This window comes from Aedes albopictus, chromosome 3 (genome assembly GCF_035046485.1).
Source record: "Aedes albopictus strain Foshan chromosome 3, AalbF5, whole genome shotgun sequence".
Taxonomy (NCBI): Eukaryota; Metazoa; Arthropoda; class Insecta; order Diptera; family Culicidae; genus Aedes; species Aedes albopictus.
The window spans coordinates 389,532,565-389,604,653 of NC_085138.1; the positions used below are offsets into that span (position 1 = coordinate 389,532,565).

Sequence of the window (72,089 nt, forward strand, 5' to 3'; positions counted from 1 at the left end):
TTTGTATTTGTAGTGTCCAGGTAGTGAGGGGATAGGTACCATCTTGTACAAACCAAAGTAGAAGCCAGGACTACCATTTCCCCGACCCACATTCCCTTGGCCGCTACGGTGATCTCGTCCAGGTTCCTCACCAACAGAGTCGCCTTCTCTTGTAAGAGACCTCACCTCGATCGCTTCGCCAAGAAACTTTTCCACCAGACTTTTGTAGGCGGCGCTCTCGCGCTCGAACTCGAGCATCATTTTACTCGTACGAATACGTCTAATACTCCACACGTCGGCTCTCAGATCCACGAGCTTGGCGTCGCTTCGCATCGTCCTCAAGACCTCTGAGTATTAAGACAGTTCGGTCTTGATGACGAGCGTGTCGCTTTTCACGCACTTGACAACTGCTCTTCTTTGCCTCCTTGGTTAGACGTCCATTATCTCCTTGATTTGCGATTTTTTCTTATTTTTCCTCCGCTCGACTTTCGTCCAAGGGGGGCCCTCCCATTGATTCGTCCTACTATGTGGTTGCTGAGGGCCTAGCAACAGTCGCCACACCATGCTCCCTTCCATCCGGTCCTTTTTTAGGCCTACATTTCCCAGCTTTCCGAGACGCCTGGCTGGGGTTCGACTTGCCAGGCAGCTCCTCAGCTGACAGTTTCCCTTGCAGTTGCCTCACCCGCTTCTGCGAGTGTTTATCACAAGCAGTCGCATCCGCCACGCCTTTTGGACTTCCTGCGATAGCGAAGGCCTCCGTCTGGGTAGACTTCGTAACCTTTACTTTCGCCGGTTCCATCGCTGCTGTAGTTTTCACATGAGTCTCACGTGATCCTGTTTGGCATCGTCCTTCGATTTACGACGGGCCATTTCAGGCCCTTACTAATGTTGGACTTCGTGTCGATGATCTTGCCAAGCTGCTGCTCAGCCAACTCAATCACGGCCAGCCCATTTCGCTTTTGGTTGATGGCCCTCATCAACCATGATCCGTCCAATATACCCACCGACAGGTTAACCGAGAATGGATCGGAGCTCCCACGCTTGAACTGTGTGCGCTACTTCCTGCTGACTCCTTACTTCTGCTCAACGGAGACCTCAGCCAACCTACTTCTTGCGAAGGGTTTAGCCTCGCCACAGCCACTACCTACTGTTAAGTTTTTCATGGGGAAGGAGGTCCACGACGCCTGAGCCCTGCATTAACGCGTTGAAGGATGAAATAATGTAAGGGGTGCCCTGGTACCCCACAGATTCCGTTAACGATCGAGCATCTTTATAACCCCATCCATCCTTCGTTCCTCGGCATGGGTCGCTTGACACCCTGAATTGGAGTTAGAAGTCCTATTCTTAGCCGGCGACTACGCGGCTAACTCGCAAGCGGGTGGGTTCATCAGGTCCCGGGACTGTAATCCGCAGTTCTATTCTTGGCCGGCAACTACATGGTTGATGACTAGCACAAAAGGGGAGGGGCTCGTCCATCCCCTGGGCTACCGTCTCTACTGCCCTGTCATAACACTGGCCTAACACGTGCTGTTTGTTTTACTCTTTATACAACACCAGGACAACCTTGAAGCTGCCCGTGCAGCTGCCAACTTAGTATAGCATTACGGACTACGGTAAAAGTACACCAAACCAAGCCCAATCTAAGGTATTCGGCGATCCGTGTTGAGGTTCGATCTTTAACGGAGCCTAATGGGTAGATCACCTTTTGCGTTACTTTAACCCTTTAAAGCCAAAATTTCTCCAAGCTTTAATATAGAGTTTTGAAGATGAACCAGCCTCAGGCTGAAAATCTCCCTAATAAAGCTAATAAGAATAATAATATAGATTTTTTTTCTACGCATTTCTGTGGTTTTCGTGCTCTAGATAACCTAGGTCATCCATCAGTTGGGATATCCTATGTCATCCACTTTGTTCTTGAGTTTAGATCTTAAAGTCTCCGGGTGTAACGGTTATTATACAAAGCTACGATTTGAAATATATCATGTCCAGTAAGTCTACTGAAAGTTCAATAGACAATATCAGATCAGTCGGGATATCCTAGGTCATGTATGGGGATCGACTGCGATTTTTAGCTTCCAGTCTTCGCGTAATCATAAACGGATTTATGTAGAGCATAAATCCGTTTATGATTACGCGAAGACTGGAAGCTGAAAATCCCCGTAACATATCCTAGGTCATCCAAACTGTTCATGAGTTCAGATCCTGAAGTCTATGGGTGAACAGATAACTTTTTACATTATACAAAGCTACGATATGTATTCTATCATGTCCAGTAGTTTTCAGAATATGCAAAAGACAGTGTTAGATCAGTCGGGATGTCCCAGGTCATTTAAATTATTTTTGAGTATAGATCCTAAAGCCTACGAGTGTAACGGTAACTTCTTTCATTATACAAAGCACCGTTTTTTGTCTATCATGTTCAGCAAGTCTTATGAAAGTTTAGACAGCTTTAGACCAGTTTGGATATCTTAGGTCATCCAAACTGTTCTGGAATTTATATTCGAAGTCTACGCGTGTAACGGGAACTTCTTTTATTGTACAAAGCTACGATTTGTAATCTATCACGGATGTTTCGGGTGGCTTTCTCAGTCTTTAAATCGAGAACGATTGTTTTCTGCTCTCCCGACGTTTCAGCCGATGGGTTTTGGCCTCTCTCAAGGGACCCTTGAGAAAGGCCAAAACCCATCGGCCGAAACGTTGGGAGAGTAGAAAACAGTCGTTCTCAATTTGAAGACTGAGAAAGCCACCCGAAACATCGATCAAACATCCAGTCGATACCCTCATATAAATCTATCATGTCCAGTAAATCTTTTGAATGTTAAATGGACATCATCAGATTGGCTGGGGTCATCCAAACTCACTTCAATTTCTTGGGTTTGTGCTTACGTAAGAACTCCAAACCAAACTATTATGATATTCACACCCATGTTCTTGTTTACGGGCGTATTCACTTTCGAACGTATTATTTGGTTCGTTCGAATCCGTTGCCCATTTGAATTTGTTGGCGTAAACGGGAATGCGATCGATTTATGAATGAGGGTGATTAAATATCTAGCATGTACTGTACGGCAATTTAAGTTGCTGTTGTAATGATTGCATCTATTTCATTTATTTAACATTAATAACAATAATTATAATTAAACTGAATCAACTTTCTTCACCACAACACTCGGTTCGTGGCTACAGTCCTTATTCTCGACCGCGTACCACATTGGCCTTTGGATTTGTGCTCGAGATGGGGTTTCGTCCTATTTTCTCCTTAGCTGGAAATTCTTAGATGTAGGGTAGTTTAGTAATCCTGAAATATCTCAAAGGTATTTCGATGGGTCCGAAGATAGGGACGACATGGATAGGCCGTTTGCAATGGTTGAATTCTCACTTGCTCTTCTTTTATGTAACAATTCCGCTCCAGGAATGGATCGAATCAAGTTCAACTTGCTTAAAAACCTCCCCGACGTCGTTAAGAGGCGCTTGTTGAACTTGTTTAATCAGTTCCTGGATAACAACATCGTTCCGGATGATTGGAGACAAGTGAAGGTGATAGCTGTTCAAAAACCCGGGAAACCCACGTCAGATCATAATTCGAATCCAATCACGATGTTGTCTGGCCTACGGTAGTTGTTGGAGAAGATGATTCTCTTTCGACTGGACAAATGGGTTGAATCGAGGGGCATGCTGTCAGATACACAATTTGGTTTCCGCAGAGGCAAAGAAACGAACGACTGTCTTGCGTTGCTTGCTTTAGAAATTCAGCTTGCCTTTGCTCAAGAGCAGCAAATGGGCTCAGTGTTTTTGGATATTAAGGGAGCTTTTGATTCAGTTTGTGTCAATGTTCTTTCCGACAAACTACACGAAAATGGCCTTTCACCAATTATGAACAAATTTTTGTGTAATTTGCTGTTTGAGAAGCAGATGAGTTTTGCTCATGGTGACTTGACTAGCTGGTTGTCTTTTCTAAAAAACATATACCAGCAAAGTTTCCGCTCGTTCTGATGGGTAAGACAATCACTCATAGCATGTCTTCTCAATATCTCGGCTTCTGGTTCGACTCCAAATGCACCTGGGGGAAGCACATTGTGTATCTGATACAGAAGTGCCAAGAGCGAATCAACTTTATGCGAACTATTACCGGAACATGGTGGGAGCGCATCCGGAAGATCTGATCAGGCTGTACCAAACAACCATTCTGTCGGTTTTAGAATACGGTAGTTTTTGTTTTCAATCCTCGGCGAAAACACACTTGCTGAAGCTCCAACGGGTTCAGTACCGTTGCCTTCGGATCGCGTTAGGTTGCATGAACTCGTCTCAAACAATGAGTTTAGAGGTACTTGCTGGTGCACAGCCTCTGACAGACCGCTTTGCAGAGTTGTCGTTCCGGTTCCTCATCCAATGCGAGGTTGTGAATCCATTGGTCATAGAAAATTTTGAAAAGCTGCTCGAACAGAATCCTCAAACTCGTTTTATATGCTGGAGGTAAGCCCATCTCCGGTTAACACCAATCGTGACAACTTCTCAGACTTCGACAGCTCCTCAGTGGATTTTGATCTCTCTATGAAGAATGAAATCACCGGTATTCCGGAATCTTTTCGTTCCGTGGGTATTCCACATATTTTTGCAAGTAAGTTTGGGCATGTTAGCGGGGACAGACAGTTCTTCAAAGACGGTTCGAAAATCGATGATTCGACTGGTTTCGGTGTCTACACCGAATTTCACAGCGCCACCTAAATGCTTCAAAAGCCATTTTCGGGGTATACATTGCTGAGCTAGCGGTTATATACTACACCTTAGAGTACATTCGCACTCTTCCACCTGAGCACTATACTACTTCATTTTTACCGACAGTCTAAGTTCTCTGGAGGCTGTTCGGTCAATGAAACGGATGAATCACTCAGCGTACTTCCTGAATGGAATACGCCAAGTATTGTGTGCTTTGACCAAACGCTCATACACCATCACCATAGCTTGGGTCCCTTCACATTGCTCGATTCCGGGCAATGAGAAGGCGGACTCGCTGGCTAAGGTGGGCGCTAGCGAAGGCGATATTTACGAGCGTCAAATCGCCATCGACAATTTTTTTGAATTGGCCCGTGAGGAGACCTTGATCAGCTGGCAACACAAATGGAGAGATAGGTAGATGGTTGCACTCGATCATTCCACAGGTGTCGAAGAAGCCATGGTTCAAAGGGTTGGATTTGAGCCGCGATTTCATTCGTGTAATGTGTCGGTTGATGTGTGTAATGTGTCAATGAGTATCGTGAGGTCAGATCTGAGCTGCATGAAATTCTCCGGGTCCGAGGAAAACAACAGAAACCCGTTAGGGAAGTGTTGGCAGACCTTGATTTGGAATACATGTATCTCATATATCAGTTTTTGAAACGTGTTGATGTCAGCGTTTGATGTACGTTCCTTGTTTACGTTGTCCGCCGTTTGGTTTTGCTGTTTGCCCCTGTCTATCGCCTCCCCCCCCCCTACCGTTTGTCTTCTTCTTGTCGTTGTCTACCGATAAAGCCCTTTCTTTTTTGTTCCCATCAATGTTTTGAGTTTAAGTTAGCAAATAATTTACTTTAAGACCCCTAAATCCCTCCTTCCCAATTTTATTTTTTTTTATATCCCTAACCTCGAAACAGCCGCGAGTACTTCGGTTCCCCAAACTAATATAGCATTAAGGCAGTACATATTGTAAAATGTAAAATATATTGTAAAAAAACAACAAATGAATTCGGCTTAGTTATGCCCATGAGGCGCCCGAGCCTTCCAAATAAACGAATAAGTAAAAAAAAGGAAGATCTTGAAACAAGTAAAACTGGATTAGTATTCCTAATTTGCTTTTGGTGTTCACTGCTTTGAGACAGTATTGACTAGGACACGGGTTCCCAACTGAGGGTGCGCGGCCCCCTGGGGGGCCGTGAAGCCTGTCCAGGGGGCCACGATGTTACCAAAACAATTGTTAATTTTTTATTCTATTTTGTGCAAATTATACAAATTTCTAATTTTGTATACTGCTACAATTTGAGGAACAAATTTTCAGTATGAAACGCCTTCAGAAGTAAAAATTTTCGGCTGCGCCGCTATTTTTTTAGCTAAGACTCAAATTGAATGTACATTATTGCTTACGAAATGTGAGTGTCGAATAAAAAAAACGTATTATAGATAGTCAAAAATCCCTCCCACAGAAAATTTCTGGCTAGGTCACTCGGTTTCGTTCATTTATTTCATATGTTTTTTTTTTAATTTCATTGGGCCCCAGATGTTTTGATAATTCTTAAAGGGGGCCGCCACCTCAAAAAGGCTGGGAACCCCTGGACTAGGGTTCACATGCATGGTAAATATCAGTATCATATTTTGATATTTTCGTAATAAAATCTGATTTTGACTGACAAAGGAGCGCGTTACAAGTGGAGCCTTTCACTCGGAATCCTTTCTTGTGATTATTTAAGTTTGAAATTACCACTGTAACAACATCGATGACTTTATGAATTTTCAAAAGTGCAAAAGTAACACGACATAGCGTATTACCAACCAATTGATCAAATATTGGTTGCAGTGGCTTATGTCTCGAGTAGAGAAAAAAGGCAACCAAATTTTCATTCAGATTTAACTGTAGATTTATAATCGTGCGTTGAAGGCTTCCTGTAACAAAAACCCATTTATTTTTCACCACAACCCACACGTGATGAAACCTTCCACGGCAGGTACAGAGTCGAGTTACGAAGCGCCCCATAACATTTTTCAACGCAGAGCATCCGGTGTGACATCGTGTTACAGTATCTATGTACCACCGGGAATGTACAACGTTATAGCCACTTCTCTCGCACACGGTTTGCATCCGAGGAAATCCCACAAGGTCGCCACGTTTCATTAATCATGTGGTTGGGAAAATCGTAATTTAATGGTTTTCAATATGGCCGTACATCAGAGCGTGTGCCGCATTGTTGTTCGCTCGGCTTGGGTGTGGTTTCATAATGGCTGGTACGTCCACACATCCAGGCGGGAGAATAAGGTTTCCGCTGTTTGCGAAACTGATTCGGCTTGAAGTTTTTTTTTTGCACTTCTCTGTGGGTCGCTAACAAATTTCCAATAAATTCCGGCGCTGGCCCTTCACTCGTTGGCTGTGAATTTATAGCACTTGATACGGAAAGGCGACGAAAGCTCAAGCTGAGCCAGGGTAAGACGAACGATAAAATTCCAGAGAATAGACAAAACATAAATATTTGCACAAACGATTTCCCTCAACAACGCGTTCGCCAATAATTCCGAGATGGTGCGGGAAATATTTACGATTTTCAACGATTATTGATTCGAGAAAAGTTGTCTTGAAGCGAAACGCCCTATACAGGATTTAAAGTCAAACAGCATGACAGCGGTTTTAACAGGGAGTTGGTAGGTACATACCATGGAATTTGGGTCAATTTCGCCAGCGCAGGAATGCAAACAAGACGGATATCTATGGCGTAATATTGGATGGTAAACAAATGGCTTCGAATCAGTCATGAAACCTACGCGTGTGAAAGACATTCTTTAATATCCAACACAGCACACTTCATAGCCTTGTCACGTCTGATCCATCCACTAACCCTTGCTTATCTGTATCTGCGGTGCAAATTTCAGCACCACACAAAACCAAGGTGACCTACTCATATGGCGGCTCTGCCTTAGTATACAGGGGATGGCTAAAATGTTTGGGATAGGCGACTTTTTTTCTCTCACAACAAGTTATTACTTTTCATAGAGTGCATCAAAAAATCTCAAATTTTGACTGTTTGTCAACCTATTCTGTGTGCATCATTGGTACAAATTTGGGCTCGATTGATTAATATTTCGCAAAGTTAGAACCGTTTGGGTAAAACACTATTTTTCAGACAACTCATTTTTGAGGTGTCATATCTCGGAAACCAGTGAACCGAATTGAATGAAATTTTGAACGTACACTAACAATATGTAAATGCTTCATAAACTTTTAAAACATAGGTACTTTTTAAACGTTGAAAAAAGTTATCATGGATTGACACTTTTTGGATTTTTCTCGAAAAGCGTAATTTCTTTACATCAATTTCAACTACACTTTATTTCAATCGTGGAAACGAAACCGTCAAAACCAACACATCAAAAATCTTCTGACCCATGCCAAGAAAAAGCTTGCTGAAGCCAAAAGACATGCCAAGTCCGTCTACTATCAACGATTCTTTTCGGCACGTAATCCTAAACAACTGTGGAGTAAAATAAACGACCTAATGGGAAAGCAAACTGAACAGGGAAAACGATGGAAACTTGAAGTTGATGGAGTCCAAATTAGCAGAGCTGATGAAGTAGGAAATGTTTTCAACAACTTCTTTTCTTCTATTGGCGAAAATATCGCAAACAACCTTAGTTCTGACGGTGACATTAATAAATTCGGAACTATGGAGATCTCAGCCAGATCTATCTTCCTTAGACCTGCGAATCACTCGGAAGTTTTCAACGTAATCCACTCGTTAGATAGCTCGAAAGCAACTGTCGTGGACGGTTTTCCAGTAAGTGCACTGAAACAACACGGTGCGGCCCTGTCCCATATTATCTGTTCCTGCTTCAACGACAGCATTAGTACAGGAAACTATCCGCAGTGTTTAAAGAAAGCGCTGGTACATCCAATCTTCAAAGGAGGCGACCCTACAAACCCGACCAACTACAGGCCTATTTCGGTGTTACCAGCAATAAATAAAGTGTTTGAGAAGCTTTTATACACTCGATTATCTATATTCTTGGAGAGTACAAATCAACTGTATCAACGACAATTCGGATTTCTGCAAGGTTCATCAACTGAAACGGCGGTGTTGGAGCTAGTGGATGATCTGTCGCAGTCTGTGGATCGAAAGCTGATAGCTGGAGTGATGTTTTTAGACCTGTCCAAGGCTTTTGATACCATCAATCATGTAATTTTGCTAAAGAAACTTGACGCCTACGGAATTCGTGGTATCGCCAATGAACTTCTGAGAAGCTATTTATCAGAAAGACAGCAGAAGGTTTCGATAGCAGGATCCAGCAGTGAATACCGTACCATCAAATGTGGCGTTCCACAAGGCAGTAACCTTGGTCCTTGCTATTTTTGATCTACGTTAATGATTTTGCAAAACTCCAAATGGTAGGTCAACCAAGATTGTTCGCTGATGATACTGCCATTTCCTATAAAAGTCGTTCTGTCTATGACCTGTATAGAATAATGTCTAATGATCTGCATTTAGTTATGGCGTATCTTGAGAACAACCTGCTATCTCTAAACCTAAAGAAAACGAAAGTTATGGTTTTCGGTGCCAAAGACAATCAAGCTTCTTCGTATCCCGTTCTGTCTATAAATGATGAAATAATAGAGGAAGTCCCCAGTTTCAAATACCTGAGTGTCCATTTCGACGAAAAATTACGATGGGATGTCCATATACGTGAATAAGTAAAAAATTGTTCATCACTATGCGGAGTGCTTTGGAAACTGTCAAAATACGTGCCAAAACACGTATTACTTAAAATATATTTTGCTTTTGTGCACAGCCGATACCAATACGGAATTGCGGTCTGGGGCACATCATATAATACATATCTAAGAAAGGTTCAGATTCAACAGAATAGTTGTATTAAAGCAATTTTTAAGCTGCCTCTCCTATATCCTACGAACGAGCTTTACAACATATCGGATCACAATGTTTTGCCAATAGGGTGTCTCTTCACTTCCCAAATATGTATCACTATGTACAAAATACTGAACAATCTGAACCTTCACTATAACTGGTCATTCAACGCAGCAGATCACCACCACCACACCCGATACGCCCATCTGTTAAAACAGAGTTTTTTTTCCGAACAGAGGTAGGAAGAAGAAGATTCTCTAACATAGGACCCAACACTTTCAACCAGCTTCCTGAAAACATCAAAAATTCCCCATCTGTTAATAGTTTCAAGCGTAGTCTGATTAGCCATATGAAGAATAATATTGATAGCTATATCATACGTTAGTGATAAATATTTCTTGATTTTCGATAACTGAGGTACGAAATCTAATGTTCGTTGTTTGTTAACTATTAGCTAGTAATCCAACGCAACCCTTTCAAAGAACAAAGGTTCATTAGGGTTTGTAATTGTAACTAACTATATATTAAGCCTAATATTGATAATAAATTGAATTGAATTGAAATTTTAGTGTTGATATCCAAAGATTTTCCACTTCTGTTCTCAAGTTATCTTTAATCAGATATATTAGAGCCCATTAAGATTGATGGAAAAACACATTTAGTAATTTTTGTGTGGTATTGCAAATTTAACTTATTTTCCTCTATATGGGTAAAATTTCAATCCAGTAAAACTTAATTCGTCGTGAGAAAATATTACACTCTATAACGTCATATTAAGTATCAATATATTGTTGATAAACGTTAAAAAATTCATTCAATTCGGTTCACTGGTTTCCGAGATATGAGAGTTCAAAAATTAGTTGTCTAAATAATAGTGTTTAACCCGAACGGTTCTAACTTCGCGAAAAATTAACCAATCGAGCACAAATTTGTACCAATGATGCACATATAACAGGTTGACAAACAGTCAAAATTTGAGATTTTGTGATGCACTCTATGAAAAGTTACAGCATGTTGAATTTTTTTGTGGGAGAAAAAAAGTTGCCTATCCCAAACATTTTGGCCATCCCCTGTATTTACTTCGGTGAGAATTAAGGCAACCTCACGCGTGTGATGAAATCAATTTTTCCGGCAGAATTTACGAGGCAGTGTGCATTTCAACTTCCAGGCACGTTTGAGCAATAAAAATGCGTTAAAAGAGAGAGAAAACGGCGGAAATATGCCAACAACGTCGTGTCGGTTGTTTCGTGTAGGATATAACGTCGGGTAACGAAAAAAATAGCCTCATGAATTAAAAGACCATTTCAGAGGTCTGTGTTGTGCCTCGATGGGTACCTAAGGTCAGGATGTTTGTTATTTTGATATTACAGTATGTTATTCATGATGCTTTTGCAGTGACGGCAATAACTACACAAGTTTACAAAATAAAATGAAAGTCGTGAACTACTGTCAACGACCAAAATTTTTGAAGCACAATTTAGTGCTGATTTCGGAACCGACCTTCAAAAAAATTTAAAGTAGAACAGTTTTTGAGTCTTAGCTCAATATCGAGTTATACAACTTTTCAAAATATGTAATTTACTAAAATTCAAATATATTGCGTTTTGTTCAACCAATTTTAAATCTTTTTCCATAAATTGAAAGCTGAATACAATACCATTCGATCATCTAAATACAGGTTTTGCGTCAGATTGATGAAATTCAAGATATTGACGATTTTTAGGGACGATCTTCCTTAATTTTAGCAAAATTACCAAATTTTTTTGAAGAAATGTATTTTTTTTAATAATGAAAAAACAACTTCAAAATTATTTGTCGACGTTTATTTGACATATCATATGTAGGCAAGTTAGAGTAAAAATTTCAGCTCAATCGGAGCATTGGTTACGAAGAATGAGATGTTTGAAGTGAGCGACTTTGCTTAAAAATAGAACAAAAATCGATTTCAAATCATCAACCTTGTATGGAAAGTCGAAAAAATTTCCGCTCTACTGTAATTTTTTTCTTTCGCGTTTTCGAACTCAGGGCATGATTCTACACCAAAAATGATCATCAGCTTACCGAGTTCAAAAATGCTGTAAACTATCGATTTCCAGGGCTGTTACAGAGGAATCGATAGGAAAATCGTGCCGAGGTTAGCAAATTCAGTACACATATGATATGATTTGATAAATCAAATTCCTATGAAGACACAATTTTTCAGAAGAAATCAACTGTTCATGCTCGACTTTTACGGCACTCCAAATGTGACGCATTTCTATCAATATGTTGATTTTCAACCAATTCCATTCCATTGCTAGGACCGAAATTGTTGCATGTTACCTATCGTTTTTAAATTGGGTATTTCCGACAGAAAGAACACCGTCATTTACATACAGTCTGGAATTTCAAAATTTGCTTACATATTCGCTAGAAAATAAAAAAAGGACTTTGATTATAAGGTATAGGAGAATTTTGAGCAAATTTCAAGAAAAATACGAAAAAGTATGTTTCCTTGTAAAATCCCATACAAACTTCAATCGCAATGCGCAATTGAATCTGATCAATTAAATTTTCTCATACAACGTTGACCCCCCCCCCCCTGTGGTCTTTCGTTCATACAAAAAATAAATAATTTGTATGGACCGTGGTCTTTCACCGAACCCCCCCCCTACCATGACCACGTGGGTTATCAAGATTTTTCAAAACTAAAAATCATAACTTTAGAACCAATCGATCGATTTGCAATCATTTTTCACAAATGAAAAAATATTAGTTCTAGGCTGCCGTCGGACGCATAAATGTCACATGTTATATTTCGACATTTCAGGGTTTTTTTTGCCAAACATCATATTTTGTTACGTATTTGTGAAATATTTTATCAATATATTAATTTTTGAAATTACTTCAGAAATTTCTGCTGGTGTCCCTCCAAAAATTAGCTCTGGGAATTCTCAAGGATTTTTTCAAGGATTCGTCAAGAAGTTCCTTTAAGGATTTCTCTATAGGAGTTTCTAGTAGTCTTTCTAGAATTTCTTCAGAAGCGCTTTCAACGATTCCCTCAGGAGTTTTTTTTTATGAATACTTTCCGGAGCTCCTTCTGGAATTCCTCCAAGATTTTCCAAGAACGACCAAGAGTTGTTTCTGGCATTTTCCAAGAGTTCCTTCAAAAATTCCTTTTTCTGAGAATTTCAACCGTAATTTATAACGGTATTCCTTCGAAAGTTCCATCTGGAATTTCCTCCGCTCTTTTTAGAATTTCCACAAGAGTCTTCTGGAATTTTTTAAGGAATTTCTTCTGAGATTCCGGAGAATTTCCGGAGTGATTCCGGAGAAACTCCAACGCGGTTTTGTATAGGCAATTTAATTCTCTTTCCTTTCCTGATTTTTTTTAGAACATTTTCCGTACATCGCTTCATAAATTCTTCTGAAATTTTCGTAAGAGGATTCTCCAGAAATTTCTTCAAAAAATCTTCAAGAAAAGCTTCCATGGGTTTCCTTAAAGCATCCTCCATAGATGTTATCGGCCATCTGTACGATTTATTTTGCTCCCTTGCACCTAATCCCCCTGCACCCTGCTAATCTGGCATATGACTAATATGTCACAATAGATCTAACAACTGGTCGTAGTGACTTAGATACCCAACAAGGAATAAAAAAAATGGCTAATCTCATAACGAATGCATGCAAATAGTGCGAAAAGGAACCAAAGTTAAAAATGTGTCCATAACTGATACAGGGTTTCTATCATGGGCACACACCGTAATAAATTCTTAAAGTAGTTTTGGCTCCGTTTCTACATTTTTCCTTTAACGTATGGAAACTTAGCTATCGTTTGACTTATTGATGACAATCGTAGGTCTTCTATTTATTTTTGTAGAAACAGTTTTCCTTAAGTAGTGCCAGAACTGGTACACGCAGCCTACCAACAGAGATTTCTTCATAAGGCAGTCCAAGGAATGCCATGGATCCATGGATTCCTTCAGAAATGACTCTAGGAATTCGGTCTTATAAGCTACCCAGATTTCTGACAAATGCTCGGCCGTATTTTCTTTTTAAATTCATCCAGGGATTTTATATAAATTATTGTGGGAATTTGTTTTAAAAAAATCATCGGAAATTTCTCCAGAAGTTAAAACAATTTTCTAGATAATTTTTCAGAAACTCATTTTTTTAAGAATTCTACCAGAGATTTATTCAGGAATAACAAGGGATTCCATTGAAAAATATATGTAGAAATTTCTCCACAGGTTCATATAAAATCGGGGTCTCCAATTAAGCTTGTAGATAAGTCTTTGAATTGCCAATCCGGAGACGCTGGGATCGATTTCCGTTACGGTTGGGAACTTTTCTCGACGTCCCTGGGCATAGTATATCATTGTACTTTTCTCATAGTTGCCCGTGCCAAGGAGGGGAGGGGTGTTGGGGGTTACCCCCCCCCCCCATTACGGACGCTTGATACACTAGGCGCCCCTTCGCCTTTTGCCGAAATGGAGAAAACCCCTCCCTTGGCGCCACTTCTGTGCACGGGCCTGTTACAAGCTCAAGAAATGACAGATAAAGAAAACCCTTCAATTAGTTTCTGGGGAAGTGCTTAAAACACTAAACTGGAGTGAGACAGGCAAAGTTTAAGTGGGTACGTAGAGCCACAAAGAAGAAGATGATTCATCCAAAAGTACAGCCTAAGATTTCTAGAGGAATTCTATTGAATATTTCTTCATCAATAAACATCCTTGCAGCCAAATGTGCAGTTTTGCTGATGTGCACTCATTTGTTCATGGAATTAGAAATTCAAGTTAAAACTTCAGGGGAGAATGCGCCTTCCTGATCACGAAACACATCAGGGTTTCTTTCAGAAATTTCTTCTGGAATTCACTCAAACTACATTTTTATTTTCAGGGACTTCTTCTGAATTTTATGAATTTCTTCGCTTGACAAGGATTTTTTTCAAAAAATCTTCTAAAAATTACATGACCATTCCTACAGGGATTGCTTTGGAAATCGTTCCCAGAGTATCTCCAGAAACTATTTGAGAAGTTCCTTCAGTGATTTCTGAAAAAAAAAATCCACAAGGATTTTTTTTTAGAAATTGCTCTAATGAGTCTATCAAAAATATCTCTAGCGATGTATTTAGCGATCCCTGTACAATTTGTTTAGATATTCCTCAGGGGATTCCATCTGAAATTGCACAAAAAATGCCGAAGAGTTCTTTAAGAAATCCCCGAAGAAATTTCTAAGAAATCCCTGGAGATTTTGTCCCAGAAAATCCCCTTAAAACTTCTGGAGATACCTTTGGGAACTCATACAAGAAATCTTTGAAAAGTTTTTCCCGGATAAACAATCCTGAAGTAAGTTTTATTGTGAGCAATTCCAGAATGAATGCCCAGGATAATACCTAGGAGAATATCTGAATTCCTCACGATACCATCTTTTTCTTCTGAAGGAATTCTTGAGAGAACTCCTAAGATGTGTTTGATAAAATTCTTAGATTTTTTTGTACAACTTCTAATGGGATTTGTTTGCAAAAAAATTTAAACTCTTACCTGTTGCAATTGCTAAAGCAAATCCTTCAGAAACATTGAAAAATCCTGGAGGAATTCCTTAAAAAAAAAAACACTGAAAAAATAAAAAGAATTGGGAATTTTTGAAATAATATCTGACAGAACTGGAAAATCCTGTACACGTTTTAATAAAACAATTTTTAAAAAATACCATGAAAATGCTAAGGAATAGAATCTGAAGTTTTTTCTGTAGGAGTTGTTGAGAGAATCTTTAAAAGAAAATCAGAAAGAATCCCTGGAGAAGGTCTGCATAAATCCAAGTAATGCCTGAAGAAACTTTTGGTGGAATTCATTCCAGAAGCATCTATTGAGAATGTTCTAGAGAAATTTTCAACCATATACCAGATAAAATCCCTGAATAACTAGAGTTATACTAGAAGAAACCTCTGAAGAAACTCGAGCAATAATTTCTGAAAAAGTTTTAGGAAAAAAAATCTGAATTGTATCAGACCCTTATTTTTGGCCCCGGTACCTCTCGGCTCGGTTTCAGAGGGAAACCGGCCTAAAACCCCAGGCTGCTGGTCTAAGCCGGCGGCAGCCTCCGGGGTGTGCACTCACGGCCTCTTTTGGGACCGGGTCTCAGGGCAAACGGATGGAGGGGGAGCTTTCGGAGGCGGGAACCTAACTTTTAACACAGTACTTACGGTCAAACAGTTTATTGATTCCTCTGGGCGGGTTCCAGGATCTGGACGTGGCGGCGTGGGCGATGGACAACGGCGGTGGCACAGAGGAAAGGCCGGGGGTTTCTGACCCACGGGTTGCGGTGGCTTCGTCCCGAAGAAACAGACCCGGGAGGGCCAGGTGCGACGTGGTGCGACGAGTTGCGATGACGGCTTCGTCCCGAAGAAACAGACCCGGAAGGGCCGAACGCTTGGCAGCTGGTGGCGTGGATGGTGGACACCGGCGATGACTGGCGAGGATGGCGCCGACCGCGACCGGGAAAAGGCCGTGGTTTCAGACTCACGTGGTGTGCCGGCTTCGTCTCAAGGGAACGGACCCGGGAGGACCGGGCGCTAGGCAACTGGCTTGAGAAGGCCACAACGGACCGGCAGATGGCTTGGTGAGACACGTGGAAGCACTTCCGGGTAGGTCCGGATCGGGGACCGACAAATGCGGAGATTTCTGACCCGCGCGCGATGAGGGTTACTTCGACCCGAAGAACCCGGCTCTTGAGGACCGGGCGCTGGGTTACTCGCGCCGGTCTGCTTCTACAGGGCCACAACGATCCCTGCGAATGGTAACTGGTGAACCGGGTGCTTGAGGGGGCACGTGGAATCCGTGCTTGGGCGGCCAGGCGCTGGCGACTGACAATGTCTACCCGGTGTCGCCCGATAACCAGCACGATTCAGGGAACTTGCCGATCGGGCTGCCGAGTCTGCTGGTTTGGGGAATCTCACTGATGGTCCACTTCCACTCGCGATAGTGATCGGAGCAAAATCTCCCAGCGACACAATCGTAAAAAAACGGGTCAATTTACTTGATCTTTCGTGCTTCGTAGCTGAATCTCAACTAACTCCCACTTTCATTTCGCACGTTCGGGGATCTCCTCTCGCCGATCTCCTATCTCCATCGTACCTCTATTTCCGCCCACACTCAATAGGAGTTCAGTGGAGGCTGCCACCCACCGTACTTTGGCACCCATTTTTGCCATTCAGGCGCGATGCGCTTCACGGTCAACCCAGGCGTAGAGAACTGATTTGACCGTTAAATATTTACGCTAACTGTATAAATATTTCCCTATTTTCCCGCACTCAAATATGGGTTTCTTCTACAATAATGTTACCCGCCGGTAACAATTGCTGAAAGGAAATCCGGGAGAAATTCCTAAATGAATTCTTGGTAAATCTTGGTAAACAAATCTACTGGATCTGGAATCGTTTAAACGTTTGGCGAAATTCCAAGAAGATTTTTTTTTAATTTCTGGAAGAATTTGCGGAGAAACCTAAAAAAAAACTTGTGGCAAAAATTCTCATAATATTTCCGGAGGATTTTTTAGAAACGTTTCAATAAATACAAAGAAGAATTCTAGTTATGTAATCATGTAGCTATCCTTAACATATATGAACTATACATATGTATTTCGACAAATTTTGATTTTTTTTCATTCGAAACACTGGAAAACTTTCAGAAGATTTGGAATCTTTACTATCAAGTTTGTTGAAAATACAGTTACTTCAGATACACCAAAAATCGTTCAAAATGTAACTTACGCACCTTTGAACCTGGGCCACTCAAATTCAAATCAACTACAAATAAAGGGAAGTAGTTTGAAGCTTTTCTATCACGGAAAAAATCCATTCCCCTCATCATGAATAAAAAATCATGTTCTAATGATGTCTCCAACTCATAATATCATAATTAAAATTCATGATATCATGAATGAGTTGACCAGAAATATGAATAGAAACAAGCATTTTCATAAATTATATTCATGGTCGCTTCCTAGCGTTACACTTATCTGCCATATGCAATTATATAAATCGCGCGGTCGTCCAGCACAGACATGTGGAAATAGTTGAACCTGCTGTTTTTGCAAAGTTTTTAATTGGTTTGAGTAATAAATGTGCATATATGAGGCAATGGAACATCGAAACAGTGTGCCCGTAAGATTCGGCAGTTCGTTGGGAGTTGATTGACTAAAAAGTAAACGCGCAAAAAGTAAACAGTGTCCAGTTCGCGTTTTCGTTGTGCCATCCGTCGTAGTTCCGAGTTTATGTAGGGTACTGGTTCCCTTATTAAGCATGTGGCTCCCATTTTCATCCTACGAAAAACAAACGATTGAAGCGTAGTTTGTTTTGTTTCTTATTTTTGAATTTTTTGTTAGGAGTGAGCACGCATGAAAACAAAAAGAACGGAGTCAATCGGTGCCGTAATCGCTAGTTTTCGAATAGGATGAATATGGGAGCGTGAGATTACTGATGGAACACATACCCTACGGAGGGTGAAGCAAAGTGAGAATCGCGCGTTAATTTTCGGTAATATAATTCTCTCTATTTTTCCGGTTTATCCATCGTTCGACGACTTCGGAGACTCAGCAAGTGGTGTGAACTAGTGAACAATTGATGTGGTTTGGAGGGCATCCTTAGCCTGTTGGATGTAGTAGCCAAAGACAAAAATAGTAAACCAGCTAAATATGATTACCCGGTGAGTTCGATCATTGTTGTTCTCTTTTATATTTGAACATTACATATCTTCACTAACAAGAGGCCAACTAAAAAGTGCTGCTTGCTCATAAAAAAAGGATGATGGATAGGTCCCAAAATCATAGAAATGGACTCTGATATCACGTATTTTATTTTCTTATGATTTTAGCTTGCATCGTTTTATTAATCTAATTAAAATCATTTGGGATCGACGACGACGGAATCATAAAAGTAATTCTTAATTCCATGAATTCTGTGCATGGTTCCATCTCCCTCAACCATGATTTTATAAATTTGACTGAGAAACATTGAGGTCCGACGACGACGGAATCATAAAAGTATTTTTTGATCCCATGAATTCTATGCATGGTTCTACCTCACCAAACCATAATTTTATGAATCTGGTGGTAAAGCATCGGGATCTGCATCCAGGTTTATGAAAATTATTCTTGGCTTCATGAATGCTACTCATGATCCCAGCTTATTTAATCATAGCTTCATGATTATATTTTCCATTTTAGGTCTTCGAAAGCCAAAACAATAACGGGTGCATAGCGTTATGGTGAAATCAATCATAAGATCATAAAATTTAATCATGGTGTATATTTATAACATAAAATCATAAAAATATCGGGAAACTATGAGTCATATTCATGGTCTTGGGAATGGTTTTTTTCCGATACATTGTAACCTGAAATGCAATGAAGCGCCTCTAAAGTTCCCTGAAGTTTATCTGAAAGTCTGTGGAGGTCTCTTTTCTGAGACCCCTTGAAGTGCCTTGAAATCCCCTTGAGGCTTACCTGAAAGCCTGTGAAGCCCCTTGACACGCCCTCAAACCCCTCAAAATCCTCCATGATATCCATCTTGAAGGTTCCTGAAACTTATCAGGGATGCCATATATACCGATTTATTTGTATTATACAGAATTTTGAGCATTTGTTCATATTTATATGAAATACAGATGTTTGGGCTAGGAAGCCATTTTTTTGTATAGGATACAGGTTGTTGAAAATAGTGATACGGATACAGTTTCCAAAAATCATCTGGCATCCCAGCTCCGCATACCTCCATAAATCTCTTAGGAACCCATGGAAACTTCTTAAAACTTTCTGCATCCTCCTGAAACTCCCTTACATATTTCAAAGGCCCCCAAAAGAAATATTTTGAAATACGTTACTATAGATTTAAGACCCTCCCTGAAACTCATCTGGAAGCCCTCGAAACCACGGAGAATCTTCTAGCCACTAACCCTTCTTAAACCTCCTTCGCAACCTTGGAATCCATTGAGGTAATACATTGCTATGATTGAACCACTTTTTGTGAGAAATGTATTTGCACCACCTCAACTTATTATCTAAATGGAGGTTCTAGTGTATATGATTCTTACGCTGATTAAAAAAAAAGGGAACTCTACGGTGTCTCAGTGGAGTTCAAGGAGATCTCAGAGGCATTTCAGAGGCGTTTGAGGGGGTTTGTGGGCATTTCAGGTGGCTCAGGGGGTTCCTGGCGTTTCATAAAGTTTCACGATGGGTGTCAGGAAAATTCAAATACGTGAAATCTTCTACTCTGGTGCTTTTAGAAGGTCTCAGGGGGGTTTCAAAAACATTTCAGTGGATCTTTGAAACGTTTTAGTTGCTCTCAAGAGCATTTCAAAAGGTCTTAGAGGGCTTCAGAGGCGTTCGGGTTTATCCTTTGTGTAATTCAGGGTGTTTCATGGGACAATTCTAGGAAAATTGAGGGGCTTTTAACGGGGTCTCATGGGGCGTATCATTACGTCTCATGTAATTTTAGGAAAGTAGCAGGAGGCCAAAGGGACGTTTCAGGGGCGTTTAAGGAGGTTCACAGCCGTTTCAGGTGGTCTCAGGGGTTTTCGAAATCTCTAAAGCGTTTCGGCAGCTTTTTAGGGAGTCTTATGGGGGCCCAGAGGGGTTTTGGAGTGTTATGATTCAGGGGAGTTATCAGGGATTTTCTGGGGGTTTCCAGGGGGTTCTAGATATTGCCTTAGAGCTCCCTGAATCCCCCTTGAACCTCTTGTAACACCTCTGAAAGAACTTTAGTCCCTTTAAAACAAACCTCAAACCTCCTTGAAGCACTCTGGTACCCGTGGTATACCTTTGAAGCACACCTGAAACACCTTGAAGCCAAATCAAACCCTCTTCAATTTTCTGTATGTCCTCTATCACTCCTGAAACCCCTTAGAACATAGGTTTCCGAACTTTCAGGTGAGCCAGCAGACGATCCACCATAGGAATTCCCTCATTTGTTGTCTATTGCAGTAAAATATTTGACTGTCCCTCACCTGGGGGTCGCGACTGACAGTTTGGTAAACCGTGCCCTAGAATGTCCTTCTTTCAGGCTTTCCCGAAACTCCAGAAAAACATACAAAATTGAGAACCTCTAAATTTACCATCAGTGCTGGAAAAATTGCTCCTTTTAGACGAGCGATTTCAGGAACACCTTCAAATTCGCAGTAAGTGATATTTTAATTGTCCATGAACACCTAGGGAACCTCTCACCTAGGCGTTCCATATACAATCCTGTTGCATACACCTTCCCAGCGAGCTGTGTATGATTTGTGATTCCGGTTGAGTGTTCACCTATTTTTCCAGAAGCCCCCAATTGTCCTAATGCAAAACGTTTATTACTTTCCGTGTCATTAGATCCACATACACACAAAAAAAAGAGGAAAACAGATTCTGTGGTCACGATCCGGCGATTAACCTCATGCCACACATTGTTGAGACAATAAAATAGATGAGCTGTGGGAAATACGGACATTCCCTGTGCTAATAACCAACCGAAAAAATGACAACAAAACGTGACTTCCCCTTTTGCTGCCCCCTCCCGTCTCACAGAGCAGTGGTGTAACAACACAAACCAAAACCGTAAAAGTGACAAGGCACGGCCACAGCGTGATTTGATGGGTGTCGTCATATATTATCCTTGTGACAGATATATCCGAACGCTGGGTGGGTGTCTGTGTGTGTGTATGTAGTAGCATTGGACTGGAATGCGCAATGTATGTGTCATAAATATATCTCCAAATGGACGATAGATCGGAATACATACTGACATTCCGACCGCAGCTTTCGTGCTGGTGACCAAGTAATGGATCCATGGATGATTTGGGATCCATGGATTATTGAAACATGGCATCGCAAAATAAAATCTGCGTAACATTTGATGTGGAACACAGAAGGATAAATGGTTTTTACTGCTATAAAAATAATAATTTACTCAAATACCAATTATAATTAGATATCCATAAGTCACTGACTACCAAATTTTAAAAAAATAATTAGAAATCGCGGAGTACTCAAGTTAATAAATCCTCACCCTTTTAAATCCAATTAGTTGATTCATTTATTGTATATTTTCTACAATATCAACCATGGTGACCGTATTCTTTGGAAGCAAATAGTTGGCCACCGCTTCTGTCCACTAAACCGACACAGGATTGACGGTAGCCGATCGTAAAACGCTCTGCCAGGGGGAGAATAATTCCGACGTTGGTGAGCGATAAAATAAGTAAGTGACATTGGTCCTTTCGGTATGATGAAGTTCTTGGGATGGCTTGATATGATGCTCAACTCAGATCCATCCCAAAAGGAAGCACCAGCACCGGGTGCGCGCGGTACGTAATCAAAGGAATTTATCAATGCAACCACGAATAATCGTCGTAAAAGCCTCTAGGAACAAATTGCTAATAGGATTAGATGGGATGGACACATGGATAGGCTCCGCAGCACGTCGTGACCAACAACGATGCGTTGGCATTATACCTCCTCTAGAGCAATTGGTGACAGATTGTGACCGGACCTCAAACGTTTTTCCGTCAGCTACAAAGCAAAAAATAGAATAATAGCACGTGGTTGTTAAGCCGGTACTATCCGGAGTAATGACTTGACCTGTATCTGGTACGTGCCATGCATTGATGGCCAATGCGGGGGAAAATGTTGGTTGATCCATTGGGGTTTGCTTGAAGAGGTGTCTCATAAAACAGACCACTCCATTTGACTAATTGTCTCAGGAAGTATTGGCCCATCAGAAGGACATGAAATTGTTCTTAATCCACTAAATATACCGTAAACAGGTAGTATCCTTGAGTACAACATTTTTTTGCTACTTGTTTGCAAAACACATTTGTAATCTTGAAAATACTTGATTGGAATGAAGAACATCAAATTAGGGTAATCCGTCATTTGTTAAAGGGTTGGTACGGCTTCGTGCCCAGCTAGTTATTTGAGTCATCCAAATGAGAAGGAATTGTTTTTCATTTGAAGAGGTCTATGTTTGACTGAAACCGTTTTAAACATGACTAGAAGCAAAAATAACTGAACAGATTTGTTGGGCAATGTTCATATGAATCAGTCAGGGCTCGTGGCGCAATTGGTCATGTTTGCTTCATTAGCAGATGGTCATGGGTTCGATCCCAGCCCCAGCACTTTCATCAGTTGCTCTTTCCCCCTGAGAGCAGCTGACGCTGACTCTCTTCTGAGCCCATGGCTCAAACGGATCCGGATACTTGGACATCGGCAAACGGCAATTCATAATGGACCCCCGATCGGACTGGAAAAAAGGAACAACCAACAGCCACGCATCAACATCCTCGTGCTCATTATTCTATCATGATGGAGTAGTGAAAGCAGCGCAACGGAAACCAGTTCGATATAGTAGAATTAGAATAAAATATATTTAGGCACTGTACAAATTTCAGCTTCCAATTGGAATCGCACACGCAGTGCGCCCTTACTGGACAAAAGAGCTGTATATTGGGTTAAGTGATTGAAGAGTAAAAAAAAATTCATATGAATGGGATGACTTTTTTTTAACACTGTTCAAAAAGATTCAGAGGAACATCAGGGGGGTTTCAAGTAAATTTTAGGGAATGCTCAGAAGGGTTGAAAGCTGGCTCAGAATTTCAGGTAATATCAGGAATAAATCTCCTGGAACACCGTTGAAACCTACTAAAACTCCCAGGAATACCTCTGAAATACCTTGGGATCTCCTTGTAATGCCTCTAAAACATCATGAAACCCCCGTAAACACCTCTGCGACCGAAGTGTATAATTAGCGTTGTGTTAAAATACACATTAATAAAAACAAAATAAAAAAAACCTCTGGGACCCCCTGAAATCCCCTGAAGCCCCTTGAAAACCTCTAGAGCTCTCTTGAAGCCTTCTGAAACACTTCTGGAACACCCATGGGACCCCCATGACCCCCTAGAACACCCCTGGAATGGCTTTCCATTGAAAACAGGAGGCTCATTTCTAAAACCTCTAAAAACGTCCCTGGAACGCCATGAAATGCCCTTGGGTATCCCAAACCCTCTGAATCTCTCTGGTATGCTCTCAGAACGCCGTTGAAACCCCTTTTTTCTAATACTGGGAAACTTTTATTCCCACCTTAGGAATGAAATGCAGTTTCCTATTTGAATTGCCGAAGGTTTTTGTGCACTAACAAACATAAAAATGAACCCTTGTGAATATTATAGGGTAGAAGCTGCAGTTTTGGCCAGCCCGGAGTTTTGTCCAGCCCGGAGTTTTGGCCATAGTGCGGCATTCAGCCTGTTACGATCAAAATCGACATAAATTTATTTTTTACTGGTAGATTCTAATATAATATGGTGATTAGAGCTGTGAAAACCATACATTTTGATTAAAAACTTATATAAAAAACAAAAATTTCGAAAAATACCAAGTCTTACCTCCTAAATCAGTTGTTTTGGACTCCCAGAAGCTACGTTCAAAATTTGAGCACAATCGGTAGCCTTAGGCGCTCAAAACGCTTGAAGTTTGTATGGGAAAACTTGGCCAAATGTATGCAGAAATTTTAAGTGTTCGAATTTTGCCGCTAGGTGGCGCTGTAAGCGTTCAATAATCAAACCCTTTGGTATTATTGTAGGTGACCATATGCCAGAGAACTTTGTCGAAGACCGCAAAGTGATCCGACGGCTGTGAAAAAAGTTATACCCTAGGCAAAATCAATTATTAGCTTGATTTTTGCATTTTCTAATAAACTATAGATCGCAACCTTTCATTTAAAATATTGAAAGTTTTCATTGGATTATTAGTTATTTTTATAAAAATGATTTTCCTTAGACTGGCCAAAACCGGTGCCCGCACCCTATATTTTAACTCTATGCTTATAAAAATATTCCTATGGTATGGGAAGGTTCTGCTCCAGAACATAAGACATTCGCTTATCTCTTTTTATCAATTTGTTTGTGCTCTCTGACATGCACTAAACCTCTGTGAGTGGTCTCTCTTCCAACGTTTCCTTAATAAATTCTACCAGAGTGTCTTTCAGTAAAGTGCTGTCCATAAACACTACTCATTTTTGTATGGTGCCTAGACTTTAAACAGACAACCTCCCTCACCCCTAAGAATCTGTGCAGTTTATGGACTGGCTCTTATTTGTTCGCGGTATCCTTCAGATTATTTTCAGAGATTTTTCCCAAAAGTTTTTCAAAAATGTTTCAGTTTTTTCCGTAATTATTCTAGGATTTTCTCCACAGGTTAACAGAATTAATTCGGAAATTGCTTAAAAATGCCTTCAGAAATTGCAGTAAATTTTCTTTCAGAATATAATTTCAGGAAACTGAGAAAATTTTCTAGATTTTTTTATATAAATCCGTCTAGGGATTCCTTTGTAAACTTTTCCAACGATTTTTACAAAAAAATTCTTTACTTTTTTCATGGATTTATAAGGAATTTTTCTCCAAAGAAAGCATCAGACATTTCTCCAGGACTCCTCCAAAACATTTACAAAAGTTTTCTGTTTGGGAATCTGGCATAGATTACTCTAGAAACTCCTCCATGAATTTCTTTGGGAGTTTTTCTAACGATTTCTCCAGGGATTTCTTCAGAAAACGCTTTATAGATTTCTTCGGAAATTATTCTACCGGGGGAGTACCAACACATGTAACTGGCATTCTCCAGATTTGCTGGTTAGTCTGAAACATACTTGGCATCTATGAACTTACAAGTTTTTCAAGTTTCCTTTTTTTTAAGTTTGTTTTAAAGATTTCTAGGCACAATTTTCTAAGGATTTCTCCAGAAATTCCCACAGGAATTCCTTCACGGGTTCTTTCAAAAAATCTCCATTGGGTTAATCCAATTGTTTTTTTTTTCTCAAGTGTTGCTTTAGGGATTTTTTTTTATTATCGTACAAATTTGGCCGAAGCGTCCCAGATTTTCATGAAATTTTTCCCCAGGCTGGGCTCATGAATATATGAACAAAAAAAAATTGAGAAAATTGCCTATTTTCCCGGAAAACTCAGGTGGAAATTCTTTGTTTCCCCTGACACTACTTACTTTGAAAAATCATAACTCAAGAACGAAGCATCATGGAAACAAAGTTGTTTTAGAAAATGAAAGCAAATTTTCTCAGAAATCTAAAAAACATGAACTGGAAAAAGTATTCCACAATTCGTAAAGAAAATCCGGAAAACAATGCCCGAACTCGTGGAAAATTTTCTAAAAAAATATGAAGTAGAAAAAGTTTTCAACAAAATTTTGCACCGTTGAGAAAATTCAAAAAGAAAAGCCGGAAAAACTGTTCCCGAACTCGGGGAAAATTTTCAAAAAAAATCTTTGAAAAGATAATTTTATAAGCTTTGATCGCTAAAATTTTAGGAATGAACTTTTTTTTCTTCCTTGAGTAATGGTCAATTTTGTGAAAAATAACGATGTACGCATATATTATATGGTCATTTTTCACATAATTGGCCACATTGGCGGAGCCAGTATTTTCTTTTTTCTTACTCACTCTCCTAAACATACACGAGAAAGAGAAAGATAGAAGAGGAGGCAGCTTGCCCCCTATTTCATCTCGCTCTTTCGCTTGCATGTTTGGGAGAGTGAATAAGAAAAAAGAAAAAGCTGGCTCCGCTAATGATTGGCCATAACTCAAAAACGAAAAACAAGTGCATTCCAAAAATTTCAGCTATCAAAGTTTATGGAACTAGCTTCCCAAAAATATTTTTTTGAAAATTTCCTGCGAGTTTCGGCATAGTATTTCCGGCTAGGATTCTTCATGAATTTCCTAAACGGTGGAAAATTTTGTGGAAAACTTTTTCCTTTTCATACTTTTTTTGGATTCCTGAGAAAATTTGCTTTGTTTCTACGATGCTTCGTTCTTGAGTTATGATTTTTCAAAGAAAAGGCTTATATGATACATTTGGACATTTTCCAACAAAATCAGCCATTACTTAAAAATGAAAAAAAGTTCATTCCGAAAATTTCAGTGATTAAAGCTTATGGAATAAATTTTTTAAAAATATTTTTTTGATATTTTTTTACGAGTTCAGGCATTGTTTTTCCGGCTTTTCTTTACGAATTTTCTCAACTGTGGAAAATTTTGTGGAAAACTTTTTCCAGTTCATTTTTTTTTGGATTTGCTTTCATTTTCTAAAAAAAACTTTGTTTCTATGATACTTCGTTCTTGAGTTATGATTTTTCAAAATTAGTAGTGTCAGGGGAAAACACAGAATTTCCACCTGAGTTTTCCGGGAAAATAAGCAACTCTGATTTTTTCTCAATTTGTTTTTTGTTCATATATCCATGAGCCTTGCCTGTGAAAAAAGTTTCATGAAAATCTGGGACCCTTCAGCCCAATCCCGTACAATAATAAAAAAAAATGCCCTTTAGCAATGCCTTTTGAATCCACTAAGTAGGCATTACTCCATACATTTAAAAATAACTCTTACAGAAGTTCCTTCCAAGATTTCTATTCAGAAATTCTTTTAGTAAATTCTCAAAACAAATTTATTCTGAAATTACTTCAAAGTAAGGTACACCAGGGCAAGAAGAAACGTGAAGTTTTGAAATAGTTTTCAATAGAATTTGGAAATTTATCCTTTGCTTAAAGCTTGTTTGAATCAAAAACTATGTGTTATGGCGATTAAAATGTTTATCATCTATAGCAAACATCATGTTAACCTGCTGTTTCAACTTGCCTAGGTGTACCTTATCTTTTGGTATTTTTTTTTAACAATTCGTTCGGAAATTCTTTTAAAGATTTTTAAGTAGTTTTTCGAACATTCCTTAAGAAACTCCTTCAGAGATTCCTTCGGAAATTCCATCAGAAATTCCCCCAAGGACTCAATCGGAGATTTATTCAAGAATTGCGGAATCACGGAATCTTAAGAACAACTTCCTAGGATTCATTTGGAAATATTCTTGAAAAATATTTCTCGAAATTCCTTCTCAATCAAAATCAAACAAGGGTTTCCATAGCATATCTTTGAAGTTCATAAGAATTTCTTCAGAGATTTTTCCAGAGAGACTCTCAAAAAGTTTTCCAGGGACTGCTTTTAAATAAAGCCTTAGGATTCTTCCGCGAATTGCTCTAGACATTCAGCAAATCTGTCAAGGATTTCTTCAGAAATTCTCTTGAGGGTTTCTTCTGAATATATCTCGAGGGATTGTTTTGAAAGTGTTTTATAGCATGCTCCAGAAACTCATAAAATCCAAGAATTTCTTCAGATGTTTTTCCAAAGATTTGACCAAAATTTTCTTCAAGGATTCCTAGAGAAAACCTACTATCTAGCCTTCCATGGATTTCCAGACTTTTTTTCTCTATGGATTCATTTCAACAATCCTCCAATGGCCTTTAAAAAATGCCTGCACTGATTTTTTTAAATCTCCCACGAATTTAAATAAGAAATTCTTCCAGGGATACTTTATTAATTTTTCATAGGTTTTTGTTATATAGAAGTTTCCTTAACAGTTTTTACAGAGGTTTTTATAGAAAGTCCTCCAAGGATTTTGTCAATAAAATCTTCTAGGGATTTCTTAAAAAAATCTTGAGGGCTTTTCAGCATTTTTTTCAATGAATATAAGGAAGGAGCTGTCTATAAACTAGGTGGACTCAGTTTTGACCGTCTCAGATCCCCTTCCTCTCGTAGGCTTTTGTTCATATAAGCTTCACAGGCTGTCAGGTGAGCTTCAGGGGACTTTCAGAGGCGTTTCTGGGCGTTCCATGAGGTGTCTGAGGAGCTTTAGAGGGTTTCATAGGCTCTCAGCTGAGCTTCCGGTAGGATTTTTGATGCGTTTCAAGGCGTGAGAGTTTCAGAGGCTATCAGGTGAATTTCGGAAAGTGTTTAAAGGAATTTCAAGGCATTTAAGAGCGTTTTAGGGTGTTTCCAGTTCTTTGAAACAGTAGTTCAGAGACATTTCATGTGGAGAATTTAGAGGGGACGGTGTTCAGGGTGTTTCAAGGCGTTTCTGACCAATAGAAAACTACTTCATTAAAGAGATCGAACTTACCATATGACAATACACAGTTACTAGCGACATGAGGACGTGTATGCATTGATTTCATTCATGATGCTCTAGTAGTTCACAAACATGTACATCTGGTAATTTACACGTTCAGAAAATAATAATAAAAAAAAACAATAATGTGTTTTTTTCAGGAATTAAGACAATATGTCCAGCAATTCGTCATAGGTCCAATGCAAGAATTTTTCAAGAAATTTTTCAAAATATTCATTTTGAAGCTTTCTACGAATAGTTCCTTTCAGAAATTCCTAAGATTTTTTTTCAAGGATTGCTACAGAAATTCGCGCTATTTCTGAAGGAATTGCTCCAGGAGTTTTCACTTGGGAAGTTTTTCTAGAAATTTCTCAAAAAATAATTTTAGAAAATACTTCAGGAACCCTTCAGAACTCCATCCGTTTCTTTGTCTGCAATTTTTGCAGAAATTTTTCAGAGCTTGCTTCAGAGTACCGTTAAAAATTTCTCCAGAAATATCTCCAGGAATTTCTCAAGCAATTTTTCCTTGGGACTACTTTTTTATTCTAGGAATTTATGAGGAAGACAATTATTCATGTGTTCTCACAGGCATTCATTCATTCAGGAATACTCCAGAGATATCTTCAGAAATTGCTTTAGGAATTTTGTCCATGAACCCTCCAGAAAATGTTAAAGAATTTCTTCTGGAAATCTAGAAATAAATCAACCAAAGCTTTCTTTAGATTTCTTGGGAAACTCCTTCAGAGATTCTTCCGAGGATTCTTCCAAATTCTCGAAAAACTTCTGAAAAAAAAAATCTTGGAGGAATATCTGACACAATTTAAAAAGAGATCGCTGAAGTAACTTCAGGGTATTTTTATGATGGTACCATAGAATCCACGACGGAATTTCTCAAGAAATTTTTGGTGATTCCGTTGGAAGAAATTCCGAAGGAGTCTCGTCACGAATTTAAAATGAATCTTGTGAGGAGTTTTTATAAGAAGTATAAGAAATCCCCAGGTGGTGCGGAACTGGTGTGATGGTTAGAACACTTGACTATCACGCCGAGGACCTGGGATCGAACCCACTCCCGACAAACTCACAAAATGTGAGTTCTTCCTTCGGAAAGGAAGGTGAAGCATGGGTCCCGAGATGAACTAGCCTAGGGCTAAACATCTCGTTAATACAAATAAAAAAAGAAATCCCTTGCTAAAATTTCAGAAGAAATCTTCTGTTCCCGATCGTCAGAACAAACACCGTTTTGTAGTTGCCAAATTAGCAGCTTCAAAGCTGTAGTATATTGAATTCATTATTAGTAATATAACAGTCACAGTATACAATATCAACTTACATTTTCAGTGTTGTTGTTCGGATTATTCGTTAACTTCTGTCCCTAACTGTTCCACCGTAGAAAGACTGTTCTGTATGCGCAAATAACACAGTAATTGTTTCAACTTATTCACACGTTTCTTTAAGGTTATAATCAGTAAAACAATAGATTCACAGTTCAATGCAGTTATACCTTAATTCACAATTCTGGTCACCACTTACTGCGTGGTAAATTTCTCAAATCCTACTGAGATTTCTAAATAAACAATTAAGGTGGATGAGTATAACAAATACGATTTTACTGTCACTGATCACTTACTTTCTGTATGATAATCTATCTAATTCACTGAATTATTCGTGATAATGTATTAACTATTTCTTCGGCCTCAAAGGCATTTACAAACTGCTGACTCACAATCTGTTTTCGTTTTCCACTGACGTCGTGCATTCCGTTCTGTCTGACGTCGATGTCGATCTGTCATTTAATTCGGCGGATCCGCTTAGTCGCGAGGGAGCCGACAGTGGTTTCACCTCCGTTTCGCGGTGAACAGTGTTGCCGGTAACATCCCCCGCCCCGTGAACCACTTCCGTTTCCGGAGCGACTTCTTCCGGCTCCTTGCTGACTTCAACAACATCTAATACTGCCAGTTTAACTGCAGGCCTTGTGAACACTCCTCGGGCTGTCTGCACTGTCGCGCGGCGCACTTGTCCTGATTTGTCCGGAAAGACTTCCAAGATTCGTCCTCTTTCCCAACAGTTTCGAGCATTCTCGTCGATAATCACGACTAGATCGCCCGGCCTCAACGGCTTTACGTTATCAAACCACTTCGTCCTTCGGGTTAACATGGGTAAATACTCCCGCACCCATCTGCGCCAAAACTCGTCCATGATATTCCTAGCGATGGTCCAACTGTCTCGTAGAGTTACTGATTGATCATCTGCAACTGTTGGCTGTTTATTTCCGCTTGAACCATACAACAAGAAATGATTCGGAGTTAGTGCTTCTCTATCAGTTGCTTCCAGGGGCACGTAGGTCAGTGGACGGCTGTTAACAATCCCCTCTGCCTCCAGCATTACAGTTTCCAATACCTCATCACTAGGGTGATGAGGACTGTTCGATATTGCTGTCATCGCTACTTTTACTGATTTCACCATTCGCTCCCATGGGCCTCCCATGTGTGGAGCTGCAGGAGCATTGAAGTGCCACTGCGTGCGGGCATTGGTGAATGTTGATGCACAATCCGAGTTGATATCGTTGATCCTCTGCATCTCTTCCGAAAGCTGACGACTGGCTCCCACAAAGTTAGTGCCGTTGTCTGAGAAGACCTCGAGTGGAGCTCCTCGTCGGTTGATGAACCGTCGAAACGCCATCACGCATGACTTCGTTGAGAGACTGTGCGCCAACTCCAAATGAACTGCTCGTACTGTAAGGCAGGTGAACAGACAGATCCAACGTTTTACGATACTGCGACCAACTTTAACTTCGAAGGGGCCCATGTAATCCACTCCCACGTAGGTAAACGGACGGACGAAGGGAGTTAATCGGACCTTTGGCAGTGGTCCCATCATCGGTGGAGCTGGAGTGGCCTTCTTGATCATGCAGTACTGACAGCTGCGACAGACGCTCCTAACTGTACTGCGCATCCTCGGGATGTAAAACTGCTGCCGTAACTCGTTGCAAACTGTTTCACTGTTGGCGTGAAGGAACTGCTGATGATAACTAAGCACAACGAGATACGTGATCCGATGGTTTCTCGGCAATACGACAGGATGCTTCGCCTCATATGGGATAGTCGGAGCGTGTTCGATTCTGCCACCAACTCGTAGAACTCCTCCTTCATCCAGGAATGGGGACAGCGCACGAATCGAACTCCCTTTCGCAACACTATGTCCATCGCACAGCAGATGAATTTCCTCCGAGTACACCTGGGATTGAGCTTGTCGCCAAAGTGTTTCTTCTGCCTTCTTGAACTCCGTCTGACTAAGTGCTCTGAGCGGCCGTTCCTCACTTGCTTCGTGTTTCCATACTGCAACAGATCGGTGAACATATGCCATCGCGCGTAACAGTCTGTTCCAGTTGGAAAAGCGCTGGACGTCTACCACTTCTTCCACAGTTCGATGAAGAGCAACGACGCGGATTTCTTCGCAAGTCGCTTCTTCCCCTGTACCGTCTGATCGTTCCGTAGGCCACTGATTCTCAGGATCTTGCAGGAAAGCTGGTCCTTGATACCAACGGCATTCTGGATCGAATGATGGTCCGGCATTCCATTTCGTGGCATCGTCTGCCACATTTTCTCGTGAGGGTACATAGCGCCATTCGTTCACACTGGTCAGCGAAAGAATTTCGCCAACGCGGAAGGACACGAACTGATGATAGCGACGACTGTCCGAACGAAGCCATGCCAGAACTGTCGCTGAATCTGTCCACAGGAAACGGCTTTGAATATTGATTGTGAGCGCTGAGCAGATATTCTGTAGCAAGCGAGATCCCATCATGGCCGCCTGCAACTCCAAACGTGGAATTGAGAGTGTACGAAGAGGTGCCACTTTGGTTTTTGCGGCGATCAACGAACACTGGTTCTCTCCTTCTACTGTCATTCTTAGGTACGCCACGCAAGCACAGGCTGACACACTTGCGTCCGTAAAGACGTGGATTTGGATATCTCTGACCTGCTTTGGGCATAATTCCTTGAAGAAGCAGCGAGGAACGCTCACATCGTTGATCTTCCGGTACAGTTCGATCCACCTACTCCACAGATCGTGTAACTGTTCTGCTATCGGCTCGTCCCAATTCGTGCCCGTTCGCCAAATTTCCTGCATTAATATTTTACCCTGCACGACGAAGTGTGCGACGAATCCAAGGGGGTCGTACAGCTTCATGATGATACGCAGAACCTGACGCTTCGTCGGCACCGTCCTGTCGGTACCAAGAACTTCCTCCAATCCCTCGTAGCTGAATGTGAAGATGTCTTCTGAAGGAATCCACGTAATGCCCAAAACGCGTTCGTATGCTCGATCCTTGTCTACGGGCAGTGGCTTACTGATAGCTGAACTTGTTTCTCCTAGTCGGTCTAGTACTTCCTGTTCGTTGGACAGTATTTTGCCGAACTGGAAACCTGCCGCTGCATGAATGTCTTTCACTTGTTGTACAAGCTCTACCGCTTCTTCCACCGAGTTGACACTGTCGAGGAAGTCGTCGACGTAGTGGTTTTTGATTACCGCTTCTACTGCTCGGGGATACTGTTCACTGTATTCTGATGCGTTCCAGTTCTTCACATACTGTGCTGTACACGGAGAGCTCGTTGCACCGAACATTGCCACGTTGATCACATACACTTGCACGTCCTCTTCAGGCCTACTTCTCCAGAGAAAGCACTGTGACCACTTGTCTTCTTCTCGAATGAGGATGCGCAGAAACATTTCCCGGATATCAGAGCACACTGCAACTTTTCCTTGCCTGAACCGCAACAGAACTTCCATGAGCGATACGAGAAGATCCGGGCCTTTAAGGAGCATGTCATTGAAGCATACTCCACCAACTTTCGCAGCCGCGTCCCAAACCATACGAATCTTATTTGGTTTCTTGGGGTTGATCACTACACCTAGAGGTAAGTACCAGACACGGTGTGGATTCAGACTGGCAACCTCTGCTAGTGACCCTTTACTGATGTACTGCTTTTCTTCGTAACTCGCAATCTGCTCATTCACTCTTCTGCGCAGCTCTGCATCCTTGGACAGGCGCTTCTCTAGTCCTCGGAGCCGACTCATCGCCATCTTGTAGCTTTCAGGAAAGTAGATGTCGTCTTTGCGCCAAAGCAATCCAGACTCGATTCGGCACCCTCGTCGTACTGTTGTCGCTGCCAAGATATTGTTAGCTCGCTGATCTTCTTCGGACTCAAGTGGCTTGGTTATCACGGCTTCTTCGACGGCGAAAAACTGTTTCATCGAGTCGTACAGATCACTGTTACTCATTTCCTTACAGACATGCAGGTTCAGTTGCTCTACTGATCCTACGCTACCAGAATTCCTTCCGTAGATGCACCAGCCGATCCGAGTTTTCGTTGCGACCGGATCACTCTTACAACCTTCACGGATCTTGAGACTGGTAAGAAGGTGTACGTGCTCGATGCCAATGATCATTCCTGGTTTCGCATCCTTGTAACTGCTGACAGGAAGGCCTTGTAGGTGTGTGTAGGCTTTGGACAACTCAGGGTAGTTCAGTGTTTGGCTGGGTAGTCCTAACTCACGCACGGTCCGTACGTTGTTCAAGTGGAATGTTTCCTTCTTGCCACTGCCGGAAATCTTTACGCTGACTCTTTTGGAACTCTTCTCATGCCTGCCAATCTTTCCGGTCCATCCTAACCAGAGGTTGTCTGTCTCCCCATCGATCCCCAACTGAACTGCAATCGCCTCTTCCAACAATGTCGACGACGACCCATCGTCTAGGAATACGTAGGTGTCTACTTCCTTCCCGTTTCCATAGAGTGTAACTGGCAGATAACGGAATAGGGAATAGGACTTCGTGTGATGGTAGTTGTGATGTACCGTTTCAGATGGCTTCGTTGGTGGTACTGGTTCGCAGCGATGAGACTGATTACTGTGGAGCAACATGTGATGCCGGATCCGACAGCCATCCACGCCGCATTCTTTCTTGGATCGGCAAGGCCACTTTCGATGCGGAACGAGACACAAGCGACACAAATTCTTCTGGCGCATAGCCTTCCATCTTGCTCCGATGTCCAACGATTTGAATCTGGAACAGCTGAGGATTTGATGCCCTTCGTTTCCGCAATATGAGCAGGCTTTCGACGTGGACTCTTCGACTGAAGTATCTTTCCCTCTCTTCGTTGCATCAGGTGACTCGTTGGCATGTGTAAACAGCTTTTCTCTCTGCTTGGGCTTTTCCGCTCTCAATTGTTTGTGATGATTTTGAGCAGAATCTACGTCGATGGTTAGCTCAGATGCCAGGTTGACAAGGCCGGCCATGAAACCATTAAACGTCGCCAAGTTGACGTTTCCGAAGGCCTGCTTGTAGGTTCCCCACTGCATCTTCAGTGAGGTGGGCAGTTTATCGACTAATTCTTGGAGCAACATTGGATTCGATAAGTGAGCTTGTTGATCAGCCAAAACGATATGGTCGACCAAGTTCTGAATCGCCAATCCGTATGCGACAATCGTGCTCAAGTTCTCCGACTTGGGTGGAGGCACATTTCGCACTTTCTTCAGGAGCGAACTGATTAATATTTCTGGCCGTCCGTACAGCTTATGCAGTGTATCCATCACGTATGGAACTGACGCCGGTAGTAGTAGGCGACTGCGTACCGCCTCCAGTGCGGAGCCTCCTAAACATCGCTGTAATCGGGCCAAATTCTCCGCATCAGTGTAACCGCAAACTTCCGTCGTATTCTTGAAGGAACTGTAGAAGATGGGCCACTCCTGAGGATCTCCGTTGAACTTTGGCAGTTCCCGAGGCATCACTTGTCGTGCTGCCAATTGGGCACTTGTTGGCCCCATAATAGAGCCCATTCGGACGCCAGATGACCCGGCTCCGAAAGATCCGGTTACAGGAATAGATGGTCCTAGCGTATTCCCTCCCACGGATATGGATGGGTTCACATACGGTCCATTTCCGTGGAAAACTGCTGAACTGCTTGGTAATCCTTGACCTGTCGTATTTGTTGGTGCAAGATGTATCGTCTGAGGGGCCGTGTAGTATGGATGGCTTCCGTATACTGATGACAACAGACCACTCGAACCGATAGATACTTGCGATGCAATTCCTGGTGCAACAGAAACCAACGCATTCTGTGCTGGCAAAGTGTTGCTGGATAAACACACCGCAACTGGATCAGGATTCCCTACTCGGAGGTTTTGCATACCGGAAAAAAGTACTTGTGGAACCGTAGATGCAGTTGTCCCGGCAGGAACTGATGCAGAAACCGATGGAATTATCGGCAGACTCCTCAGTAAACTTTCTTCTTGCCCAGAAAGTAGCTGCTCGTAGGATTTTGCCAATGCTGTAACATGTCCCATTGTTGCTGATGCAGGCTGATTCAACTGATTCTCGTTCGACGGCTCCGGCATCTGCAACGCTGCAGCAGGCGCTGGCAACTCAGTGATGACTACGGACAGTTGGTTCGATTCACTGACTGTGTGAACCGGCAGGGCAGCTCGATGTCCCGACGATGATGGCTTCGACTGTCCAGCTTCGTCCACTGTAGCTCCCTTCAACCATTTCTCCAATTGGTCACGCTTGCTCTTCACGCTCACGCCACTCCTCGCTGCGCTCCGTTTGCTTTTCAAGCTTACTCCGCTTCGTCGACTCGAGGGATCCTTTTCGTCCTCTATCTGCATCAGCAAATTATACCTTTGCTTTAGGTACTCCTGCTCTTCGTCCAGCTGCTTCAGCTTGGCTGCTTCTTCCACTTGTTTCAGTTTCAGTTCTTCTTCCGCTCGCAGTTTGCTCAGCCTCCGTTGTTCTTCCAGATGCTGCAGACTGAGCTGCAATCTTTGCGATGCTCGGCTACTGCTCTTACTGACCGATGACTCGTTGAACGACACTCCCGATTTTGATGCAATATCGGTACCGTCCCAGTCAGCAAGACAATCACTGCACTTCCAACTTTTATCCGCAATCGATTCACTGACACCCGCGCACCGAAAATGCTCCCACGATTCACAGACATCGCAACAGACCCAATTATTATCACCCTCTTTCCGATTGCATTTTTTGCACGGATTATCTATTCCCCCCGTGTTGGTAACATTGCTCTTTTTTGGCATAATTAATTCTAATTGCCCTAGCTAAACTGTCTACCGGGCTTACTATATACTGTCGAATTGCACGGGCCACTACTGTGGGACGGGATCCGAGATGGGAGCAAAAAAAAAGGAAATCTGTACTGACTTGGATTAACTGCAATCAAACGACGACGGCGGCGGCGGCGGCGGCGATGTCGGTCGTCTTCAATCCTGGGTCGTTCTGGTGGGCGGACGTCTTCCCGGTTGTGGAACTACTTGTCAGGAAACTTCGATGGGCAACAATCGGTCATCCAACTTCGGATGAAAATCTTTGAAGAATGTTCCCGATCGTCAGAACAAACACCGTTTTGTAGTTGCCAAATTAGCAGCTTCAAAGCTGTAGTATATTGAATTCATTATAAGTAATATAACAGTCACAGTATACAATATCAACTTACATTTTCAGTGTTGTTGTTCGGATTATTCGTTAACTTCTGTCCCTAACTGTTCCACCGTAGAAAGACTGTTCTGTATGCGCAAATAACACAGTAATTGTTTCAACTTATTCACACGTTTCTTTAAGGTTATAATCAGTAAAACAATAGATTCACAGTTCAATGCAGTTATACCTTAATTCACAATTCTGGTCACCACTTACTGCGTGGTAAATTTCTCAAATCCTACTGAGATTTCTAAATAAACAATTAAGGTGGATGAGTATAACAAATACGATTTTACTGTCACTGATCACTTACTTTCTGTATGATAATCTATCTAATTCACTGAATTATTCGTGATAATGTATTAACTATTTCTTCGGCCTCAAAGGCATTTACAAACTGCTGACTCACAATCTGTTTTCGTTTTCCACTGACGTCGTGCATTCCGTTCTGTCTGACGTCGATGTCGATCTGTCATTTAATTCGGCGGATCCGCTTAGTCGCGAGGGAGCCGACAGTGGTTTCACCTCCGTTTCGCGGTGAACAGTGTTGCCGGTAACATCTTCATTAGAAACCCTGTAGAATCTCAGGACGTACACTTGCATGAATATCTACAGAATGATCTGAAGAAATCTCAGTGAAATTTTTGAAAGAATCTAAGGATGAATTTCCAAAGAACTTTTTGGACAAATGGCTGTAAAACTCGCCGGGAAACCTTTAGTGGAATTCCAATAAAAAAAAATATTAAGAAATTAAAAAAAATTAAGAAATATTTTAATAAAACTTTTAAAGGATTTTCTGGAAGTTTCCCTTGAGCAATCTGTAATCGTATTTTTGAGGAAATAATAGATAAGCTCTTGTAAAGATGAAAATATCCTGAGATTACTCTGGAGGAGCTCGTGAAGAATTTCTTAGGTACTATTAATTAATAAATCTCTTAAGTAGTCCTTGAAGTTATTCTTAGAGGAAATGCTGGAAAAATTTCTAGCGAAATAAATACATAGAGCAATATCTGGAGGAATTCCTGAAGGAAACGCTATATGAACTCTTTGGAGAAGTTCTTGCCAGAATCACTAAAAGCAATTATGCACAAATCTACGAACGGATTCCCGGAGGATTTTATGGGTGCATCCCTGAAGAAATTCCTGTGCACATGCCTGTGGGAATTTTCAATGTTATTCCTAGAGTAATTCATGATGGACTTCTTGAGGAAATATACGTGCACAAATTTATGAATGACTCTCTTGGAGATTTCCTGAAGAAACCACTGTAACAAATTGAAGGAATCCATGTGGAAATTTCCGAGAAAAAAATTAAACGAATTTTTAAAAGAATGTGATGAAGTTTCAGAAAAAAATAAACGAGGAAATTTCTGTAAAAGTTCTGGGTGGAATATCTGGAGGAAACGCTGAAGATATTACTTCAAAAATACCCGGAAAAATTCCTGAAGTAACCACTGAAGCGGGTATCTCTTGAAAAACAGTGGAGCCTCATGGCCATGCGGTTAGCGTCATCAAGCGTATAAACGTACCATGCCATGCATGGGGTGAGGGTTTGACTCCCGCTCCGAATGATGAAACTTTTCGCAAGAAATGTTTCTTCTTCGTATCCACTGGTGCTCGTAATGTGTGTTGTTGTTCGTTGTCTAGTGTTTAGTTTCGTTCTGGCGGAAGACGGTGTCCGTGTCTTTTTAAAACCTTCAAAAAACATAAAGGAATTTATGATTTTTCTTAAGTTATCCCTGAAGAATTCCAGAAGAATTTCTTCATAAAAATCTCCTTAATCATTCTCCGCAGAAAGTATTTCTCAATAAGATCCTAAGAATTTTCTAAAGCAATTTCCGTAAGATTCTCAAAAAAATCTTTTGAGAAATGTTGGAGGAATATCTAGTGAAATATCTTAATTATTCCCTATAAGAAACTGAATTCCCATTTCCTAGAGAAAATTTTTGTTTGAATATTTGAATTTCCTCAGGAATTTGTAGGGTATTCGTCGAATACATTTGCGAAGAAACCTCGGGACGAATTTTACAAAGAATTCCTAAAATGTTTGTTTTATTTGGCGGGATTTCGAATGGAATACCTGGATCCCCTAAGTACATTAGTCATCTCTTCACAACCTGATGTTGCTCACAATATGAGAAATGTCCTTAAGCCTCTTCCTACTCCTCGGTCGTCTTTCTATGATTTTTCAACCGAAAATCCATGTGGGTTCCTCTGATCAAAACGATAATTCTCCTTCGGTCATCCACCACCAGGACTCATATTTATCTGCAGCACAACACTTGGCCGGCTCTTAAATAACACCCACCCGGAAGTTGGAAAACCCTTGTCATGTTACTTCCCTCCCACCCAAAAAAAGAAAAGGAACCATTCTTTCAAGCTGGCAACCAACCGGAAAAAAAGGCAACCACATTTGAAAGGGAGCTGACAATCTGCTCATGCTGAATGTCCGGTTGATAGCCCCAAAAAACATACAGCATTACATATATCACCCGGAATAAGATATTGTCGCACCAGGATGGGGGAGGCTCGGAACAGGGATATATCGGGTTTTGCTCAAGCAGCACTTCTTTAAAGTCAGCCAAGTGAACACAAAACGTTCGTAGCTTCTTGCAGTCGAGTACACTTCCACCTGTCTGGAAAACACAAAATTACGGATTATCTTTAACACGAGTTCAAGCAGGACTTCTTCTCTGTAGCATCGTCCTTTGAAATAGAAATTTAAATCTTTCGCCGTAATCCGTCATGCAATCCGCTAAAGCTTCCTCCATGTAAATGGTAAACGCTCTTTCGTAAGGTTTCACAATTCTACCATTTCCCTTCCCCGGTCATTCGTTCCATTATAGGTACAGGTACGTTTCATCAAAATTAAACTAAATTGATTTACTCACTCACGTACCGGACCGTCGTCGTCGTCATCGCGTCGCGCCTTCTGTTTCCTCCAGTTTATTTCATGTTTGTGTTCGGGCGGCAGTTTCTGCATGCCTGAATTTTCAATTTCCTCCCATCGCATCGTCCTCCAGCCGGCTTCCAATTGAGAACAGCCAGCGTCCAGCCGACCGAATGACGGAATTGGGAAATGCTTGGAAAATTCTGCACTTTTTAAATCGTTTCCCTTGAGGAAATGGATGGGAAAACGAAGAGCACGGACGGACCAGGCGTTCAGTGTGGAATAAGTTTTCATTTCCGAAACGAGCCGAGGCCCTCCGAAAAAAGGGAGGATGCAACTTTGGGAGCTAGAGATGTGCTAGTAATGCTGGGTTTTCTTGAAGGAAGATATAATTCTGGAAGATAAAAGGTGACATGAAATCGTGGGACTAATTTCTCAAATGGAGGAGAACGTGTCTCTGGGCCAAAAAGAACCTCTAAAGAAACTTCTAGCAAATTTTCCGAATTTGATCCACAAGAAATCTCTGAAAAAGCTTCTGGAGAAATCTTTTACTTTAGGAGTAAAATTAGAACTGGTTACTCAAGGTTTCCAAATTATTCTTAAAATTTCTAGAAATTTATATAAGAATACCTCTAGCTACATCGCCATGATTTTTTTTTTTTCGGTTCCTTGAAGATTTATAAAAAAAACTCTGCGATGTTTACATAACGAAGATTTTCGCTTGATTTCTTAAAATAATTTTAGAATGATTTCACTTAAATCCATCAAAAATTCATCGCTGTCCATACATTTCTTTGAGAATTTCTATAGTGACTCCAGATATTCTTTAAGGAATTTCACCAGGAATTTTCATTGGGACTTCCACAGGAGTTTCTCAAAAAAAAAAAAACATTTTGAAACTAGTCTATGGGTTTCCTCATCCACCTGGGAATTCTTAAGGGATTCTTTAGGGAACTCCATTTAGGATTGGATTCCAGGATTTCATGAGTTTTTTTTTATTTCTTGGAAAATTCTTCTAGAAATCTCTAGGAGTTACGTTTCTTCAAAAGATGCAAATCCAGAAGAAATATTTTTCACAAAAATGGCGAGATGCTTTCATAAGTTCCTCTAGGGGTTTCCATAAGAATTTCTGATTTTTTTTTTTCAGAAATTATTGCCTGAAATTATTCTGCGTTTTTTTTTTCAGTTATTACTATATTTATTAACACTGCTTATACCAACAGAGGTTTTGTAACGTAAAGTACCGACAGGCAAAAAACCGTGGAGCTAATTTTTTTGCCCATCCATATCTCAGCAGTTAGTGAACCAAATTTCAATCTTTTTGCGTTAACGGAATCCTGCACTATCCTAGAGAGGTGTAGTGAAAGCCGATTGGATTTTTATGCAGCTTCCGATGAGAACCAGGCGAAAACATTAGTTCCACATTTTTAACTTCTTCCGGTTCCGTTTTGTTCCCAGATTGGTTGTGAGTACCATGTCTATGTAGCGAGTTCTTTCGGAACCTCGACAAGATAGCAACATTCTGTCTTCGGCAAAGTTGGTCAGAACAATAACCACTTCCTGGTGATGGATTTCATAGTCCGGAATTTCCCCACCACGTGGCGCTAGTGTACATAGTGACTTCCGGCACGACTGTGGTGGGATATAGCACGAGATTGAAGCCAGATAGGGAGGTACGATCTTCGGCAAGGTTGTTCAGGACTACGAGTATTTCCAGGTCATGAAGAGCATAGTTCGGAATTTCACCACTACGTAGATGCTATCGACTGCTTCGAATTCACAGGGGATTTTTCGGCTTTCAGTCTGTTAAGCGATTGAAACGAAAATATCTGTCTTACGCCCGACGTAAGAAAGCCCATAGTCCGCATAGCCCATTGAAACGTCGGGCGTAAGAAAGATATTTTCGTTTCAATCGCTTAACAGACTGAAAGCCGAAAAATCCCCTGTTTCACCACTACGTGGCGCTAGTGTACATAGTGACTTCCGGTACGACTGTGGTGGGATATAGCACGAGATTGAAGCCAGATAGGAAAATGCGATCTTCGGCAAAGTTGTTCAGGACTACGAGCACTTCTACGCCATGAAGAGCATCCCAAGTAACACACATGTTATATAAAAGTTACGACAGCGCAAGTTTTGGTTGTATAGCCCAAGTAACACACATGTTATATAAAAGTTACGACAGCGCAAGTTTTGGTTGTATAGAAGTTTATTTTACGTTATTTCAACACAATGTTAGAATTACGTAAAATAAACTTCTATACAACCAAAACTTGCGCTGTCGTAACTCTATTATAACATGTGTGCTGCTTGGGAGAAGTTTATTTCACGTTATTTCAACACAATGTTAGAATTACGTAAAATAAACTTCTATACAACCAAAACTTGCGCTGTCGTAACTCTATTATAACATGTGTGTTGCTTGGGATAGTTCCGAATTGCACAACCACGTGGCGCTAGTGTACATAGTTACTTCCGGTACGACTTTGGTGGGATATAGCACGAGATTGAAGCCAGACAGGGAGGTGCAATCCTCGGCCAAGTTGTTCAGAACCATGAGCACTTCTAGGTGATGAAGAACATAGTTCAAAATTTTACCCCCACGTGGTGCTAGTGTACATGTTCACTTCCGGTACGACTTTGGAGAGATATATCACAAGATTGAAGCCAGATAGGAAGGTACAATCTTCGGCAAAGTTGTTCAGAGCTATGAGCACTTCTAGGTGATGAAAAACTTGTTTCGGAATTTCACCACCACGTGGTGCTAGTGTACATGTTCACCTCTGGTACGACTTTGGTGATATATATCACAAGACTGAAGCCAGACAGGAAGGTACGATCTTCAGGAAAGGTGTTCAGGACAACGAGTACATACGTGTACATAGCTTCTTTCGATACGATTTTGTTGGGATATAGCACGAGATTAAAGCCAGATAGAATAACTTTAGAGAAATAAATATGTCACGAGATCGAAGCCAGGTTGGAAGTTGCGATCTTCGGCAAAGTTGTTCAGGACTACGAATACTTCTAGGTCATGAATAGCATAGTTCCAAATTCCACCACCACGGACGCATAGGTGTACATAGGTGTACATAGTTACTTCCGGTACGAATTTGATGAAGCATTGCACGATCTTCAAGTCTGATAGGATTTTTTTTCAATACATTTGTCCATGAGTACCAGCAGAGGGTTATCCAGTTCTTCCGAACTGAATTCCGAACAATTCCTTTAAAAAAAATTATTGAATGGTTCTCCAGAGAATTCCTCCAGGGTTATGATTATTTCTGTGGGATTGCTTGCAGAAATTTATCCAGGTAATAATTTTGGGACTTCAGTATAAAAATCTATTCAAACATTTTATATGAAACTTTTATAAGAATTCCTTCAGATGAATCTCCTCGAGCTCTTTCAAGGATTCTTTCACTTTTCTGAAGGAAGAAATCCCCCAGACGTTTATTGAGGGACTTTTTCAAGAGCTCCAGGCTTTGTCTGCGATTTATGCAGACTTTTTTTTTAAAGAGATTCCTTAAGAAATGTATCTGCAGATCCCTCCAAAAATTTCGCATTTTTCCTTGGAATTTCTTGCAGAGTTTCTCCAGAAGTCATCTCATGATTATTTTTTCTGACAATTAAGGGGGCTTCTATCGGTGTTTCTTGGAGTATTCTCCTAGTAGTTATCCTAGCCATTAAACCAGCAATCTGAAAAACTCTATGGAATTATTTTTGAAGAAATCCCTTGTTGGGATTTCTGGACGAAATACTGAAAAATTCTGATAAAGTCTCTGGAGATAAAAATATCTCCTCAAAGGAATTTTAAAAAGAAATCCCAGCAGAAATGTCTGTACAATTCTGTGAAGAAATTTTCAGTAGATATCATCTGTGTAAATCTTAGAAGGTGCTTTCGAAGGAATCTCAAGAGGAACATTTGAAGAAATTCTTGAAAAAGAAATTCCTAGAAAAAAAAATTTGATTAATTTACAGGGAAATTCCTGGAGCAATCCAATAATAAAATTATTGAAGGTTTTTCTGAAAGTATCCCTGGAGAGATCTGTGGAGTGTGATGGGATTTCGTCCGGGTGCCGGTGTCGCGCGCTTTTGCTTCGGTCGTTCGATTTTTCTTTTTCCCTATTCGGAAATGAGCATTTCGTTGTGTCGCGTCTTTTGTAGCAACACTGAACGATCACCTGACGTGGGTGATCAGTTGTTTGCTTCTCATATGAAGTGAACAATAGTGCGTCAGCTTGCATGTTCGGTCGTGTCATTTACAGTTAAATATTGGCGACTAGCTTCCGCGGTTCGATTCGAAATATTAAGTGACCACCTGATGTGGGTGATCGATTGTTTGCTTTCCGAGTGAAGCGAATAATAGCGTGTTAGATTGCATATTTTGTCGCGTCGTTTGCAGTAAATATTAAGCGACCACCTGATGCGGGTGGTCGATTGTTTGCTTTCCGCGTAAAGCTAACAATAGCGCGGCAACCAGCATGACACGAATGTCATATTACTTATCAAAGTGAATCCAGACCCAACGATACCTTTCCTACTAACAAACACTCCTTCCTGCAGCCTTTGGTGGAGTCGCAGCGGTAAACGCGGGCCTTCACTTAACAAAGGTTGTTACTAATATTCCTTCCCTCTTCCCACCTGACTGCAAGGACGTGGCCGGCGCCGTTATTGTACCGTTAAAGAGAGTCTCTGAAGCGTGCACAGTGAGAATATTGACCACTCCCAGTCAATTATTCAGTTGATTCATTGTGCAACTATCATTGGTTCGGGTCAATCACGGAATAGCAACCAAAGATGTGTGCAGTCAGTCTAAGCTAAGCTAAGCTAAGTATCCCTGGAGAGATCTGTGTGCGAATTTCTGAAAAGATCAATAAAAAAAGATCAATAGAAAAAAAACTAGATATTTCTGAAGGGAATTCCGTAGATGTTTAAATAAATATATCAAAGAATCCTTGGAGAGATTATTGAAGTTATACTTGGAGGAAATGCCGCAAAAATTTCTAAAGAAATACGTGAAGAAATTTCTTGAAATACCTGGAGAAAAATCTTAACGGAATCTCTGTATGAACTCCTGCAGAAATCTTTAGAGCGATACATGCAGTATTTTTTGGACGAATCTCTGAAGAAACTGGTGAACGCATTCATATATGAATTTTCAATCGATATAGCCATTTCAGCACACATCTCTCGCGGACTTCATGAAGAATCTGAACAAATTTCTGAAGGAATCTCTGGAAAATTTACTGAAGGGATCAATAATAGAATTTATGAAAGAACCTGGAAAAATTTCTGATGATTTTTTTTTTACTACCAATCTCTAAAGTAATTCCTAGCGGAATTTCAGAAGGAACCCATTAAAATTTACCAAAAGAAATCTTGAAAAATCCCTGGAGAATTTATAAAATAAAAACGCCTGAGGAGTTTTTGGAAGAAACCTTAGCAGATTGTTAAACCAAATTCCTTGAGTAGTTTCCTTACAAATTTAAGGATTAGTTCTGAAAGAAATCCAATGAATATTTCCTTGGAATGTATAGAGGAATGTATAGAGGAATCTCATCAGGAATTTTTGAAGGAATCCCCAGAAAATTTCTATAAAAATTCTCTCGAAGATTTGTTAAAAAAAAAATCGTTGGAGAAATTTCTAACGGTACCCCCGGGTATGATTTTATTAATGAATTCTCGTACGGGTTTCTGAAAAAAACTATTGGGGAACTTTTGAGGACCCCACAGAAGCTTTCTCAGGGAAAATTTAAGGGATATTTCTGGAAGATCCTCCAACGAAAAATACGAAGGAAATTTTAGAAGAAATTGTGAACCATCCATGGAAGATGTTTTGAAGAACTTTCAAAAGAAAACCGTGGAAAACATTCCGAAAGTCATTCATGGATCAATATCGTTAGGATTCCACGGAAATAAAGAAATACGTGTAGGATTTTTGGATGAACTTCTGGAGATATATGTACGTGCATGGTTATTTGATGAATCCTTCGATACTTTTCTGGGGGAATATCTCAAAGAGTTTGTGAAGGAAATTTCTTAATATTTTTTTGAAAAGAATCATGGAATAATATGTATATGAAGCCGTTCATGCAAGATTTCCTTAATTAATCTTTTGAGACATTTCTGAGAAACAGCGAGTGAAATATCTGAATAAGAAAGAGTTAAAGAAATCCCTGAAGAATCCGTAGAGAAATTGCAGGAGGGATTTGTGCGGTTATCCTTGAATAAATTTCTGAAGAAAAACCGGAACAATTTTTTGTAAAAATCCTCGCAGTATGTCTGATATTTTATTATTGAAGGATCTCCTGGAAGAATCCCCGAAGGAGCTTCTTAAGCAATTAAGGAACTTCAGGAAGAATGGCCAAATCACGTATGTGGCAACACTAATCCCACCTAATGCATCAGATAGGAGCCAACATCTATCGTGTATCCACAATGGAATCCTTTGTGGATACACAAATGTTTACATACAAGATGTTGGATTCTTAAAAATGGCGGCCTCGCACCCTGGTGGGCCAAATGAACTCCCGCAAATATTCCTGAAGCAACTCCTAGAAGATTCACAAAAGGAACTCCAGGGAAAATCCCCTAAGGATCTCTAGGAAAAACTCATGGAGGAATAAAAAAAAACTCTTGGCGAAATTCCTTTGAGCATTTCCTAAGAAATTCCCTAAGAAATTTCCGGGACTACTTCTCAAAAATATCAAAGAAAAATCTGTGAAAGATAATTTGAACAAATTTTTAGACATATTACTGAAGTAACTTCTGGAGAAATCCCTCAAGGAGTTCCAGAAAAAAACCCCGAAGGACTTTTTGGAAAAACCTCTGATGAAATTCCTAGAGAATTTCTAGAAAAAAAAAAACAACTTTGAGGAATCCATCAAGAAATCCCAGAAAAAAAAAACTTATAAACTGCCGTAATTCTGCAAAGTGACGTAAGCACCATTCCAAATTTCGACGAGTTCTGGTATATATCTGGTAAAATAATAACAATGTGGTTTGTCTGCTTTTTTGGGAAGCAAGATCTAGTGCTAATCTAGCATCTATGGAAGAAAACATAGTGAACTATCAATGGTTTGATGAATAATAACCCAAAATGTACCAAAATTGTCAGAAGAACGGCAGTAAATGATTTTCCCTGAAACTCCATTTTGCCCTAGCTGTATTTTATAAGAAGGTGGATTCAATTTTCACTATCGCTTTTGCTTTTTTCATGATTCTTCTCGACAAATTGCATCTTGAAACTTGATCAACCCCATAAACCTTCATCGACCGGACATCATTACCAGTACCTACCTAGCAGTGCACTGTGTGGCGGTAAAACATCCAGCCAGCCGTCCACTCGCTGTTTTCGCCACCTCGAGTCACTCCCCGCTCCGTCCCCGTCAACTAAACGTTATTCACATTTTATCTGCAATTTAAAATTCATTTAAAAAAGATTGCATTTACGTGTTTGCATAAACACCAACCATCCGTTCCGTGTCCCGCCCCAGACCGTGTAACCCCCCAGGGAAGGTGTGGGTGTTGTCCTCCTTGTCATCTCCATGTTCGGTTGGTTGGGTCGCTACCGCTGGGCGCTGGATGTTGCAAATGCGACGGAATAGTTGTAGCAGAGCAAAAGAGCACAGACAACTACACGCCCCCCCTGCAGCCCGGAACTCAATATCGAAGCGGGACTCCTCCAACATCGAAATAAGTGGGAAAATATCCGGATCCTGCTTACTGGCTACAACTAGCAGGAACTGAAAACCGGGTTGCAACTGCACAGCCCGCACAAAGATGGGAGCAGGAACAAACTGAAAATAAATAAAAAAAAAGCTCGCAATGAGACCATCGGGTTTGCACTTGGACTGACCCCTGCTAGCTACTGCTGGCTAAGTATACGATGACAAGATTTGTCCAACTAGAAGTTCTACGGCTCCCACTAGTATAGTGGGGTGAATGCCTGTGAGGAATATTTCCATTTCATTTTCATCGGTACACTCCGGAATGCCAAGGAATAAACTCCCACGCTAAGATGTAGGCATGGGCGTAGCAAGGATTTTTCTAATTGGGTATTAAGGCGGAAACAGAACTTCGGTTTGTCTGCTTAAGAAAGTAAACATCAATCCTTATGCAAAACTACTAATACAATTACTTCCTCCAGAAAATTTCTAGAGGAATTCCTTCTGGTATTACATCAGAAATTAATTGAAGAATTTCTTTAGCATTGACTACAGGAATTACTTCAGGAATTCCTCCAGGAATTACTCCATAAATTCCTAAAGGAATTTCTATAGAAATTCCTCCACACATTTCTTTTAAAAATGCTCCAGGGATTCCTGCAGGAACACCTATTGGAATTGCTTCGATAATAGGTACCTGAAGGGGTTTCTCCACAAATTTCTCAAGAAATTTCTCCAGGAATACCATTAAAACTTCCTCCAGGTTCCACCGGGAAATCCTCCAGAAACTATTCCTGGCCTTACTACAAAAAATCCTCTGGGAATTATTTAAAAGTTTGTTTGGGAATTCCTTTATAAATTTATCTAGAAAATTCTCAAAAATTACTCTAGTAATTACTCCAAGAATTTATCTCGAGATTGCTCCCAGAATTCCTCCGGGGATATTTTCTAATTTTTTTTTCGAAAAAAAATTCCAGAAAATCCTCCAGGAATGCCTACAGGATTCCCCGCCGGAATCCTCCAAGAATACCTCCAGGAAGATATCCGCCAAGAATTCCTTCAACAATACCTTCCAGAATTCCCTTCCGAGAATTCTTCAGAAATACCCCCAAGACTAATTCCAAGAATTCAACCAAGAATTTCACCAGCAATTTCTCCAGGAATTCCTTCGAGAATTCTTTTAGGGATTTCTCCAAGAATACTTCCATTTATTCGAAAGTTTATTGAAAAAAATTCTGGAGAAATTCCTGGAGTACTTTCTAGAAAAAATCATAAAGGAACTTTTAAAGAATTGCTTGGGGGACCTCTAAGAGGAATTCCAAGGTGAAATTTCTTTTTTTTATTTTCAGGAGGAATTGCTGGAGGGATTCCTGGAGAATTTCCTTGAGTATTTCCTGGAAGAGTCCAAAAAGTAATTTCTGGAAGAATTGCTTATGTAATTCCTAGAGGATTCTCTGGAATTATTCCGGAATGAATTCCTTAAGTTTTTCTCGGAATAATTCCTGGAGTAATCTTGGAGAAATTCCTGTAGGATTTCCTAGAGTAATTCCTGGAAGATTTCCTGAAATAATTCCTGGAAATATTCCATGAGTAACTCCTGAAGGAATCCCTGGAGGATTTCGAGGGGAAATTCATTAAGGAGTTCTGAAGAAAGCCTCGGAGGAATCTCTAGAGAATGTCTAGGAGCTGATACGGGAAGAATTTAAGGAGGAATCTTTGGGGGAATAAGTTGAGGAATTTCTGAAGGAGTTTAATGAAGAATTCCAAGCAGAAGTCTCGAAATCCCATGATGAATTTCTAGAGATGTCTCTGAAGGAATTTCTGAATATTTTTTGCCTTTCTCGTGCACCAAGGTGTACCGAAAGGCTATATGTTCACTCCAAAAACGAAAATTTGATAGAGCCTCCGGAGGGGTCAAGTCTTATATACCAATCGACTCAGCTCGACGAATTGAGGTGATGTCTGTGTGTGTGTATGTGTGTGTGTGTATGTGTGTATGTGTGTATGTGTACAAAAAAACTCACATCACTTTTTGGCAGTAAACCTCAACCGATTTCAATGACCGACGGTTCATTCGACGCGGAATCTGGTCCCATTGTTTCCTATTGAAAATGGTTCAGATAGGTCCAGCCGCTCCGGAGTTATGGCCATTTAGGTGTTCCGGACCGGTACCCCAGGAAGGGGCCAGATATGAAAACGCTAGAAACCCATCCATGCGGCACATCAAACTACGGCATTTTCGATAACTTGATGAATGGAAAGCATAAAAATAGTCTCAGACCATATCTGAACCGGTTGTGTCCCGGAACCGGTTCCGGGTGTCCCGCCGGAAGTGACCAAACATAAAAGTGAATCAAACCAATGCATGCGACATATCAAACCGCGGCTTTTTCGATAACATGATGAACAGTAAGCAGGAAAACATTCTCAGACCATATAGGAACCGGTAGTGTTCCGGAACCGGTTGCAAATGTCCCGCCGGAAGTGACCAAGTATAAAAGTTAACTAAAACAATGCATGCGACATATCAAATAGTGGCTTTTTCGATATCCTGATGAACAGTAAGCAGGATAATAGTCTCAGACCATATATGAACCGGTTGTGTACCGGAACCGGTTCCGGGTATCCCGTCGGAAGTGGCCAAATATAAAATTGAACTAAAACCATGCATGCGACATATCAAACCGCAGCTTTTTCGATAACCTGATGAACAGTAAGCAGGAAAGCATTCTCAGACCATATCGGAACCGGTTCCAGATGTTCCGCCGGAGATGGAAATGTATAAAAGTTAATTAAACCCATGCAAGCGATATATCAAATAATGGCTTTTTTGATATCCTGATGAACAGTGGGCAGGAAAATATTTTCAGAACATATCTGTATCGGTTGTGATCCGGAACCGGTTCCAGGTGTCCCACTGGAAATGGCCAACTATAAAAGGTAACCAAACCCGTGCAAGCGACACATCAATTCGCGGATTTTTTGGCCTCTTGGTTTGGCAAAAAAAGGTTCCGGCCATATTGGGGACAACCGGTAGTGTTCCGCAACCGATTACAGTTGCCCCATCGGAAGTGGTCAAATGTAAAGGAGAACCAAACCCATAAATTCTACACATTAAATGACTTTTTAGGTAATCAATAGTATGCCGAAACCGGTTCCAGGTGCCCCGATGGAAGTGATCAAATGTAGAAAAGAACCAAACGCATACACGCAGCACATTAAATAACGGCTTCTTCGACAACGCGAAGAACGGTCAGCAAGAAAATAGTCTCAGATTAGTAATGTTCTGGAACCAGATTCGAGTGCTTCGCCGGAACTGGCGAAATGCACAAATAAACCAAACCCATACATGCATTACACCAATTTGCGACTTTTTAGAAAAACTGATTGATAATTTGCATGAAACTATAGTCTAGGACCACATCAGGGACAATCGGTATGTGGTAAATGTGAAATTGGACCATACCCATGCGTGTCGTACCATAGAACCACGCTAATTCGACAATGATTTCCGTCAAATTACCTGGATAAACTTTTAATTCGATAAACTAACTCTATTTTAGTTTTGTTTAGATTGTATGATTTGTTTTTGAACACAAATCTTACAGATATTGTGGTGGTAAGAACTGATAGCTTGTTCATTTTACGAGTTGGCTTCCGAGGTTCACTGCGGTTGATCACCAAACGGATCAGGTGCCGGAAAGCACCAAATTAGAACTTTCGGAGGTAGCAGCTTCGGTTGTGAGTAGCATCACAATATCGTATCATTCGTATTTACAGTGTATTACACTGTGACATTTGATCATTTTTTAGTTCAACAAATTTCGAATAAGCGGGATACAAATTAAAAAGTGTCGTATTAAAGAGTGATGAATACGCGGGGTTTGACAGCACATCAAATAGCAGCTTTTTTTTGATAACTGCTGCTTCTTTATGGATCGACGTTCGCATTGGAACTTGGCCTGTCTCTCTTCAACTTAGTGTTCTTTGTGCACTTACACAGTTATTAATTGAAGGGTTTTCTTTGCCTGATTGCATGAATCTATTGTGAGGCAAGTACAATGATACACTATGCCCAGGAAGTCGAGAAAATGTTCCCGACCGGAACGGAAATCAAACCCGCTGTTTCCAGATTGGCGATTCATAGCCTTAACCACTAGGCCAACTGGAGACCTTTTTTCGATAACACGATGATCGATTCGTAAGAACATAGCCTCAGACCATATTTTAGACAACCGGTAGTGTCCCGAAACTAGTTCTGGGTGTCCCACTGGAAGTGGTCAAATGTAAAAGTGATCTGTACCCATGCATAAGATAAATCAAATCGTGTTTTTTTAGGTAACCTAATGTACGTTAGCAGTGATATTGCCTCAGACTATATTTGGAAGACCCAGTGGTGCTTCGGAACCTGTTCCGGAAAGTAACCAAATGTACCATGCAACACACCACATCAAGGCTTTTTAATAACCTGAGGAACGATTAACTAGACAATAGGCTCATACCACATTAGAGACTACCGCTAGGGTTGCAAACCAGCGTTTGATGCTTCGCCGGAACTACAAAAGTAAATAAAATCAATGCAAGCGATAAATATGTGTAAGAGAACAAAATCTTGACATATTAAACCCACATACAAACAGACGTCTCACTATACTCACTACGTTCTTGTTTTCAACGGTCAATGAAATATAACCTAGAATGTGCAGAAAGAAACTTGATCGAAGACCGCAAAGTGATCTGTGATTGTGTCAAAAGTTATATCTTAGCTTGTTAGTATCGTCTTGATATTGATCAGCTCCCAATGTTAGTGAAGGTACTCAAGCAGTCAACTTAGAAATCTGATATTATTCAGCTCTGCTTATACGTTGAACACAACGTCGGAATAGGGAATCGCGCCACTTGGGTGGTGGCTTCTATTTTCGTCTGTTTTGCGCTATAACTCAGTCAAATTTTAACCAATTGACACAATTTTTGGAATGCTGTGAGATAGGTATAGTATCTACCCGTGTACAACATTTCAAGTCAATTGGTTCAAAATTGACTGAGTTATAGTGGAAAACAGACGAATATAAAAGCCACCGCCCAAGTGGCGCGATACCCTATGTGCCATCAATAAGTTTTAAGTCAATTCAATGATGGCTTTGATAAAATGCTTACTTTTCTTATAAAATATCAGGATTCAGGAACACTTTGACTTACGTCGACGGAAAGATCGTGAGAACATACAGGGTGCGTGCGGTAATTTTGCACTAACCTTCAAACAGGAATATTTCATCAAAGGGTTGCAATAAAAATATAAATCCCACATCATCAAATGCACCATATTTCTAGTGAACTGTGAAAAATATAAAACCATTAATAATCAAAAACGTGGTGGTATGAGAAAATATTTTCAGATCCTATGTTTTATACTAGCGCGCCCAATAACATTTCGGTTTCTACTATTTGTTGTGTAAATAAGACGAAATCAGTAAAATGTAATGTGTAAAAGCCCGATAATGATACACGAGACGTAATGATACAGATATGCTTCAAAAATTATAATTTAAATAATTTTGACGTGGTGATTTTAACTCATTATCGAATAGCATCAATAAAAACTATTTGTTTTTTCGATACACTAAGTCTAGGGTACAACTTCTTTTTTAGCAAGCATCGGATCACTTAGCGGTCTTCAACAAAGATGTTCCGCATAGCATTCCCTATAATAATACTAAAAATAAGAGTTATTGAACGCTTCCAGTGCCATCTAGTGGCAGAAAACTAAAACTATGCCATTCCTGCACATATTTGTACCAGTTTTACCATATAAACTTCAGACTAATCGAGCGATACCTTAGACCTTATCAATTCAGCTCAAATTTGTGCTATATCTTATGGGAGTCCAAAACAGCAAATTAAGGTGGTAAGACTTAGGATATTTTAGTTTTAAATTTTCTCATAAATGTTTGAGCAGCCCTAGTAGAATACCATTGCTCAAATTAGAATTTCCGACTTCTTCCAGATATTTCTCCGCTATCTTCCATTCCAGCGATGTAGTTTTTTGTAGGTAACAAGCCTGTGGAATCCCCCAACTACACTGAAAAAATCAGCTTCATAGCGTTCTTGACAGCTGAGAAAATGCAGATAATATGCAGCTGCTCCGTATAGTTGTACTCAAGTTGTTCGCATTTTCGTCTTCCTAGAAACCTCTTTTTCAAATTTAAGGGATATTTTTTGAACGGCACACATAACGATGATACCATTGGAGCTCGTCGTACAAAAAATATTCTAGTTTTACCTAAAATAACACAATTGTTGACCAAAATATAGAGAACAACACTAAAACGGACTTGCAGCGGTTCTCAGGATCGTTCAAAAAAGGTTATCGATATTAGGACCACTTATGATTACGATATGTTTTAGTGCAAAAATATCGCACGCACCCTGTATACGACGAGAAAGGCACTATCACCTCTAGGTGGATTAATTTGGGTTTTTAAAGAAATTTCTGGTTGTATCCGTTGCAAAATTGCTGGAGGAATCCCTGGAGTAATTCCTAGGGAAATCAGTGGAGCAATTCCTGGAGGATTCCCTGGAATACTTGGAGCAAACCCCTGAGGAATTGCTGAAGGAATCCTAGAAGGAATTCCTGGTAGAAGCCCCGTAAGATTTCCTGGCGAGATTCCAGGATGAGTCCCTGCAGGATTTCTTGAAAGAATCCCTGGAGAAACTCCAGGAAGGATTCCTGGATGAATTCTTGGTTGAATCCTGGAGACATTCGTGTAAGAATTCGTGGTGGAGTTCCTTGGACAATTCATGGAGGAACTCCAAACCGAATCCCATGAGGAATTGTAGGCGAAATCCTTATATGGAATTCCTGGCTGAACCCCGAAGAACCATGGAAGAATTGCTGGAGGAATTTCGGGAGGAATTTCTGAAGGAATACCTTGATAAATTCCTAGATGAATCAGCAGTTATTTCTGGGGGTATTCCTGGAGGAATTTCTGGAGGAATGTTGTAGGAATCCTAAGAGAAATTCCAGGAGACACTCTTGGAAAAGTTACCTGAAGGAGTTTCCAGGGAACTCCTGGAGAAATCCTTAGGGGACTTCCGAGGAATCCTCGGGGAACTCTTGTGGAATCCTCTGGGAACTCCCGGAGGATTTCCCGGGACACTTCCGCAGGACTTTTTGAAAGGTTGTCAGGGGAATTTCTGAGAAACTCCTGGAGGAATTCCAGAATAGCGTTTGAAAAAATAATCGAGAAACTCCCAGGAAACTCGTGAAGGATTTCATGGGAAGTCCTGGAGGAATTCCCTAGGAATTCGTAGAGGTATTCTCGTAGAACATCATGATGAATTTCCGAGTCTGGAGGAATTCCCATTGATTTTTGAACTCGTGCAAATATGCCCGAGTGAGTCCTTTAGGCGCCATCCACAAATTACGTAACGCTCTAGGGGGAGGGGGGGAGTCCGGCCGAGCGTTACGGCCCATACAAAAATTTTCAGGTTTTCCTACAAAAAAGCGTTACGGTGGGGGGAGGGGGGGGTCAAAAAATGTCGATTTTAGCGTTACCTAATAAATGGATGCTGCCTTAGTAATATTCGGAAAAATCTCATGGAAATCATAAAGAGAAGCATGCATTATTGCTGGAGAACTTCTTGGTGAACTCCTGAAGTAGAAGTCCTGGAGGGAATTTTCGAGGTGTTTATGCAGTGATTTCCAGAGCTATAATGGATACATTCCCATGGAAATGCTGGAAAAACTCTTTGGGTACATTTTAAGAAATTCCCGTAAGTGGATATAGATTCTATGATCCATCCTCCAGGGATTGCTCCAGGAATTTCATCAAGGATTCCACCAGAAAATCCTCTAGGAATTTCTTCCTGAGTGCCTCCAAAATATCCTCTAGGAGGGATTCTTCCAGGTATTCCTCCACGGATTCCTCCAAAATTCCTACAGGAATTTCTTCCGGAACTCTTCCAGGAATTCTTTTTTTTTTCCAAATCGTTTATTTAGGGCTCATGTGTTTAACAAAAAACTTTACGGAGCCGATATTCTTTTTAATCAATTTCTTATTCTAAAATCAATTCGAAAACTAATAAAAAGTTCTGCGCGCGCATTTCTTCTTCACGCGAGGGCCGGATCCTGAGCTCGACCCAGATGCGGCAAATTGAGCCCTGCGTTGATCGGCAGTCGGGTTTCCCATCACTCCCTTTATTGCCTTCGCCACTTCCTCCAATTTCTCCATCTGGGTCATCGGGCGCCATTCGTCTTCAGAGCCTGCTTCGGATTCGCAAACGACGGGCTGTTCCATTTCTTCCCCCAGAACGCACTCTTCTCCTCCTTCCCCCAGCTGATCCGCGTCTTCCAGAACTTCAATTATTTCGACCTCCGATGTTTTCCGATTTGAGGCCACCGTGCCTTCCTCTGAAACAACAGCAGCATACGAACGAGGTTCCTGGTGCTTCTGTTGTTGTTTCCTTAGCTGTTTCCGGGTTTCCCGTTGAGGGCAGGAATCCTTGCGGTGACCTACCGCTCGACATAGGAAACACACATCCTTCAGTCCATGGTAAAATACTCGTCCCTTCCAGTTTCCGACATCAATCGCTGGTGGTATGTTACTCTCCACATCAATATACACGCCACGCACGCCATTGCAAATATGTCCAAGTCCCGTGTCTGGGGGGAATTTTTCGTGAACTACTTGTTCAACTTTACCGAACTTTTCCAATTCCGACGACAAGCAGTCATCGCTCAGCTCCGGCGGCAAATCAAAGATTCGCACATAATGTACGTTAGCTCCAGCGATGCACATACGCACTTCTATTGTCAATCCGTGTGTATATACAAACTTCTTAGGGTCCGCGTTGTTCCTCAAGCATTCCCTCATCGCTTCCATAGACGAGAACTTTATGAAAAGCGAACGGTCCTTTGCTGTTTTATACACAGTTTGAATTAGCATCAAATCCATATCTAACGATTTTAGAAAAATCGCTATTTCCTCCCATGACGGTCGAGGACTACCCGGGGGGAAGCGAAATTGTGCGGTATTAATTATCTTGCACATTTCGATTGCACCGCAGAAGCACTGATGAACGACGCGACGGACGGTGAACGACCGGGAGACAAAGCAAGTACCGTTTGCCTACTCAGCTGGATGGCAAAAACAAATCGAATTGCAAAGCGCACATTTGCTGGCGACCGTATCCGACGGCTGCTGCGATAGAACTGACCTCCAGGAATTCTATCAGAGATTCCTTCATGGATTCCTCTAGGAATAACTCCAGGAATTTCTTCAGGAATTCTTCCGTTGATTCATCCATGAATTTTTCCAGAAATTCCTTAAAAAAATCCCACATAAATTCTTCCAGGAATTCATTCAGAAATTCCTCAAGAAGTTCCTCAAGGAGTTCCTCAAGGAAACTTCAAACCTCCAGAAATTCCTCAAAAAATGCCTACAGAAATTTCTCCAGTGATTCCTCCAGAAATTGCTCAAGGAATCCCTCCAAAAATTCCTCATAAAAATCTTTCTGGAATTCTTCTAGAAATACTTCTAGGAATATCTTCAGATTATTCTCCAGAAAATCCTATAGGGATTTTCGCCAAAATTCCTGCACGATTTCGTCTACAGATTACTTCAGAAAACCCCAAAAAAGTTTCCCGGAACTCTTCCAGGAAATTCATTTGGAATTTCTTGAGAAACTCCTCTAGGCATTCTTCCAGGAATTTCTCCATGAATATCTTCAGGAATACCTCCATGGATTCATCCATTAACATCTTCAGAAATGCCTCAGCAATCCCTCCAGAAATTCATCCAGATGGGATTCTCTTAGAATCGAAAAAATGTCATTCCTATAGGAGATTCCAAGGTCCCCAGAACCTGTGCCGAGGTCACCGGGTGACCATAGTCGATCAAAATTATGTTTCTTTGTTTTACTGAATTACGCGCGGCATTTTTCGAAATTTGAGTTGTCGCATGATGGGATTTTTTTAGAATAAAAAAAATGGCTTTTCTACCGGAGATTCCAAGGTCCCCAGAACCTGTTCCGGGTGACCAGAATCGATCAAAATCATTTTTCTTTGATTTATTGGATTACGCGCGGCATTCTGCAAAAAAAAGGAGTGTCGCATGATGGGATTCTTTTAGAATCGAAAAATGGTCATTTCTACCGGAGATTCCAAGGTCCTCAGAATCTGTTCCGAGGTCACCGGGTGACCAGAACAGATCAAAATCATTTTTCTTTGAGGTGTCGCATGATGGGATTCTTTTAGATCCAAAAAATGGCCATTTCTATAGGAGATTCCAGCGTTCCCAGTACCTGTTCCTAGGTCACCGGCTGACCAGAATCAATCAAAATTATTTTTCTTTGTTTTACTGGATTACGCACGGCATTCCGCGTTATTTGAGGTGTCGCATGATGGAATTATTTTAGATTCGAAAAATGGTCATTTCTATCGGAAATTCCAAGGTCACCAGAACCTGTTCCGAGGTCACCGGATGACCGGTTGACCTAATCAGGTCCGAAATTACATGTATAGAATAATCTGTAACTAACAACGACATGCTGTTTTTCAGTCGAAATTATGATCATATGGTAATATTATAGATCATTCCACACTTACACACTTAATTTATAATGCCGAATCTCGGTTTACATATGCCGAGATTTGCACAGCCGAGTAATCAGTTAAATGTTTTCATGAAATCTCAGCTAATAAATGCCGAGAATCAGTATAACGTGCCTCGTTGCCAAGCAACCTCGGATCATAGGGGGATCCCCGCCAAATCATTGTTTTGATTGCGTTCACAGGAATAGCTGATGTTTTAACACATAACATGCACATAACACATAACATGCTATTCTTATGTGTAGTTAATGCCCTAAACATTTCATATTGGCGCAAATATTGTCGATACAATAAATGTGATTTTGGAAATTTTGGGCTTCCATTTTAAAAATTGTTTAGGCTATAACTAGGTTGTTAGCTCATCAAAACGTCTGAAAATTTGAATGTAAGTTCTTCAAGTAAGTCATAATAAGTGATGAAAATTTCATTATAATCGGTTCAGTACTTTTTTTTAACAATTCAAACAAAAAAACGGGGTTTTCAAATTTTGGGCACTTTTTAACATTTTAAAATCAGTGTGCATTATTTTGACTGTAGTATTGGCAACACTGTCCCGATTTTTTTTAAACAGATTAAATCGTTGTGTTAATCTGTTCTCAGTGAAAATTTCAGCCATTTTGATTGAACATTTTAAAAGTTAGAGCAGTTTGAATGTCACTATACCAAAAACCACATTTTCTTATTGTGACATAGTGCTACATATATGGCTATAACTTTTTAAAGGTCAAATCAAATTGAATGAAATTTTGACACAATACATCTACATACATACTTTTTGTACAGAAAAAATTTCATTGAAATCGGTTTAGTATTTTTGGCTCTACAGTTTTAGGTAAAAAATGTGATATTTTTAAAAGCGTTTGTTTGGCCCAAGATTCTGAAATAGTAAGTCTCTTGTTTCGACGATATCTCCGCCAACACTTAACCGATTTTGATGAAATTTTTATGGTATTAGCTACACATAATGTAGTTATTCAAAAAATCAGCTATTTTTGTGCACGCAATCAAAAGTTATACATTATTCTTTGTGTCTCATTTTTTTCGAGTCCAGTCTTTATTTCACAGAATGTCCAAATGCGAACTATTACCGGAATATGGTGGGGAGCGCACCCGGAAGATTTGATCAGGCTGTACCAAACAACCATTCTGTCGGTTTTAGAATACAGTAGTTTTTGTCTTCAATCCGCGGCGAAAACACACATGCTGAAGCTTCAACGGGTTCAGTACCGTTGCGTTCAGATCGCGTTAGGTTGCATGAGCTCAACTCACACAATGAGTTAAGAGGTACTTGCTGGAGTACAGCCTCTGACAGACCGCTTTGCGGAGTTGTCGTTCCGGTTCCTCATCCGATGCGAGGTTGTTAATTCAATGGTAATAAAAAAACTTCGAAAAGCTGCTCGAACAGAATCCTTAAATTCGCATTATGAGTGTGCTCTATTGGTACATGACGCTGGAGGTAAGCCCATCTTCGGTTAACACCAATCGTGACCACTTCTCAGACTTCGACAGCTCCTTTGTGGATTTTGATCTCTCTATGAAGGATGAGGTCCATGGAATACCAGAATCTTTTCGTTCTATGTGTATTCCACAAATTTTTGCAAGTAAGTTCGGGCATGTTAGCGGGAACAGACAGTTCTTCACAGATGGTTCAAAAACTGATGATTCGACTGGATTCAGTGTCTACAACGAATTTCATAGCACCACCTTTATGCTTCAAAACCGCTGTTCTGTATACGTAGCTGAGCCAGCGGCAATATACTACACCTTAGAGTACATTAGCACTCTTCCACCTGAGCATTATTTCATTTTTACCGACAGTCTAAGTTCTCTGGAGGCTGTTCGGTCAATGAAACGGATGAAGCACTCAGCGTACTTCCTGAATGGAATACGCCAGGTCTTGAGTGCTTTGTCCAAACGCTTTGGACACCATCACCATAGCTTGGGTCGCTTCACATTGCTCGATCCGAGCAATGAGACAGCGGACTCACTGGCTAAGGTGGACGCTAGCGAAGGCGATATTTATGAGCGTCAACTCGCATTTGATGATTTTTTTTTTTTGCAATTTCCCGTCAGGAGACCTTGATCAGCTGGCAGCACAAATGGAGAGATGGGAAGATGGTTGCACTCCATCTGTCCACAGGTATCGAAGAAGCCATGGTTAAAGGGGTTGGATTTAATCCGCGATTTCATTCGTGTGAAGTGACGGCTGATATGCAACCACTATTTGTTAAACGCACATACCTTCCGTATTGGGCTCTCAGAAAGCAATATCTGTGTCTGCGACGAGGCTTACCAAGATATCGAACATGCCGTGAGGGGATGCGATGAGCATCGTGAGGTCATATCTGAGCTGCATGAAATTCTCCGGGTCCGAGGATTCAACAGAAATCCGTTAGAAAAGTGTTGGCAGGCCGTAATTTGGAATGCCTGAATCTCATATATCAGTTTTTGAAACGTGTTGATGTCAGAGTTTATGTAGTACGTTCCTTGTTTTCGTTGTCCGCCATTTGGTTTTACTGTCGTCCCTGTCGTCTTGTCCCCCTTCCGTTTATCTTCTTCTTGTCGTTGTCTCCTTCCCTTTTTTTATCCCTAACCTCGAAACAGCCGCGAGTACTTCGGCTTCCCAATCTAACATAGCATTAAGGCAGTACCCAAGTAACAATGACAGCTGAATAACAGCTTATTCAGTCAAAATTTTCAAAATCAAGCCTAAAAGCGGCTTATTCATCTGTTGTACAGCAATAATCTTTGTTGGGTAAATACTGTAAAAAAACAACAAATGATTTCGTCTCAGTTATTAAAAAAAAAAACAAATCCAAGTAGCGCCCCTTTACGCCACTGAACGTACGGTAAGAGAGCTTGTCTTGGCTCCATCAGGCTAAGGATCGTTTCCATACACAACCCGTCGTCGAGACCATGCTACCTCTCCCTAGAGCTGCACTAAACAAATTCTCAGAGCGGATCGACCGACAGACCGGCGTGATCTATTGTGGAATTTGGTTTGTCACTGTGATGCAATTCCAAACGCCAAGGAAAACTGTAAATTCCATTTATTTCATTTACTTTTCCTTGGCAACTTTCCTCCTTCAGCTCCTGCCGGATGCTGAAGCACAATTTCAAGTAGATTTGTAACAATATTGCATCTTGCGTACCTACCGTCGTCATCGTCATCATCGCTCTTCGTCCGACGACGGGCAGCAGCCAATTTGGTTCCAATCAAGAGTCGCAGTCCAGTGCTTGGGAATGAGTATGTTGCTTGAGCAAATTTTCCTCTCCAGTGAATTCACAACTTTGAAACGAGACTCAGCATTCCTTGGGACCGAGAGGCGACCGGAGCAAAGGACCCAGTAGCGTTTCCAAGTGACATCTTTCTTCGCACTTAAACAGTCCTGGTTTAATTCTTTCCCATTGTCATACGTCGTGTGGCCTTTTCTTGTTTTACTCCGTGAGTCTCCATGTCCGTCTGCCCAACATATAAGAAAACGGAAATCCTAGATGGCAGGCGGGAGTCATAAATTTCCTGTTTTTCATGTTCACATATCATCCACCCGCCACGCCGGCCGTGACTGGCAACCAGCACCAGTCAGTAGTGTGTGGTGAGCTATTTTTGGTCTAGACGACGACGACGCGACGTGGCAAATGGGAAGAACGGTGACAAGCCCATGAATCAGCAGCCGTTTTTGGGAAACCTTTTCTTATGGATGGCAAGTCGCGACGCAGAGCGAACACTTCATATCGTCGCTGCACTACATCCGCGGTGTTTCCTGTCGAGTGGCGGTCGGAATTAGGAGAACTTGAACGTTTAGGAATATGTTTTGTGTGTCTTTGGTTTTCGTTCTATAGGACTGTTCCTACGGAGGAATGCTGCGAAGATGCTAGCTTTACAAGTTAAACATTTAATTTGAGGGTTTTTTGAAAGTTTCTTCGCCAATTCCTTAAAAATCAATTTTCTAGGTAATTTCTTATGGAACTGCTCCGGAATTACTCTAATAACTACATTACAGTAAACTAGCGGAAAAGAGCTCATCTTAAGCATGCAAGAACGGAAACAATTGTCTATTTTTAAAATAGGATGTACATAGTGGCATAGGCTTGAAGAAGGATACGCATACCCTATATCTTTTTATGAGCTTCCTTTCGAAATTCTCGTTGGAAATTCCTTTGGTATTTTTTAGATTTTCCTTCATAAGAAAAATATAAGCTTCTTTATGATTTGTTCGATAAAGTTTTTTTTATGTTATTTATAATTCCTTTACAAATTTCTTCGCCATTTCCCTTCGATACTGCTTCGGATAATTTTTACAAATTAATTCGGCTATTACTTTGAATCTTTCATCAATATTTTTTCTTTTAATTTTTGTTTTGAGAACTTCTTTACCATTTATTTTGGATATTCCTCGTGCTACTTTTTGAACAATTTCCTAAGCGATTACTTCAAAATATGTTTAGCTATTCTTTTGAAATTTGATTTTGTCATATTGCTGGGGAATTTTTCTTTATTTTAAATTTCGTTTATTGTTTATTCGGAAGTTTTTAGGCAATTCCTTTTGAACTTCTTTTGAGAACATCTTCTGCAATTTCTTTCTGATTAATTTTGGAAATTCCTGAGGAAGTTCTTCAGACAACAGTTTTCCGAATAATTCTTTGGCTAATTCTTGAGGCATTTCTGCAGAATGCCTTCAGTAAAACCTTTGGAAATTCCTTTTAAAATCCCTTCAGATTTTCTTAAATTATTTTATGAATACCTTGGGATTATTTCTGGAATTTCTTTATCTTCCAGCATTTCTATTGTTTATTCCTGTGATTCTTTCTATATTTGGATTTTTCTACGGAAATTCTATCTTCAATTCTTTTGGGAATTCCTTCGAAAATCACTTCAGAAATTTTAAAAATAACAAGGAGTTTCTTTGGAAATTATTTCAAAAGTTCCCACCAGGCCACCACTAAGCCTTTGGGTATTGCCTCGGGAATTCATTCGACAATTTCATTGGCACGTTTTCATTAATTTGTTTGATTTTCCTCAACACATTTCTTGCCTTTGCGATTTCTTCAGAAATTATTTTTGGAATTTATTCAGATATTATTTTTGGAATTTCTTCGGCATCTCAAGGATCATTTCAGCATTTTTTTTTTTTGTCTTTTTCGACAATGGGGCACGTTCGATGTGGTACAAGATTTGTAGTAATGAGCTGAATAAAAAAAAAATAAAAAAAAAAAAAAACCTTAAGGTCAATTCTCCGTTTCTGCAATGAAATGGTGCAAAAAGCGTTCTGTGCCTAAATTGATACTGTTTGTGCAAAACTTTGGATAACTATGTTGTTTCTGTTGCAAGAAATTGAGAAAACAACAACACTGTTGCCCAAAGTTTTGCTCAAACAGCATCAAATTAGGCAAGGAATCATAATACCCACGCTTTTTCACCATTTCATTGCAGAAACGGAGAATTGACCTTCTCACCATACTAAAATTCAGCTCATTACTACAAATCTAGTACTTCACCGATCTGTCCTTTTCTGAAGTCCTGCAGACAGGATGTGGATGTTACAAAGAAAAAAATGTAATGGATTCCGGTGAAGAAAAATTCTCATAAAATAAATCCTTCTTAGAAAATTTCTCTGTGAACTCTTTGGAAATTTAACCCTTATGTGGCCGACAGGGTACCCGGGTACCCAGCACCCATTTAAAAAAACACGGTGTAGAAAAAAGCAAACAGTTTGTCGGACACATAACGGTTAAAGTTCCTTCGGTATTCTCTATGAAATTTCTTGGAGAGTTTTTCAAAAATGTTTAAGGTGATTACTTTGGAAATTCCTTCTGCGATTCCGTTGAGGATTCCATCATTAAAATTGTCCGCAAAGATTTCGGAAAATGATAGAAACTTTCTTCGGCAATTCCCTTGGAATTGCTTTGCTATATTCTTGAAATACCTTACGTTTTTTCGCAATATCTTTGGAATTCTTTTGATAATGTCTTCAGGTGTTTGTTCATGCTTTCCTTTTGCAACGTTTTTCGGCAAATTCTTCGAAAATTCAAAAAATCAGAAATGTAGAAATGAATCGTTTACTTCTTTGAAAATTGCTCTTGCAATTCCTTAGGAATTTTATTTATCGGAACCTTGAGTATTTTTTTCGGTATTTTTTTTTAATGTCTTGGAAAAACTATTGGGCAATATTGTTTAATTCGAAAAATCGTGAAAATTGTTACGTAATAAATGGACAGCCCCTTATTTGAAAATTCCTTCAGAAACGACTCTGACAATTTCTTCAACATTTTCTTAAGTAATGCTTTGGAAGTTTTTTTCTGGTACCTTTATTAGTTATTTATTTGAAAAATCGAAAAGGTATTGATATGGGCAATTCCTTGAGGAACTTGAGGATTTATTTTGGAAATTTCTTGGGCAATTGCTCTAGGAATTCCTTCGGCAATTTATTTGGAAGTCGTTGGGAATTCTGTTAAACCTAACCTCAATATTTTTTTTTCAGAAAATTAATTAGGAATTCTTCCGAAAACTTCAAATATTTTTTTTTCGGTGATTCTTTTGGTAGTTCCTTCAGCCATATTGGTTGGTATTCAGTCGAAATTATCCTTGGCAATCAATTTGGAAAATATTTCGAGATTTTCTACGCCAACATATAAAATTTTTTGTGGGATTTCCTTGCGCAAAATATTTGCTCATTTTTTCGAAAGATTCTAAGTATTTGTTTTGCTTTCTTTTTGTAATCCTACCTCTTATTTCGCTTAGAATTAAGCTGAAGTTTACCTCAGCATTTTTTTTTTTGTATAAAAGCTTTTGAGATTTCCTTGGGAAAGTTATTGGGAATTTCTTCGGAGGTTTCTACTTACTTTTTTCGGATATTGTTTTGATAATTACTTCGGCAACTTCCTCGGGGATTTTTGTTTAAATTGACTTAGGCAAAATATGTGTACCTTCAAAAACTTCATGATTTTCTGTACGTTATCCTGTCATAAATTTCGTTTAAAACTCAGTTTAAATTGATCTCTTTGGCAATTTTGTAGGAAGCTAAGTTGAAATTGACTTTGGCAAGTTGTTTATAATTTTCTTCAAGATTTTCTCTGGCAAATTAATAGAAAAATCTATCAGGAATTTCTAAAGATTTTTATATGGTTACTACTACTGGAAGTTTGTTTCACAATTTCCTTGGGAATTCAGTTGATATTCACCTTGGAAATTGGTTTAGAAATTCTCAATAAAATTTCAAAACTTGGTCCTTCTGAACTCATTTGAAATAGACTTCAGCAATTAGTCTAGAAATGCCTATGAGGTTTCTTTCGGCTTGATTCTTGGAAATCCTATCGACAATTTCAACGTATTGTTTCATTTATTTCTTGGGTAATATCATAGGCAATTTAAAAGGGAAATCAGTTGTAATAGACCTTCTAAATTTATTTGGAGCATGCTTTGCGATTCCCTTTAGCTGAATATTTGTAAATTCTTCAAGAAATTTCATAGAATATTTTTATGTAATTTTGTTTGTGTGCATTTAGTTGTAAATTAAGTTGTGATTGACTTTGGAAATTATTGGTGTTTTGCTGGTATTTCCGCCAGCTTTCCATTTCAATTTTTCAGTAATTCGCTATTTCCTATATAATTTCATTTCAATAAATTGTGTTGAAATTCTTTCGAATACTTCTTAAATTTATTTTTCGGTTATTTTTTATGATTGCATCGGCAATACATTGGGGATTTAGTAAAAGTTGCAATTGGATATATATTTGAAAAGCCCTTGAAAATTTCTTCAGCATTTTTTTTTGAAAATTGTTTTTAACATTTCTAAAAAATGCAACTAAAATAGTCAGTAATGGTGATTTTTAGCCATGTCGATGAGCATTTAAGTATTTAGCAATATAGGTTCATATGGAATTTCTTTCGGCAATGTATTAGGTGATTCTTCCAACATAACTCTAAGAATTTTTTTCTGGTAATTCCTACGTAAACTTTGTTTGGAATTCAGCAAAAATTTACATTGGCAATTCATTTGGAGGTTTTCTTAGGATCTCCTTCGGCATATTATTAAGAAATTATTTCAAAATTCCTCCAGCGATTTCACAGGAAGTTCAATTTTGATTGAGTTGAGTTATTTATTTGGAAATTTGATTTTTGTTTCCTTTATCAAATTATTTGAGAATCCCTTCGGAAGTTCCCAGTAGTTCTTTTGGTATTTTTTTTTTTTAGTTTTGTAGGTACCGTAAACTGGGGTATAGTTGATCAGTGGGGTGAACCTGATCACTCAATTACCTGTGAATATCGACTGTCAAGGAAGCAACAATTGTATTTTAAGCATTCGCAATCCAATGACATGACATTAAAATGGAATGGTAACTTTCTTGAAAGTCGATATCCGTGAGTAATTGAGTGATCAGGTTCACCCCACTGATCAAGTGCATCCCAGTTTACGGTAATCCAGTTTATTGTTAATTAATTCATTAATTTGAAAAATCCTGCAGTGAATCATTTTTGAAAAACTTTCGAAAACTTCTACCAAGGATGTTTTCGATCACCTGGCAATCGTTTGACTCATTTGTCCATAACTCAGTTCAGGATACAGTGCTAGAGCGCTAGTATCAACTGCTCGTACTAAACGATAGAAAAATCCGATCGTTTAGTATGAGTAGGTGACACTAACACTTTTACGACGTGAATATTAGAGTAAGACTATGGCGTCCTTGGTGATAATTGTAGGAAAAACACTAGTCTACATCTTTGCCGAACACAACATTTCAATATAATACTTCTGAACTGAGTTATGAAAAAATGAGTCCAACGATTGCTAGATGATCGAAAATATCCTTGACTATTGTTTTCCGGTTATTGCCTTGTAAAAGTATTCGGAACTTCTGATGGAAATGAAGGGACTATTGCCTTTGTAAATTTCATTGAAATTTGCTTCAGACAATTATTTGGGAATTTCTTGAGAATTTTTTTTTTCAGTAATTATTTTTTGTCATTTTTTCGGCAATGTCGTTGGAAATTGAGTTGAAATCGACGTCAGCCAATCATTTGAAATGTCTATGAGAGTTCATTCGGAAATTCCTTCTAAAATTTCGGAGACATTTATGTCAAGAATTTCTTTGAAAATTTCTTTAGCAATTTCTTTGAGAATTCAGATACAATTGACTTTAGGAACCTAATTGGGAATTCATTTGATCATTTCCTGGAAGTTTTGCTTGGTAATTCTTCCGGAAATTTTGTTTAAAGTTCAATTGAAATTGACTTGCAATTTTTTTAATTCCTTCGTGATGTCTTCCGAAAAATTGCTCAGGATTTTTTCAGGATATTTCGCAGTAATAGTTTTGAGTAATTCCGTCGGCAATTTAAGACAATTTTTTTTCGGTAATTTATTTGGTATTTTTTAAGGCACTTTCTCGTTTAGAATTAAGTTAAAATTAACTTGGGCAACTTATTTGTGAATTCCTTTAAGATTTTTTTCGGTAATCTATTTGGGAATCTCTTCAGAAATTCTAAAAGTAATCAAATAAATTTCATAAAGCTATTTCTTAAAAAATAAATGCTGATTAGGAGAAAATGGAGTTACCGAAAAAAAATCAATTTAATTGACGAAGGAATTTGGAAATTAGTTACGAAAAGGATGTTTAAAGTAAATAGCGAAAGAGACGACCAAAGACTTGCCGGAGGTATTTGTGAAGTTAGTCCCAAAGGAATTTTAGGGGAATCATCAGATAAATTTCCAAAAACTATTGCCACTGGAATTTGAAATGAATTACAATAAAAAATCAGTAACAAATTTTGAAAACGACGTATAATCAATGCTACACCATTGATTATACGTCGTTTTCAAAATTTGTTACTGAAATATATAATGACTGTTTTTATGAAAGTTTCCAGCAAATCCCAATGGAACTATCAAAAGAATGCATAAAAGACTTGACGAAAGAGCAATTAATCTATTGATTAAATTTAATGAGAGATAAATTAGTGAAAAAAATACCACTTGTTTTCGTGGGATTTGAACCCACGACTCCACATCGATAGTCCGACGCTTTAACCAACTAAGCCACAGAAAAAGTTACGATTCTGTGAAACTCTCGTCTCTTCGCCACTCCAAGTACTTATATCAAGTGTGAGTGGCGTACAAATAAAACAAACTTTTTCGCCGTGTGGATTTATTCTGTTCGTCAAACTTTTCCAACATGACCGGTGAAATCAGTTCAACGTTGTGACAGCTCACGCCATCGCAGATTTTACCAATCATCAACCATCCTTCAGGCTTCGTAATGAGTATTAAATAATTCCCTCTTCATTCAACCTCACCTCGACAGTTATTTTTTCTGCACTTTCCTCCGGCAATATTTCAGCAGTGGTTTCGCAACGGTCGTGCTCCACTTTCGTTGGCGTTTTCTCCTCCCGATTTATTTATGGATTGACTCTTCCGAGGTAGATCACTTCCGTGGCGATAAACCTGCGCGCATTGGAGTGCGGAAGGGATGAAGCCATAAAACCGGTTCGAGCTTGAGCCTGAGTTTCAGCGGTTGTCATATGGGCTGCGCTGCGATTCAATGTACACTGGATGGAACAAAGAATGTCCGCAACGACCCTGTGGAAGCTTTCACGTCGGAGTGTGAGCAGATGTATTGAATTGGATTGCAATGTGTTCCATGTTCGGATTGGCCTATATCAGGAGGATTTCAAAGTTACGTATATTTCTATTGATAATGGAAGCTTTATACATACATTATGTTTCCTGAGGCTCTGAATGTTTTGAAATCATCATGAAAATATCGTATCATTGGAATGTTGTTCATACGTTTTAGAAAACGCAAACATTTCCCTCCACTAATTGTGTGGTATGGTGAAATCTATAGGCTTCTTGACGGAACGTTTCCAATGGGACAAAGCCTGCTTCTTAGCTTAGAGTTCTATGTGCACTTCCACAGTTTCTAACTGATAGCTTGATTTTCTGTTCCGCAGAATTGTAACTTGTTCTGTGGCTTAATTGATTAGAGCACAGTGTGAGCGATACGCACAGCAAAAACTTTGGAAATTTAAACGGCATGTAAATCATGCTGGATATGAATTTACATGAGTTGAAACACAAATTTGATGTAAAATTGAGTTTAAATCAATGCACATAGTTTGAGCACAAAAAAACATGGAAAACTCAATGCTATCCACAAAAATGCATGTATTTGCATTTATTCTTCATTTGATAAAGCTACAAATTTCAACCAACGTGTAAAATCACGAGAACGTTTGGTAGTGGAAGAAAACATGGCCGGCAAAAAGACTGCGTGTCGGAAAACAGGTTCTGGTTTTTGATAAAGTTGTGTTTCCCCGCTTCGATAATTGGATTTTTTCATTCGCTGATCTGCAGGTACATAAGAGTTATTTGAGTGGCTACTGCCGAATGTGTTGAACGAACTTTATTGCTGTTGTCCTAAAGTAATAAGGATCTCGTGTGTTTATTTCCAACAGCTCGCATTCCATTTGATTACTCCCGTCCTCGTCGTCGTCCGCCGCTTCAGCAGCAGAAAATGTGATCGCAGTTCAAAAAATCATCAAATATACAATGAGTGAAACAGTGTTACAGTGATGATATTACTTTTCCAGAAATAAATCAGGTGTATTGATCTTTGGCATGATCCGGTTTATGTTTTTTATTTGGTACCTCCATCGGCGAAAGAAGGGAAGCATCCAAACCAAAGGAACAATCGGAAATGGAACGAAGTCAATAAAAGCGGCGCTTGGTTTGATCTTTGTAAAATTCAACGACGCTTAATGACAGACTTGTTAGAATCCCAAAATGGCCGCAAAAATGGCCGACTTTGGCACCTATTCACGATTTCAAGGGCACAAATCTCTTCTTAAACAAAACCAGCGCATATGATCTTCTTATTATAAGCTTATTACGAGTGAGTAAGAACTGAATAATAAAATGTTTTGTTGTGTTATGCTTGCTTCTTGAGATTTGTGTGTTTGAAGTTTTGATGCACTGTTAAAGCGGGATGTCAAGACGTTTGTCCTTAAATTTACACGTCGATTCCTTGTTTTCAATTCGTGTAAATTTAAAACGCGGTGTATTTTTGGGTTTATTTTCGTGCTCCAATTATGTGCATGAAAATAAATTTAAATTTACATTTTTATTTTAACTGTGCGGAATCGTGGGTTCGAGTCCCTCAAGAACCAAAGTATATCTCATTTTGTCAGTTAAATGCACATTTTGTCTTCGAATTTTGAGGGGGCAAAAGAACATACATTAAGTCGTCGATTATAAAAATTTTAGATGTAATAATTTATTTTCGTAGGATTCACTTTTTGACTCGTTTGCTCAGCTTGGATATTCACTCCGGTACATTATGTGACAAACGCTTAAAAACAGAGCGAGCATCGTTGAACAGCACGTCCCTAAAGTGCTTGTTGCAGGAGGGTGCAAAACTGTTCTTGACAGCTTAATTCGAGGGGCCATTATGAAACTGTAGAAAACATGCAGACGCTTCCGTCAGGACAATGCTGGCACAGCACAGTCTGGAAAGACACAGTCACGCATAAAACTATGAGATTTACGACTCTCGACGATGACGACAGGCAGCATTATAGTTCAGTGGCGTGCGCTTACCGCCGCACGCACACTGGAGACTTACCCCTGTCACCATTTTTAATTTAACTTTTGTCACTTTCCGGCAAAACAAGTGCCCCAAACTTAATGCAAACAAATTTACCCATTCCTGAAATGCTTATCCATCTTGCCCCAACGAAAACACCACCCAAAAGTAGTGAAGAAGCCTTGTTGGTGCTTTGTTTATTATTTTGCCGCGCCTGGTTTCGCTCGTTCCGAAAAGCTTTTCGCCTTGACACGGCTCGCCGTCCGCCCTCCGGGTTCCCCCTGTAGCCTTCTTCTTTTTAATTTGGCCAGGAAAATCTTCTTGAACTTTACGACACTTTTGCCGGAGACGGCAAAACGAAGCCAAGTGGCGCACACACACACACAGACAGAGAGGGCAAGGCTTGCACTTTCAGCCCGCAACTGACGTGCGTTTCATGGTGGTCTAGCTGTTTGAAAATCTAGCAAAATTCTGACTTGTCATGAACCGCAAAAAATCCTCCGGGATTATCCTGGTACAGTGAAAAATCCAGAGTTTTTGAAAGCGAAAAACGCTGCAAGGTCGGTAAACCAAAACCTCCATTTAGGTAATGAGCCAGGGATGCTTGTATAGAGTCAGCTTATTACTTAAATGGATTTCAAGGTTTCAATGGAGTAGGGTGACTAGCAAGGAAATTTCAGTATGAAGTCATGCGAAGTTGCAGTGGGAGTTTCAGGGGGTTTCAGAGGTGTTACAGGGCTTCACAGGCCTGGGCGTATCTGGGGATTTTGGAGGTATTTGGTGGCATAGTGGCTCGTGAAAACTACAAGGATGTTTCAGGGTTTTTTCAGAGGCGTTTCAGGAGGTTTCAGAGATGTCTTAAGGGACTTCATAGGCACTCAGGAGAGCTTTTGGAAAATTTTGGTGGGTTTTCCGGGGCGGTTCATAAATATTTAAAAATGTTTCTGGGCGTTTCAGAGCACTTAAAGAGGTTTCGGAGTGGTTTAAGAGGCTTCAAGGCTCTAATGTGAGTTTGAGGGAGGGTGGGCGGTTTCCAGGGGGGAAGCGGGCTTTGAAGGAGTTTCAATGAGTTTTAGGGCATTCCAGGAGGTTTCGAAGGGATCTTTGAAAGCTTCATAGCTCTTAGGATCTTTCAGAGACGTTTCTAGGCGTTTCTATTTGTTTCAGCGCGTTTCATAATGGGGGGCCTCAGGGGTGTTTCAGAAGCGTTTCAGTGCTTTTAACCCTTATGTGGCCGACAGGGTACCCGGGTACCCAGCGCCCATTTAAAAGCACGGTGTAGAAAAAAGTAAAAAGTTTGACGGACACATAACGGTTAAGGGTATTTCAA

General features: G+C 40.2%; 1 protein-coding gene across 4 annotated transcripts; it reads right to left on the minus strand.

Moving 5' to 3' along the window:
- Positions 1-29,737: 29,737 nt before the first annotated feature.
- LOC115268130 (uncharacterized) lies at positions 29,738-37,562 on the minus strand. Of its 4 annotated transcripts, none has more exons than XM_062855956.1 (3): positions 37,322-37,562; positions 37,196-37,258; positions 29,738-37,094 (listed from the first exon to the last, which is right to left on the minus strand). In XM_062855956.1, the coding sequence occupies exon 3, from the start codon at positions 36,606-36,608 to the stop codon at positions 30,237-30,239; it is 6,372 nt and encodes a 2,123-aa protein (XP_062711940.1). In that variant the 5' UTR covers positions 36,609-37,094; positions 37,196-37,258; positions 37,322-37,562; the 3' UTR covers positions 29,738-30,236. The 4 variants fall into 4 exon arrangements, 3 of the variants coding, with proteins under 3 accessions (XP_062711940.1, XP_062711941.1, XP_062711939.1); XM_062855957.1 differs by having other exon boundaries at positions 29,738-36,963; positions 37,025-37,094; positions 37,196-37,562; XR_009998615.1 differs by having other exon boundaries at positions 29,738-30,081; positions 30,145-37,562.
- Positions 37,563-72,089: the final 34,527 nt, after the last annotated feature.

What these genes read in the sequence shown, in the direction of transcription:
- LOC115268130 (XM_062855956.1), bottom strand. Translation starts at nt 36,608, where the DNA reads ATGCCAAAAAAGAGCAATGTTACCAACACGGGGGGAATAGATAATCCG.